This window comes from Triticum aestivum, chromosome 6B (genome assembly GCF_018294505.1).
Source record: "Triticum aestivum cultivar Chinese Spring chromosome 6B, IWGSC CS RefSeq v2.1, whole genome shotgun sequence".
Classification (NCBI taxonomy): Eukaryota; Viridiplantae; Streptophyta; class Magnoliopsida; order Poales; family Poaceae; genus Triticum; species Triticum aestivum.
In genome coordinates, this window is record NC_057810.1 from 540,444,122 (window position 1) to 540,515,010 (window position 70,889).

General features: G+C 47.6%; 3 protein-coding genes across 11 annotated transcripts; 2 read left to right on the plus strand and 1 right to left on the minus strand.

The window, feature by feature from the left end:
* Positions 1-20,623: 20,623 nt before the first annotated feature.
* Positions 20,624-26,470, plus strand: LOC123137887 (cyclin-dependent kinase F-4). 4 transcript variants are annotated; one of them, XM_044557744.1, is made up of 17 exons: positions 20,631-21,015; positions 22,164-22,408; positions 22,704-23,087; positions 23,183-23,261; positions 23,349-23,417; positions 23,501-23,590; positions 23,674-23,812; positions 24,020-24,122; positions 24,207-24,259; positions 24,341-24,407; positions 24,535-24,643; positions 25,074-25,139; positions 25,225-25,293; positions 25,377-25,443; positions 25,523-25,636; positions 25,725-25,835; positions 25,933-26,470. In XM_044557744.1, exons 3-17 carry the CDS (start codon positions 23,080-23,082, stop codon positions 26,169-26,171), a joined length of 1,383 nt encoding a protein of 460 aa, XP_044413679.1. In that variant the 5' UTR covers positions 20,631-21,015; positions 22,164-22,408; positions 22,704-23,079; the 3' UTR covers positions 26,172-26,470. The 4 variants fall into 4 exon arrangements, with proteins under 4 accessions (XP_044413682.1, XP_044413679.1, XP_044413680.1 ...); XM_044557745.1 differs by having other exon boundaries at positions 20,632-21,010; XM_044557746.1 differs by lacking the exon at positions 20,631-21,015 and adding an exon at positions 21,160-21,180.
* A 1,641-nt stretch (positions 26,471-28,111) lies between these two features.
* On the minus strand, positions 28,112-34,314 carry LOC123137889 (protein Brevis radix-like 2). Its single transcript, XM_044557753.1, has 7 exons — positions 33,973-34,314; positions 33,450-33,585; positions 31,862-32,045; positions 29,448-29,896; positions 29,215-29,353; positions 28,711-29,120; positions 28,112-28,612 (listed from the first exon to the last, which is right to left on the minus strand). Exons 3-7 carry the CDS (start codon positions 31,964-31,966, stop codon positions 28,534-28,536), a joined length of 1,182 nt encoding a protein of 393 aa, XP_044413688.1. The 5' UTR covers positions 31,967-32,045; positions 33,450-33,585; positions 33,973-34,314; the 3' UTR covers positions 28,112-28,533.
* Positions 34,315-34,365: 51 nt separating this feature from the next.
* Positions 34,366-38,522, plus strand: LOC123137888 (protein ALP1-like). 6 transcript variants are annotated; one of them, XR_006468574.1, is made up of 7 exons: positions 34,368-34,580; positions 34,646-34,769; positions 35,307-35,831; positions 35,920-36,145; positions 36,230-36,837; positions 37,068-37,418; positions 37,614-38,522. XR_006468574.1 is itself a non-coding variant. In XM_044557749.1 (6 exons), exons 4-6 carry the CDS (start codon positions 36,742-36,744, stop codon positions 38,244-38,246), a joined length of 1,080 nt encoding a protein of 359 aa, XP_044413684.1. In that variant the 5' UTR covers positions 34,366-34,769; positions 35,307-35,831; positions 35,920-36,145; positions 36,230-36,741; the 3' UTR covers positions 38,247-38,522. The 6 variants fall into 6 exon arrangements, 5 of the variants coding, with proteins under 5 accessions (XP_044413684.1, XP_044413685.1, XP_044413687.1 ...); XM_044557749.1 differs by having other exon boundaries at positions 34,366-34,769; XM_044557750.1 differs by having other exon boundaries at positions 34,366-34,769; positions 36,230-36,769.
* The last annotated feature ends 32,367 nt before the right edge of the window (positions 38,523-70,889 follow it).

Sequence of the window (70,889 nt, forward strand, 5' to 3'; positions counted from 1 at the left end):
TTTTTATCACTTAGGCAAGCACTGGGCTGCAGATAAGCCCCCGAGTGAGAGGCAGACTCATCACTCGGTAGGATTTTTATCACTTAGGCGAGCACTGGGCTGCAGCTAAGCCCCAAGTGAAAGGCAGACTCATCACTCGGTAGGATTTTTATCACTTAGGCGAGCACTGGGCTGCAGCTAAGCCCCCGAGTGAGAGGCAGACTCGTCACTCGGTAGGATTTTTATCACTTCATCTTAGGCGAAGTAGATTCGCGTCTAAGGTAATGTACACAAAAGAAATAAACAACAATCATTTGAAAGAAGTAAATTATGTCTTTTGATAGTCAAACTAAAAGGTATTTCTTATTACATCTGATCAGTCTAAATATTTAAGAATAGAAAGGGCAGAGCAGATCTGCATTCTAGGCGCGCGACTCATCTTTATTGTGTTCGACGTTGAAGAGACGATATGCTCCGTTGTGGAGCACCTTGGTGATGACGAAAGGGCCTTCCCAAGCGAGGGCGAGCTTGTGTGGATTATGTTGATCCACTCGGAGGACCAAGTCCCCTTCCTAGAATGCACGACCCCTCACGTTCTTGGCATGGAACCGGCGTAAGTCTTGCTGATAAATGGTCGACCGGATCAAGGCCATCTCTCTTTCCTCCTCCAAGAGGTCGACTGCATCTTGTCGAGCTTGCTCTGCTTCTTTTTCTGAGAAGAGTTCGACTCGGGGAGCGTTGTGGAGCAAATCGCTCGGCAAAACAGCTTCGGCTCCGTAGACTAAAAAGAATGGAGTTCGTCCGGTCGACCGATTGGGGGTTGTCCTTAGCCCCCAAAGCACCGACGGGAGCTCTTCGACCCAAGCCCCTGCCGCGTGCTTGAGGTCGCGCATTAACCGAGGCTTCAGCCCTTTGAGAATCAATCCATTCACTCGCTTGGCCTGTCCATTCGACTGGGGATGGGCGACCGAAGCGTAATCGACCCTCGTGCCTTGGGGGGCACAAAAGGCTTTGAATTCTTCAGAATCGAAGTTCGAGCCGTTATCCATGATGATGCTGTGTGGAACGCCATATCTGAATATAAGTTCTCTGATGAAACTCACGTCTGTGCTTGCTTCAAGGCTTTTGATGGGCTTGGCTTCAATCCATTTGGTGAACTTGTCAACTTCTACCAGCACATGAGTAAATCCACTCCTGCCTGTCCTCAGAGGTCCAACCATGTCCAGTCCCCAGGCGGCGAAAGGCCAGACGAGTGGAATAGTCTTCAGAGCTGATGCAGGTTTGTGGGACATGTTGGAATAAAACTGACAACCTTCACACTTGTCCACTATTTCCTTTGCCATCTCGTTAGCATGCGACCAGTAAAACCCGGCTCGGTATGCTTTGGCTACGATAGTCCGAGAGGACGCATGGTGACCACAGGTCCCCGAGTGAATATCATTGAGGATCATTCGTCCTTATTCTGGCGTGATGCACTTCTGGCAGGCCCCAGTTACACTTTCTCTGAACAACTGTCCTTTTATCACCATAAAGGCTTTAGACCGTCAGACGATCTGCCGAGCCTCTTCTTCATCCTCTGGGAGTTCTTTCCTAAGAATGTAAGCAATGTATGGCACTGTCCAGTCGGGAGTGATGACCAAAACCTCCATGACTAAGTCGACCACGGCTGGGATTTCAACTTCAGTCGGATCTGTGGCACTCTTGGGATGGGGTGACTCTTCGTGAAATGATCTTCCCGAACTGAAGGTGAATGAATATGTTCCAGAAACACGTTTCGGGGAATGGCCTCTCTCTTTGAACCTATCTTGGCCAACTCATCTGCAGCTTGATTTTTCAGTCGAGGTATATGGTGGAGCTCCAAACCCTCAAACCTCTTCTCCAGCTTTCTCACTGCATTGCAATAACCAGTCATGGCTGGGCTCCTGACACCCCATTCCTTCATCACTTAGTTAACCACCAAATCTGAGTCGCCTTAGACCATAAGGCGACGGACGCCGAGTGAAATGACCATAGGCAACCCGTATAGAAGTTCATATTCGGCTTCGTTATTGGAGGAATCAAAATGAATCTGTAGAACATAACTAAGCCTGTCTCCGCGGGGGGATACCAAAACTACTCCAGCGCCTGAACCATTCAGCATCTTGGAGCCATCAAAGAACATAGTCCAATGCTCCGAGTGAACTTGAGTCGGCAATTGCTGCTCAACCCACTCGGAAGGAAATCTGCAATTGCTTGGGACTTGATGGCCTTCTTTGCCTCGAACTTGATATCTAGTGGAAGGAGTTCAATCGCCCATTTTGCCACTCGACCAGTTGCGTCTCTGTTATTCAGAATTTTGGATAGTGGCGCATCGCTGATGACTGTAATGGAGTGGTCAGAGAAGTAATGCACAACCTTCTTCATGGTCATGTATATTCCATAGACAAGCTTCTGATAATGTGGGTATCGTTGCTTGGATGGAGTCAAAACTTCAGAGAGATAATAGACTGGGCGTTGAACCTTGTAAGCTTTTCCTTCTTCTTTCTCGCTCGACCGTGAGTACTATGCTGACAACTTGTCCAGTGGCTGCAATGTAAAGCAGTAAAGGCTCTTTGCTGATTGGTGCAGCAAGCACCGGCTGGGTGGAAAGCAGGGTTTTGAGCTCTGCAAACGCTGCATCAGCTTCATCAGTCCACTCGAACTTATCAGACTTCTTCATCAGTCGGTAAAGAGGCAAGGCCTTTTCACCGAGATGAGAAATGAATCGACTTAGGGCGGCCAGCCAACCAATCAGCTTCTGAACGTCATGCACTCGCACGGGGCATTTCATTCGGAGGATGGTATCAACTTTTTCTGGATTGGCATCGATCCCTCGTTCGGAAACGAGAAAACCGAGTAACTTTCCTCCTGGAACTCCGAACATGCATTTTGACGGATTAAGCTTGATATCGTACCTCCTCAGGTTGGCAAAGGTTTCTGCAAGGTCAGTCAATAGGTCGGAACCTTTGCGAGACTTGACCACAATGTCATCCATGTACGCTTCCACATTCCGACTGATTTGAGTGAGCGGGCACTTCTAAATCATTCTCATGAATGTGGCTCTGGTATTTTTCAAACAAAAGGCATGGTGACATAGCAAAAGCACCCGAATGGGGTGATGAAGGCTGTTTTTATTTCATCGGGACCATACAGTCGGATCTAATGGTATCCGGAATACGCATCTAAGAAAGACAAGCGCTCACACCCCGCAGTCGAGTCAACAATCTGATCGATGCGAGGGAGAGGGAAGTGATCTTTCGGGCAGGCCCGATTGATATGCTTGAAATCAATGCACATACGAAGTGAATCATCCTTCTTAGGAACCATGACTACATTGGCTAACCACTCGGAGTGGTAGATTTCACGGATGAACTCTGCTGCCAATAGTCGAGCCACTTCCTCGCCAATTGCTTTCCCTTCTGCACGGCGGACCGCCGAAGGTGCTCTTTGACGGGTTTTACTTTGGGGTCGACACGCAAACGGTGCTCGGCCAGTCCCCTGGGCACACCTGGCATGTCAGAAGGTTTCCATGCAAAGATGTCCCAGTTCTCATGGAGGAACTGAACGAGCGCTTCTTCCTATTTGCTGTCGAGCGTCGTTGATATATGAGTTGGTGCAGCATTGGGATCCGTCGGGTGAATATGAACTGGCTTCGTCTCACCAGTCGACTGGAATGCAGAATCTGTGGCAGGCTTCTTGGCTCTAAGCAAATCACTCGGATCTGCATTCTTCTGATATTCTTGGAATTCAACTGCTGCCATATGTTCATCGGTGATCTTGGAACCTTTCTGGAAACATTCCTCAGCCTTCTGCCGATTGCCTGTAACTGTGATCACACCTTTGGGGCCAGGCATCTTCAGTTTGAGATACACATAACATGGTCGAGCCATAAAGCGTGCATAGGCTGGCCTACCCAAAATGGCATGATAGGCACTCTGGAAATCCACGACTTCAAATGTCAACTTATCCTTACGGTAATGCTTTGAGTCACCGAAAACCACGTCGAGGGCGATTTGGCCAAGTGATTCGGCTTTCTTTCCATGAATAACACCATGAAAACTCATATTGCTCTCGCTAAGCTTGGACATCGGAATGCCCATCCCTTTCAAGGTCTCAGTGTAGAGGATGTTCAGACCACTGCCACCGTCCATCAGTACTTTGGTCAGTCGAGTGCCTCCAACCACGGGGTCGACCACCAGAGCTTGCCTCCTAGGGGTGGCCACGCTAGCAGGGTGGTCAGACTGGTCGAACGTAATGGCTGTCTGAGACCATCTCAGGTAGGTGGTCGTTGTTGCACCATGTTCACCTCCCTGTTGATGACCTTCAATCGACTCTTGCTTTCAACGTCAGCAAATATCATCAGAGTGGAATTGACTTTGGGATAACCATCGTCTTCCTCTTCATCTTCACCTTGGTCCGACTCCTTCTCCTTCTCATTGGGTTGTTTCTCTCGGAACTGCTGGATTAGGAGTCGACACTGCTGGGTGGTATGCTTCGGGTAAATCAGATTACCTTCCTCATCTTTCTTCGTGTGGATGTGGCATGGCAAATCCAGCACATCATTCCCTTCTTTATCCTTCACCTTCTTAGGGGGGCAGGGCCCCTTAGGTTTTCCCTTAAACTTTCCTTGATTCACTGCCGCAATCTCTCCAGGTGCCGCTGGCTCGGCCTTACGCTTCTATTTCCGACTGGAGTTACCTCCACCAGCCTCTTGGCCGGCTGGTTTGCTCTTCCCGCTACAGAGTCGATCCTCTCCTTCCTCGTTAGTGTACTGGGTGGCTATCTCCATCATTCGAGCCAGAGTCATATCCCCAGTTCGACCGAATTTCAAGACCAACTCCCTGTATTTGACGCCTTCCTTGAAGGCACATACAGCTTGATGTTGTGAAACATTCTCGATGGTGTGATGCAAAGTGGTCCATCTCTGGACGAACTCCCTCAAAGTCTCATTCGGCTTCTGCACACAGTGCTGCAACTCGGGCAATCCTCCTGGTCGCTTGCACGTGCCATCGAAAGTTCTCACGAACACTCGGGATAGCTCTTCCCAACTGTGAATACTGCCCGGAGTCAACTGAGTCAGCCACGCTCGGGCCGACCCTTCCAACATAAGAGGGAGATGCTTCATCGCTATCTTGTCTTTACAGCCCCTAATCTGCACAGCCACTCGGTAATCTTCAAGCCAAGTTTCAGGCTTGGATTCACCGGTGAACTTACTGACCCCGGACGCCAGCTTGAAGTTGGGAGGTATCACTGCTGCCCTGATGGCTCTGCTAAAACACTCGGGACCAGAAATATGCACTCGGTTGCCACTTGGATGATCTCTGCCAGGGTCTTCTCTATGTGCTCTATTCCGGTCGACCAGGCCTTGAACGAGGATAGACCTCACGTCGAAGCCCGGTTCCCTTGGGTCGACTTAATTCCTGCGCTCACCACTATGATGGCGCCTATCCTCGTTCCGTCGAGGCACATATGACGCACTCCTCGGAGGAGGCGTGGGTCCCTTACGATGATTGTCATGGTTGAGTGGATGATCATACTGCCCACGACCTTCACGCCGCGGAGGCGATCTTGGGCTGTGAGCCGACTGAACCGTGTCCGCTGCAACGGACCTGCTGTGAATCCTATTCCGTGACTGAGATACTATTGTATTCTGCTCTCCTGCTGCCCTGAGCAAGGCCCGGATCTGCATCAGCCCTCTGCCAGCTTCTGACTGGGAAGGCTGGATTGACTCTGCTATTCGGGCCGCAGCTGTGAGATTCTGAATCGGAGTGCGGTATACCTTAGGTGGAGGCGGGAAAAGCTGTCGTCGATTGGATTCATGGACCCGCTCCTGGGCGCGCTCGTCGAGAGCATGCTAAAGGTTATCCAGTCGAGTGCGCTCAGCCAAATTGGCTAGGCACACCTCCTCCAAGGCCCGAGCCTCGGGGGTTTCTCCAATGATGGGCGTATGGAGTGCATCCATGTTGCGGCAATGAAGTTCTCCCCTCTGCTGCGAAGAGAGGGGCTCGGGTCGGTATTCCTCATGGACGTGCGATGGATTGCCGCCTCCATCCCCGTCGCCCTCGCGGCGGAACCCGGGCGGGTTGTGAGGACCATCGACCATCAGGACTTCGGCCGCAGGATCGCTGCTATCGCACTCGGATGCAGTCTCCACGGAGCCAGTCGACAGATCGAACAGGCCGTGGAGGGTTTCGTCGGGCTCGATTGCTGCGACTTGGTGGGTGGTCGTGCCGAGCCACCATGTGTTTCACCCAGCGCTGAAGCCGCGATCGATCGAAACGCTTGCGACGACAAATAGCGGGGAGATAAAACATCGTCGGAGCCGACTGATACTGAGTCGACGACTGCCGGAGAAGGACGCCGCGAATGCACGCGCGAAAGTGCGTCGCCCCTCGAACGGGGAGCGCCTCAACGTCGAGCGGAGCTTCCTGAAGCCACACCGAGTCGTCGACGATGAAAACGAGCGCGCCGAGACGGATCTCGCGGCTCTCAACCATCTCGCCGCCGGAAACCATGATGATGATAAGAAAAACTTGCAACTTCATCAATAAGTCGCTAAGACACCTGCCCCACGGTGGGCGCCAACTGTCGTGGTTCTAAGTCTGACAGTAGAAAGGGGGGGTAGGAATGGAGAGGCAAGATCTTAGCTATGGCGAAGATGTACACATGAGGTTTACGAGTTCAGGCCCTTCTCGGAGGAAGTAATAGCCCTACGTCTCGGTGCCCGGAGGCGGTCGATTGGATTATGTGTGTTGTGTTACAAAGAGTGCGAACCCTTGTGCCAGAGGGGGGTGGCTTATATAGAGTGCGCCAGGACCCCAGCCCGTCTCCATTACAAGGGAACTAATGTACATAAAGTAAGGGGTGTTACTAGTAACGCTAGCATTAAGTACTCTTAATTCCCATGAAGACTAAGGAGTAAATATCTGGCCGTTATGTGCTCTTCCGACTCCCTATCTTCGATATGGTCGAGTGGCCTTCCTTATGGTCGAGTAACGGTAGGTAGTGACCGTCGAGTGATGTGACCGTCGAGTGGATTGCACTCGACGTACTTGACTGGCGCTCTTCTGTTGGCTCTTGGCCTTTTCGTCTTCCAGGGTAGTGACCTTGGGTAGGACGTATAGGTCGAGCCTATGACCCTACCCCGGGTCTATATCCTCGTCAACCTCCGTCCTGCTGCTCTGCTGGTCTTGGTCTCGTTGCACCGGAATGGTAACCTTTGCTTGATGCCTCGATACTCCGCGCCTGTGCTTGCCCCCTTTGCATCAAAGAGAAAACAAGGACACTGCACAGGCCGGCGCCCGCCTGGCGCCCGCCTGGTCTCAAGCGTCATGGCTTGCGTCACGGGTATCTCGCGAGGTACCCCTGCCTTGATCTCTCCGCCTCCTCGCGAGCCTGCCTGGTGAGGCCACTCCTGAGGAAGCCTTTCGTCGTCCTCCCCGCGAGGCTTGGCCCCTCGCGAGGGTCTTGAGCTTGAGTTGATGAAGATGGGCCGTACTGGGCCACCACTTGAGCCACACCGCAAGCCGCAGGCAAGCAAGTCTAGGGACCCCCGTTCTCAGAACGCCGACAGTAGCCCCCGGGCCCAAGGCGCGCTCGGACTTGGCTTAGCAGAGAAGCGAAAGGGCAAGTCCGGAGCGCCGCGGGCCCCACAGCCTACGGCCTTGGTCGCCGCGTGGCAGTTGATTGGACGTGGGCATCTCCGCTTCCCCATGCTGCCTCGACAACCGCCCGACTTGACAAGTCCCTGCATGCAAAAATGAGTCATGATTACCTACGATCGTGCAGGCCGACGGTTGGCCTCCTCTGGGCTATAAATGCAAGGAGGGCGCGAGCCCCCGCGGTCCATCTCTTCCTGCTCCGCTCCTTCTTCCTTGCTCCTCCCTCGTCTGCTTGTTGTGTCCCATGGCGCCTACGAAGAGGTTCTCGGTCACAGAGAAGGGGAAGGCTCGCCAGGAAGGGCCTGGCTCTCCTCCGCCCAAGCGCGGCCGAGGTCATCCCCGCAAGCACCTCGCGACTCCCGCAGTGGCCGCCCATGGTCGCGGCGGAGGTCCTTTACACGGTGAAGGTCGCTTGATTAATGGGGGAAGACGCGTCGTGGCTGCGCGGCCTCCCCGCCCGCGCTTTCACTCGGCAGAGGTGCTGCCGGAGTTTGTCGTTTGGTCGGCGGATCCGGTCGGCAACTGGCTTTAGCTCCCCCGCTTCTTCGCCGGCGAACTGCCGGCCGGTGCCACTGGTGGGCTCTGGCTTCAGGTGGACGGCTGCTGCAGCAGGGCCTCTTGGATTGCGGTGGAGGTCTTCGTCACCGGAAACATGGCCTTGGCCCACGACTGGCAAATGTTTGCCCGCGCACGTGGCCTGGGCCGGCGGTGCACCCTGCACTTCAAGTTTGACAGCGGCACCACCCTCTATGTGAGGGTGTTCGAAGAGGATGGCCGCCGAGTCGGGTGTTGCCCTGAAGATGATGATGGCGACCGGGTGCTTAGCCTTGGCGACGGCCGTGACGGAGATGAAGGCAGGCCCGTGCCCGGCGGCGCACGCAGCTCGCCAAGCTTCAGCGGTTCCCCTTCTGATGACAGGTCCTCCAGCGGCGGCCGCGATCAACCACCACGCCACCGTGCTCGCTTCAAGGGGGGTAGCGGGTCATCCCGCCGTCGCGCCTCGGTGAAGCGTGAGGAGGGGTCCGATTGAGCTCCGGAGGGCGGCGCGAATCCCCTTCCACGAGTCGTCGCCGGGCAAACCGCGTTTATTTTGTTTTTCTCCTTTTCCTGCATTGAGAGAGAGAGAAGTGTGGATCCCTATGGGGGCGTGCTAGACTATTGCCTTCAATTATCATGCTATTTCCATTATTCCCGTGCCGTGTTTCGGTATTGCGTGCTCATGCGTAGGAACAACTTAGCTCGGGGGGATTCTCTGCGGTCTTCGCCTCGCGAGGCTCCTGCCTGAGGCCTCGTCGGGCATCTTGAGGCCTACAAAAATTAGCCAGAGGGACAGCTTTCGAACCCCAGTCGTGAGGGTGACTGGCTCAGGTCCTGCATTCATGTCGCGATGCCCGTGGGGCATGGACAGGGAGGAGTGCTCCCGCTGTGAACTTGAGTAGGGAAGCCTCACGAAATTAGGTCAAAAGATACTCGCGAGGGCGCCCACGCAGCCCCCTCACGAGGCTTGCGAAAAAGAAGACGAGTCAGGCGAGCAATAAAGACAGAGAATCAAGGGTCGGGAATGGCAAACAACACTAAAAGCAACTCCAATAAAGTTTCAAACAAAGGTGAACAAGCCAACTACAGAAAGCAAATGAAAAGTCGCGTCCGGCACCTAATCTAGTCTTCAACGTCTTCTCACCAGCGCGGAGCTAAGTGCTGCCACTGGGCGTGGGCGGGATCCCCCGAGGCCCGAGGGCGGCACTCTGGAGACTCCGGGGCATGTACAGCCCCAACTCATTATTACGTGAGAGTGTCACGGGCGGCGAGCTTCACAGGCATTGGCCTTCTTCACAGGCACCGGGCCTTTTCTTGGGGCGGTGAGCTTCACAGGCACTGGGCCTTCTTCACAAGCACCGGGCCTTTCCTTGGGACGACGAGCTTCACAGGCACTGGGCCTTCCTTACAGGCACTGGGCCTTACTTCAAGGGTAAAACCTCCGGAGGTGCTGAATGTTCCACGCGTTTGGGATGGGCACCCCCTCCTGGGTCTCCAAGCGCACGGCGCTAGGTCTGGAAACATGAACAACCTTGAATGGGCCCTCCCACATGGGCGAGAGCTTGTGCAGCCCTTCCTTGGAGAGCACCCGCCTGAGCACGAGGTCACCTACCTCGAGAGTCCTGGGGCGGATGTTGCGACAATGGTACCGCCGCAGCGCCTGCTGGTATCTTGCCGCTCGAAGCGCGGCCTCCCGACGGCATTCCTCCCCCAGCATGAGGTCCATCCCCCACATGACGTCCTGCTACACTTCGTCAAACGCAAGGACCCGCGCGGAGCGACGCCTGACCTCGTGAGGGAGGACCACCTCTGCTTCGTAGACGAGGAAGAACGGGGTCTCTCTAGTTGACTTGGTAATGGTCGTGCGGATGGACCACAACACGAACTGGAGCTCGTCGTACCAACCCCTGCCGCAGGCCTCCATCTTCTTCTTGAAGGTCCTGGTTTTGAGGCCTTTCAGGACCTCTGCTTTGGCACGTTCAGCCTGGCCGTTGCTCCGAGGGTGTGCCACCGAAGCGTAGCATATCTGCGTTCCAAGGTTAGCACAATATGTTTTGAAGAGATTGCTGGTGAACTGCGAACCGTTGTCGGTGATGATGTGATTAGGCACCCCAAACCGGCTCACGAGGCCCTTGATGAACTTGACTACTGAACCAGCTGGGATGGTGCGGACAGCTTCCACCTCTGCCCACTTGGTGAACTTGTCAATGGCGATGTAGAGGTAGCGATAGCCCCCTGGCGCCCGGGGAAACGGGCCCAAAATGTCCAGCCCCCAAACCGCGAACGGCCAGGAGAGTGGAATGGTTTGTAGGCCCTTAGTCGGCTGATGAATCTGCTTGGCGTGGAATTGACAGGCTTCACAAGCCTTCACCAGCTCGATTGTGTTGTTGAGTGCCGTAGGCCAATAGAACCCGCTGCAAAACGCCTTGCCGACGAGGGTCCGTGATGACGAGAGGTGCCCACGGTCTCCACCGTGAATGTCTGCCAACAACTCTTTCCCCTGCCCCCTGGAGATGCATCGTAGGGAAACATCATTTGGTCGCTTCCGGTAGAGCTCTCCGTCTTGGATGTAGTAGGCCGTGGCTTGCCGCGCCACGTGTTCCGCGTCCTCCTCCTTCTCTGGTAGAGTCCCTTGCATCAGGTAATACTTGAGTTCCGCAGTCCAACATCCCTCCCGAGGCTCCAGCGCCAAGAGCAAACATGCTCCTGAGGTCGGGCCACAGGCCGGAGCTCCTGAGGCAGGTGGTTGAGGGAGTTCCTCCCGAGGCTGCACTGCACTTAACAGTGATGGTGCCGCTGAGGGCTTGAAGAGTCGTTCCTCGAAGACGCTGGGCTCTTGAGGCAGCCGCCTGGACGCCCTCCTGGCGATGCCATCAGCCTCTTGATTAGTGCCGCGAGGCACATGCTGCAACTCCAACCCCAGAAACTACTTTTCCATTCTGCGGACCTCCGCGAGATACGCTTCCATGTGCTCGTCCTTCAGCTCGTATACCTTGTTGGAGAAGTTGACGAGGAGCTGTGAATCACCTTTGCTGATGAGGCGCTTTACCCCCAAGGCCACTGCAGCCTTCGAGCCTGCTATCAGGCCCTCGTATTCTGCTATGTTGTTGGAAACCTTCTCTCCATGCCGGAAACAGAGCTGTATGACGTAATAGAGCTTGTCCTGAGTGGGAGATATAAGCACCGCGCCAGCCCCCGCGCCATGTCGCGAGAACGCTCCGTCGAAGTACATGACCCAGTCGTCCGGCGCCACACTTCCTGGGGAAAGTGACCGATCTTTGCCAGCTTCGAGCCCTGGCGCCTCTGTCCATTCTGCCACAAAATCTGCAAGTGCGGCTCCTTTGACGACTCTCATCGTGCTGAATTCCAACTGAAACGCTTGCAACTCGATGTTCCATTCGGCGACCCTTCCCGCTGAGTTGGGACTCCTGAGTACCCTTTCCAATGGATATGCCGAGACGACCTTGATGGGGTGACCTTGGAAGTAGTGCCGTAGCTTGCGCGAGGCCACTAATAGTGCGAGCAAGAGCTTCTGAGGCATGGAGTATTGTGCCCTCGCATCCCGCAGCACCGTGCTAACGAAATACACTAGATGCTCGACGAGGGTAGGCGTGCTAGTGAGGTCGGTGCCCTCCGAAGGGTCAGGCGCCTCCTGAGACAATGGAGCCCCCAGCCCCTGGCAGCCTGGTGCGGCCTCTTCAGCCCTAGGGGCGTCCCCCTGTTGAGGCTGGCCTCCATCTGCTGCTGCCGGGGTCTTCGCGAGGCCTTCTTGGTCTTGCGCTGCCGTGGTCGGGTGAGTCGCTGCCATGAACTGGGCCAAGGCAGGGTACCCGAGGATGGCGTTGTACGGGAGGCCGATGGGGGTGATGTCAAAGTCGACCAGCTCCGTGCGAAAGTTGTCGTGGGTGCCAAAGGTCACCGGGAGGCGGATCTGCCCCAGGGAGCCGGTGGAACTGCCTCCGAGCCCGAGAAGGGCTTGCTGGGTTGGAGTCACTCCAGCGGCACGTGGAGGAGGCTGAAGGCCTCCACTGAGAGCATGCTGAGGCCGGCACCGCCGTCGATGAGGGTCCTGGTGACGGCCACCTGGCAGATGGTGAGGGTGCATAGCATTGGGAGCGCGCCCGAGCAGGTAGTGTTGGGGGGGGTGATCGTCCGAGCTGAAGGTCAAGTCGGCCTTGGGTGCCACCCAACCCGGGGGCTTTGCGGCGCTTGAGGGTGGCGCCGATCTGGCAGACGAATGGCTTGACGTGGCAGCTCGAGGGTGGGGCTTGCGAGCCGCCCAGGAGAGCTGCGACGACCGGGGGCGCCGGTGCAGCATAATGGGCGAGGAAGAGGCTGCACAGCTCCTCCCAGGAGGCCACCGAAGCCGCCGGCAGGTGGAGTAGCCACATGCGCGGGACGCCGGTGAGGGCCATGGGCAGCCAGTTAGCCATGACCTTGTCATCGCCCCCGCCCTTGAGAACGTCCTCCTCATATGCCAGTAGGAAAGCCAGCGGATCCACCGCGCCGTCGTGGTGCGGCGGCATGTCTGGCTTGAACTTGTTCGACCACCGCACCTGTCGCAACGCGAGGGCCAAGGCTCGGAGCCCCCTGGCCCCAGTGCCGGCATCGGTAGCCGGAGCGGGCGGCGCGTTGTTCGCCATGAGGGTGAAGCGCGGTGTTGGAAAATAGCGGGTCGACGGAAGGGAGAGCTTCGGCGCACCCCTACCTGGCGCGCCAAATGTCGGATATCGGGTTCCGGCAAAACCCTTAAGGTTCGAATTCTGGGGTGCGCGCGAAGATCTTCCCCCCTACCGATCCACGTTCTAACGCCTCGCTGAGAATCTAAGCTAAACGATAAACAACACGAGGGACACAAGATTTATACTGGTTCGGGCCATCGTTGTGGTGTAATACCCTACTCCAGTGTGTGGTGTGGTGGATTTCCTCAGGGGCTGATGATGAACAGTACAAGGGAAGAACAACCTCGCGAGGAGAGGAGTTCTTGTGGTGGAATGCGGATCGATCCCCCGATCAGATCCTCCTCTACTGTGGTGGCTATATCTATTTATAGAGGCCCTGGTCCTCTTCCCAAATATTGAGCGGGAAGGGCGCCAACAACGGCCATTTTGAAGGGGAACATATAGTACAAGTTATCCTGACTAAAGTTGGTCTTCGGCTGCCAAAGGCACTGACGATGACGCCGTCTTGGGCTCCATGGTGACCTCCGTCATGCCGTTCTGCTGGTCTTGGTCTCGTTGCACCGGAATGGTAACCTTTGCTTGATGCCTCGGTACTCCGCGCCTGTGCTTGCCCCCTTTGCACCAAAGAGGAAACAAGGACACTGCACAGGCCGGCGCCCGCCTGGTCTCGATGGTCATGGCTTGCGTCATGGGTATCTCGCGAGGTACCCCTGCCTTGATCTCTCTGCCTCTGCGTGAGCCTGCCTGGTGAGGACACTCCTGAGGAAGCCTTTCGTCGTCCGCCTCGCGAGGCTTGGCCCCTCACGAGGGTCTTGAGCTTGAGTTGATCAAGATGGGCCGTACTGGGCCACCACTTGAGCCACACCGCAGGCAGGAAAGTCTAGGGACCCCCGTTCCCAGAACATCGACAGACTTCACTGTGTGAAGACCGCTGTCTGTTTGGCTTCATACTATCTTCCATCCTGATCCAATCTACCTAGCCGCTTATAGTCTTCGTGCTTTCATTTCATTGCTTACTTGACTATGGCTTGTCTAGTGTAGTCTACCTTCCGCTGCATATCAATAGGGTCATTTCTATCGCTTGTCTTCGAAACACCCATGTTTTAAAGACTTTCATAAAAATCGCCTATTCACCCCCCTCTAGTCGAATACTAGCACTTTCAATTTATTTTACTACTCCCCCTTCCCATAATATAAGTTTATGTTTTTTTGTGGGATGAGAAGGAGTTTTATTCCATAATTATAGTTACAGTCGAGAGGCAGAAGTTCCTCAATACAGGGGCCCCTTGGTGCAACCACACAACAGCGGTGCACTCACTACAACTATAATTTGCCAAACAATCGGCTACTCTATTTTGATCTCTGCTTAGCTTCTGTGGAATAAACTCCATGTCGTCCATCAATGCTTTGATCTCGGTAGCTAGTTGTCCATAGGCCAAGCGGACAACACCACTACCTGACAGGATAGAAAGAGCCTCTATCGAATCCGATTGATTGAACAATGTCTGGGAGATTGCTATGTTGGACGACAAGAGCCATCCCTTGCATCAGTGCATGTATTTTCGCCTCCAAAGCTATTTCATTACAATTGAACACGAAACGGTACGCCGCAAAGATCACCGAACCGTTATGACAGCGAAGAATCATGCCTACGACCGCCTTACCGTCCCCCAAAGAAAATGAACCATCAACAAATAACGTGACTTGATCGATCAGAGGCGGGGCCAGCGATGACAGGGGTTGGAATCCTCACCTTTGGTTGTACCCTGTCTTCCACAACTGACATCTTTCCTTTAACTATCTCCTTAATTGTGTACCTCCCAGCATGAACAATGGATTTTATATAGCTATCAAGGAACTCCACCGTAACATCAATGGGGGGGGGGGTGCCTCCTTACCATGAACCAGGTCATTGTGCAGCTGCCAAATTTGTCATATTAGATGATAACACAGTCGCGAACGTCCTTTGAACAACCATGCAAAACATTAAGTAGCGAGTCCTTGCCTGTCTCGACTAGTTGTTCATCGACAGATAGTTGCCATCTAGTCTTTGTCCTTTCCCAAATACTCCTGGCATGGTTACAAGAAACCAATGCATGGAAGCTTCCCTCGTCCTCTACACCACACAGGGTGCAGGTCGAACGTGTGGACAAGTGCTGAGAAGCCTTGCAGGCCGTGGTAGCGAGGGCACCCAACACTGCACTCCAAGGCATGATCTTCCTCTTTTGGACCGCCAGGTTAAGTTTGAAATGAACCGATCCTCTCCTGGGCTCGAGCTCGAGGCCCTAGCCGTGAATAAATCATCACGAGACCTATCGCGAGTCGATATGCACTCTTGACAGAAAAGTACCCACGCTTCTCTGGTAACCACGCAAAGAAATCCTCCCGTTGTCTTAGTGAAGTGCAGATTTTATAATTTCACGCACATCCATGGGCTAGAAGTGATACTGAAGACGATGAACATCCCAAGCATCAAAATCCGAGACCCAAACAAACATGCAGTTCTGTTTAGGTGTCACCGGCCTAAAAGACAGTCCCTTAGGGATCTAGGGATCTCTCCATGTTCCAATGGAAAAGCCATCCCCCACTTCTCAAATTATACCTTTCTTAAGAAGTTGAAGTCTGTACTCAATACCTTTTCATAGTGCCGATGAGTTACCGGAAAACACCGTGTCTAGAAGATTGCCATTGGGGAACCATTACATGTTATTACACCTAATGTGCGAGTGATCTCCTATAGATAAATATCCTGAAAAAATACACTTTGCTGACCAACACAAAAATCAAAGAAATGACGTTGCCAATCTCTTTCTCGGTCTCCATCCTTCTTCAGATCCCTCTCTCATTCTCTCTTACCACACTGGCGACAATTCAAATAATGTCACATTTCTAAGTGTACATGTACATACCCAGTTCTTTTGCCCGATTCTCCCAGAATCTTGAGAATCGACCTCCACCCAGCTTCTCCCAGAATCTTGAACCCATATTTTTTTACAATCCTAGAAGCTGAGTGGAGGGTCGATTCTCAAGATTCTGGGAGAATCGGCCAAAAGAACTGGGCCATAGTGGCACCCCACCTTTATGTCCCCAATATTTGTAATAAAATATGTTCACATGTGATCTGCATTAAATCAAAATTTTGAGTTGAGCGAATTTTTGCAATACAAGTTATGTATATATTTTAGAAGAAATCCACTTTATGATTTTTGCACGTAACACATGCGACTTATTTTATTTTATTTTCCAAAAGTTGTCAGACACGAGTTTGCATCCACTTAATAGGCGCATCAATTTTTATGTGTGAGTTGTACAAAACTTAAAAAATGCTACACTCGCTAAGTTTCGGAAAATGAGTTTCGCGGTTTTTTAATAATCCGGTCTAGTCGACAGCCAGATTATCCAGGTCCACTCCAACGAAATGTGGGCCAAAAATATCTCCACTCATAGTCATAGGAGAAGAGGCAGTGGTTTCTCGAAAAAAAAAGAGAGGAGAAGAGGCTGTGGATGCCTGACTACAGTCTTTGAACAAACATTTTTGTCATTTCACCGCTTCCGGCGCTCGAATAATCGAAGAAATTAATCATTGTACCACCAGCTCCATAAAAGAACAAAACACAAAAACGCCGAGAACCAACCCAATGATAAAAAATACCACTAGAAGAGACCATGCATGCGTCTGGAATCCCATAAGCATGCCCTCCGGAACAGAGCAGATCAGTGTCACACCACGCCGATCAACATCACGTCCATGTGACCGGCTACCAACCGGAGAGAATGGAGTGGAGAGCGCCCGCTAGCTTGCGTCGGGTCCAATCCAAACGCCATAAACACACGCACCACTCGGCACCGTGGTGGGTAGAGCGAGCGAGCTAGGGGACGGGGACCAGACCAACCCCCCATGATGCTGTCAGTGGCACGGAATGTAGAGACAGCGCTGATGGCCGATGGCCTCACGCCGTGCGCTGTTGCCCGTGATTACCCGAATGGCCGGGTCACCTTTCGTAGCCTTTTTTGCTTGGTGTTGGTGGTGCCTCGCAGGTGATAGGTGGTGGTGGGCAGGCCGGGTCCTCCGGGACCATTTACAGCGGGGATAAGAAATCATCCAGGTGAAGAACTGTTACTTGGAACGAATGCTGAATAAATATGCCAAGCTGGCACTGACTGACATGCAACTCCGCCTATGTTGTCTCAACATAGCCGGTCCCAAGCCCGGGTAAAGGAGGAGGGTTGTGATAGGCTTGGCGAGCCAACGTAAAAACTCAGCCACTTTTATGGAGATGAAACCCAAAAGATTTTCGTTGGGGCGTAACCCTCTCAGCGACGCGCCACATCGGAACCCGGGTGTGGTGGAAAATGGGCAAGGGCCGGGCCGTCACCCCCCAAGTGGCGCGCCGTATCTTGATCCGGATACGGTGGCAAGTGAGCGAGGATCGGGTCGTCGCATCCTTAGTGGCGCGCTACATCGGCGCCCGGATGTAGTGGGAAATAAGCAAGGGTCTTCGCATTTGACTCGGCGAGTGGGAAGGGTAAGGAAGCTAGCCGAGCCTAGGAGGATTCGCTTAGGTAGCTGGAACGTAGGGTCTCTGACAGGGAAGCTTCGGGAGCTAGTTGATGCAGCAGTGAGGAGAGGTGTTGATATCCTTTGCGTCCAAGAAACCAAATGGAGAGGACAGAAGGCGAAGGAGGTGGAGGATACCGGCTTCAAGCTGTGGTACACGGGGACGGCTGCAAACAGAAATGGCGTAGGCATCTTGATCAACAAGAGCCTCAAGTATGGAGTGGTAGACGTCAGGAGACGTGGGGACCAGATTATCCTGGTCAAGCTGGTAGCTGAGGACTTGGTTCTCAATGTTATCAGCGCATATGCCCCGCAAGTAGGCCACAATGAGAACACCAAGAGGGAGTTCTGGGAAGGCTTGGAAGACATGGTTAGGAGTGTACCGATTGGTGAGAAGCTCTTCATAGGAGGAAACCTCAATGGCCACGTGGGTACATCTAACACAGGTTTTGAAGGGGCGCATAGGGGCTTTGGCTATGGCATCAGGAATCAAGAAGGAGAAGATGTCTTAAGCTTTGCTCTAGCCTACAACATGATTGTAGCTAACACCCTCTTTAGAAAGAGAGATTCACATCTGGTGACTTTTAGTAGTGGCCAACACTCTAGCCAGATTGATTTCATCCTCTCGAGAAGAGAAGATAGGCGTGCGTGCCTAGACTGTAAGGTGATACCTGGGGAGAGTGTTGTACCCCAGCATAAGCTGGTGGTTGCTGACTTTCGCTTTCGGATTCGTGTCCAGCGGGATAAGCGTGCCAAGGTCGCTAGAACGAAGTGGTGGAAGCTCAAGGGGGAGGTAGCTCAGGTGTTCAAGAAGAGGGTATTTAAGGAGGGCCCTTGGGAGGAAGGAGGGGATGCGGACAATGTGTGGATGAAAATGGCGACTTGCATTCGTAAGGTGGCCTCGGAGGAGTTTGAAGTGTCCAGGGGAAGGAGAAGCGAAGATAAGGATACCTGGTGGTGGAATGATGATGTCCAGAAGGCGCTTAAAGAGAAGAAAGATTGCTTCAGACGCCTATACCTGGATAGGAGTGCAGACAACATAGAGAAGTACAAGATGGCGAAGAAGGCCGCAAAGCGAGCTGTTGGTGAAGCAAGGGGTCGGGCATATGAGGACCTCTACCAACGGTTAGGCACGAAGGAAGGTGAAAAAGGGACATCTATAAGATGGCTAAGATCCGGGAGAGGAAGACGAGGGATATTGGCCAAGTCAAATGCATCAAGGACGGAGCAGGCCAACTCTTGGTGAAGGACGAAGAGATTAAGTATAAATGGTGGAAGTACTTCGACAAGCTGTTCAATGGGGAGAATGAGAGTTCTACCATTGAATTGAATGACTCCTTTGATGAGACCAGCATGCATTTTGTGCGGCGCATCCAGGAGTCTGAGGTGAAGGAGGCTTTAAAAAGAATGAAAGGAGGCAAGGCGATGGGCCCTAATTGTATCCTCATTGAGGTGTGGAAAGGTCTCGGGGACATAGCGATAGTATGGCTAACCAAGCTTCTCAACCTCATTTTTCGGGCAAACAAGATGTCAAAAGAATGGAGACGGAGTATATTAATACCAATCTTCAAGAACAAGGGGGATGTTCAGAGTTGTACTAATTACCGTGGAATTAAGCCGATGAGCCATACAATGAAGCTATGGGAGAGAGTCATTGAGCATCGCTTAAGAAGAATGACAAGCGTGACCAAAAATCAGTTTGGTTTCATGCCTGGGAGGTCGACCATGGAAGCCAATTTCTTGGTACGACAACTTATGGAGAGATATAGGGAGCATAAGAAGGACTTGCATATGGTGTTCATTGACTTGGAGAAGGCCTATGATAAGATACCGCAAAATGTCATGTGGTGGGCCTTGGAGAAACACAAAGTCCCAGCAAAGTACATTACCCTCATCAAGGACATGTACAATAATGTTGTGACAAGTGTTCGAACAAGTGATGTCGACACCGATGACTTCCCGATTAAGATAGGACTGCATCAGGGGTCAGCTTTGAGCCCTTATCTTTTTGCATTGGTGATAGATGAGGTCACAAGGGGTATACAAGGAGATATCCCATGGTGTATGCTCTTTGCGGATGATGTGGTGCTAGTTGACGATAGTCGGACGGGGGTAAATAGAAAGTTAGAGTTATGGAGACAAACCTTGGAATCGAAAGGGTTTAGGCTTAGTAGAACTAAAACCGAGTACATGATGTGCGGTTTCAGTACTACTAGCTGTGAGGAGGAGGAGGTTAGCCTTGATGGCCAGGTGGTACCTCGGAAGGACACCTTTCGGTATTTAGGGTCAATATTGCAGAAGGATGGGGGTATTGATGAAGATGTGAACCATCGAATCAAAGCCGGATGGATGAAGTGGCGCCAAGCTTCTGGCATTCTCTGTGACAAGAGAGTGCCACAAAAGCTAAAAGGCAAGTTCTACAGGACGGCGGTTCGACCCGCAATGTTGTATGGCACGGAGTGTTGGCCGACTAAAAGGCGACATGTTCAACAGTTAGGTGTGGCGGAGATGCGTATGTTGAGATGGATGTGTGGCCACACGAGAAAGGATCGAGTCCGGAATGATGATATACGAGATAGAGTTGGGGTAGCACCAATTGAGGAGAAGCTTGTCCAACATCGTTTGAGATGGTTTGGGTATATTCAGCGCAGGCCTCCAGAAGCTTCAGTGCATAGCGGACGGCTAAAGCGTGCGGAGAATGTCAAGAGAGGGCGGGGTCGACCGATTTTGATATGGGAGGAGTCCGTTAAGAGAGACCTGAAGGATTGAAGTATCGACAAAGAGCTAGCTATGGCAGGGGTGCGTGGAAGCTTGCTATCCATGTGCCAAAGCCATAAGTTGGTTGCGAGATCTTATGAGTTTCACCTCTAGCCTACCCCAACTTGTTTGGGACTAAAGGCTTTGTTGTTGTTGTTGTTGTTGGCACTGACTGACATGCGGAGGAGCATCGCGTCCGTCCGTCGCCATCCCGCTGCATCCGGTAACCACCGCCGATCAACGTCGGGCGGGCCGTGGCGAGACAAGTCCACACGGTTACGATCTCCCCATCATTTCACCCCACCTCACCCCAAAGCGTCCATGGCAATCAATCGATAGGTTGTTGGTTCGGGGGCGGGTGAAAAGAGAGACAGGAATACTTTGCTTCCCCTCCGCTGGGGCAAACCCGAACGAAAAGGGTCTTCGTCAGCCGAGGAGAGAGGTTAAAAAAAGGTTAGGGAGGGGAGGCCGGCGGAGCGCGAGGGGCGACGCGGTGTGGCGCCGGGGACGGATGCTGTGGGTCACGGTTATAAAAAGTAACGGGGCGCGTCGCGGGTAGAAAGCCAGGGGAGGGTGCGGTGGGAGGCAGGCCGCGGCTCATTATCTCTCCCTTCTTTCCTCCCTCGCAACATTCCCCGCCGCCGCCCGCCGCCGCCACGGCGACACAATCACCGGCGCTGCGCCGCCCCACCGGCCTCCTCCTTTGCGCCGCGCCGCGCGGGGCTGGGCTGAGGTGGGCCGCGCCGACACGCTGCCGCTGCAGCGGCACGTGGGGAGCCACCACCACCACCACCACCCTATGCTCCTTTGCCCGCCTGGTAAGGTATGGCATCGATTCCGCTCCATTGCCCCCCGCCTTTCTCGCGTCGCGCTCCGTCTCCCTCCCTCCCCGCTTTGCTTGCTCCAGGCGATTTGCCCCGGATCTGTGTCCCAGGCGCCGGATCTGAGCGGCCACCGGGCATTCGCTCCAATGCGAATCCATGTATAGGTTTGTGCCTCGCGGTGCCGCGGTAGCTTGTTTTCAGGATTATACTGGGGTGCTTTTTTGTTTGGATTTTTCGTCCTTCCTTTTGTTGTCTGATTTAGATTTTTCTGTTTGCGCGGAAAGGTTCCTTTTTTCTCGTTAAAAGGCGCCTTTTTTCTTCCTATAGATGAGAAAAATCTATGTGTTTTTGTGCCTGCAATGTAAATTGTGATTGAGGTGGCAATACAGAAGTTTGAGAGAGAAGCTCAGAAAAATAAGGTAGCAATGCAGGCGTCTTCCCATTGGTTCCAACCCGAGGCGATATTTTGAATTCGGAGATGTTTCTATATGTATGGATTTTGCTACGATAAAACCGTTTGAGCCAGTAATGAGATAGCAACATTGTTTTCCAACTTCCATGTTTCAAGCAGTGGTATAGCTTGATCACCATGCCAATTGAGATGCCGGCTCGTTATTGCGATTGATGAATAGCATCATTGATATCGATATGGTTTGCAATGTCCAGCTCCACCAATATTATAGACTTCTACCCTGATATTAATGTATGCCTAGTATTATGTGATTTAGGTAAAAGAGTGCTATACCTGATTCTGATATTTCCCTGAGAACTATGTTTCATTTTGTGCGTTAGTGTTGGTTCTAGCAACACGTGGGCCGTAAATTACTACCCACTTAAAATGATTCAATTCAAATTTTTGCTGTGTACATACCCCCATATATCTTAGTATATTAAAATGGATGCTTTAAACTAGATTTGGAAATGTTGCTAAGTTTGTGTTGTTTTCTGATAGAGATCGTCAGTCGACTGCGTTATATATAATCCAAATGGTTCTATGCCGTATTGATGTTCATGCTTCATGTAAATGATTCTTGTTCCTTTTTTTTGAGGGTGATTCTTATTCCTTTGGCATACACTATACCATGTCATCGAGCGCAAAAAGTGTTATAATCGACCACATCATTCTGATTCAAATACATTGTATCAGATTGCACCAGCAGTGATCTTCGGAGTTTAAAGTGTTCATCAAAGACATGGGAAAAGTGGTCTTCGGGGCATATCACCTTCAATGCAAGCTATTTGTTTCAGAAGAAACTTTTGATTGGCGTGTTTTAGCTCGTGGGAACACCCAACTCTTCTCTCTGGTGAACTGCACATAGTAGTTCTATGCTCAACGACAGCAGGCTGAGGCGATCCTGAAGCGATACTCCAGTCTATGCTCCACATCTACATGTAAAATACCTGCTTTGTTTTTCCTTTCTTTTGTTCTATTGGCTAAGCTTTTATCATCTCATTTTGCATTCTCTATTTATCAGCGCATCATCTCCAGACTAACTTCTTATTGTAGTCAAATCCAGTAGTAGATGCTGATCATGTAAACTGGCCAATGATGTGCTCGTAGAATAATTAAATTCTACTATTGGGAGTTCAAACTGTTCTTTCCTGCATGTATTGGCATGTGAAAAACTAAATCAACCATATCTCTTGAAACATTCTGAATTTCTTTTCTCTTTGCTAATATATGCAGGGTCAACCATCTTTACTGCATTCAGTCTCCATCTGTCACTCCCTAGTTAGTTGCCATTTGCTTTGCTGTATACCATCTGAGGTCAAGGCTCATCCTTGCTATATTCTGGGACTCTACTATGATTGCTGTGGGATCTTTGTGAGGGGACCAAATCCAAGACAGCACAAGCTAGTGGAGGCCCACTGTTCAATTGACGGATCATACATCTGTTCGTGCGAACTGATAGACAAGATATTGGTCGCTTAGACTTTGAAACACTTCTCTGTGCTTGTTGTTGATTTTTCTTGATACCTGGTTGTCCCAAAGGAAAAGGCTTCTTGATACCTGGTTGTCCCAAAGGAAAAAGCTTCTATCACGCAACAAAATTACCGGAACAATGGATAGGTAACCCTTTTTGTAATTTTTTCTCCTCTGGATAACAGTTGTATTGAATTCCTGTTTTGGGTTTGCATTTTTCTTAGAGCGCCTTATTTTTGTAGATTCAAGTTGATTAAGGAAGTTGGTGATGGGACATTCGGGAGCGTATGGCGCGCTATAAATAAACAAAATGGTGAAGTTGTACGTATCCTATGATCACTCTTGCTATCTTTGCCTGAACTGTGAAACAATGAAGTTGACGCAATGTTTCATATTAATCTAATGTAGGTGGCTGTTAAGAAAATGAAAAGAAAATATTATTCTTTCGAGGAATGTATGAGTTTACGTGAAGTAAAGGTACTTTAGCCAGTCATGTACTCGTCGCTGATGTTCTCTAGCATGTTACTTTCGTTCAAATAACATTTCTTTCTTTATTGAAGTCTTTGCGGCGCATGAATCACCCTAACATAGTGAAGCTCAAGGAGGTCATAAGGGAAAATGATATATTATACTTCATAATGGAATACATGGTACTTAAGCACGTGATTGATAACAAAGTTTAGAACTACCCCATATCATGCTTCTGTTGAATATTGTCCATTGTTTCATTTAGGAGTGCAATCTGTACCAACTTATGAAAGACAGAGTCAAGCCTTTCGCGGAGTCAGATGTCCGTAATTGGTGCTTTCAGATTTTCCAGGCTCTTGCTTATATGCACCAGAGGGGATACTTTCATCGTGACCTCAAACCAGGTAGGATTTCTTATGTACTCGTCTACCCCGTGCCCTGTATTTTTCTAGCAGCCAAATTAATTGGAAGTCTGACATTAGTGTACTGTGAGTTGTTTGTTAAAGCCTTCTAGCAGCTATAGGCGTTCTAGTTTTGCAGATCAACTGATGCATTTTTTTCATTCATTCATATTTTATTGTTTTATTAACTATATTGCTATACCATTCCAGAGAATCTGCTGGTCAGCAAAGATGTCCTAAAGCTAGCAGACTTTGGTCTAGCGAGAGAAATTTCATCTGCACCACCATACACAGAATATGTGTCAACACGCTGGTTAGCGTCGCTCCCATAGCCCCACCACACAGAGAACAACAATGATATACTTTTTCTTGAACCCCATGTGTTTCAATTTCTTAGGTACCGAGCACCTGAAGTATTGCTCCAGTCATCTGCTTATGATTCTGCAGTTGGTAAGAACCTACTACTGTCTACTTTGTGCTTGCCTACACATGCTTCCAACTAATAAATGGACCTTCTTCATAACTTGGTAGATATGTGGGCAATGGGTGCCATAATGGCCGAGCTGTTGACACTCCATCCTCTTTTCCCTGGCACAAGGTAATATGGTTTACCATATCTTCTGCTATTGTGACTGGCACTCTCTGCATACTTCGTATGATTGTGTCTGTTCTTTTCCCCTCGTAGTTACCGTCTTTGATCACTTGTTTCTTCTTTCACTGTATAGTGAAGCGGATGAGATTCTCAAGATTTGCAACGTTATTGGTTGCCCAGACGAGCAAACATGGCCCCAGGGATTGTCTCTTGCAGAGGCGATGAAGTATCAGTTCCCACAGGTCAATATTCATGTTTCCTTGCCTATAGTACTTTTGTTGTGATTCTCCGGGTCAGCAATTCTTGTGTAAGCAGTATAACTAATATCTGTTATTTGAGTATCTGTAAGTTACTAGCATCTGTGAGCTGTGTTATTTCCTTCGTCGTCGTGCATTTTATGCCCTCATGTTAATCCTATGGGTCCTGTTTTCTTGAGAATATCAGGGCTGCTTCACTTTGCATATTGTGTAGCCTTCACACCTTTTTTAGTGTTATGCATGGTTTATGCAGTGCAACTCTGTTAGGTTTGAAACAAGACACGAGTCAACATCTTGTTCTAACTTGATTCATGACTTTAACCTAGATTATGTGTGATCTTGTGCACTATGAATGCACATGAATACTTGTTCAGGGCTTAATTTAATAATCTCGGGTGGTTCTTTGTATATGCAGATCAGAGGCAATCAACTGTCGGAGGTAATGAAATCAGCCAGTAGTGAGGCAGTTGACCTTATATCCGTAAGTCCTTCAAATCTTTTGTCCTAGATGACATTCCTGAACTCATTGGATTTCCTAATTTTCCTTTTCCTTCTACATCTTGTAGTCTCTGTGCTCATGGGATCCTTGCAAGAGACCAAAAGCCGCGGAAGTTCTCCAACATGCCTTCTTTAAGGTAAAACTATTATTCCGATTGCTATGTTGCTTTGTCTTTGCTCTGGAGACTGATTGGTTTTCTTGTTGTTATCCAACCATTAGGATTGTACTTATGTTCCAGCTGCTGTCCGGCCAAAAGCTGCAGGTCCCCCTAAAACTCCTCCGGGTGGTTAGTATACACACTTTCGCCCCATAGCCTGTTCGTTCCTAAAGCCCTTGTTTTACCATGATTGGTCCATTTGTTTCAGTTGGAGTAAGAGGAGTTTCAGGACACATTGCTCGGAGATACTCCACTGGAGCTCTCTCCACAAGCAAACCTGCTGCAAACATATCTATAAAACCGAGCAGCTTATCTAAGATCGGTAATATATATATTATCTCTTTTCTTGAAGTACTCATAATTAACTAGCATTACCGTCTATATTGTAAATCTGTTTATCCATCTTCCAGGTGTGCAAAGAAAACTTCAATTGGATCGTCAGGCACCACAGAAGAGTACACGGCCCACTGAGAGTAACACCAAACAAACTACTAGTCGAGTACTGGCAAGGAATAGCCCAGGCAAGTTTCCTATATAAAGCTGCTTTGTGAAATTTCGATCCCAAAGCTTGTGGTCTGATCATGAAGATCTTTTTTCTTTCTTTCACTGGAACCACAGGGAACGCGAACCCGATATTAAGGCATTCACGCAGTTTACCTGAAACTGGCCGGGCAACGGTTCAGAAGGTTTCGAGTATCACCGAAAAGCTTGCTCATATGTCTGTGACCTCTCGAACACGCACGGCTGTGAAGCCCCCTGTCCCGCTGTTGAAGGCTGGGCATCTCAAGTCAGACTTCCTCGGGAAATCTGACGAAATCCCTCCGGCAAAGAGATTGACAAGAAAGTTGGTGAGCTAAAGGAGTATAGAGTGAAGAACCGATCAGCTGCAGCGAGGCATGTAAGCTACAGAGCTAAAACCAGGTTTGCCTCGGCGCCAACCGTGTGTTTGGCCTGTTCATGGTCCTTGCGGTAGTTTCCTCCCCCTGCTTGCTTGGTCCAGGTGCCACGGTAGAGAATGTGTTGCGAATGTGCTCGAGCCTGCTGACCTTTCCCTGTACTGGGGTGTGGATTTGCCCATGCCCCGAGTTTGTCCCGTGTATGAACAAAACATGTGTGGTCTTGGTTTGGTTTGTGATCTAGTTTTCTCAATCGTTCATATCGCAGACCGTTGTCCTGTTCATGTGCAATCTAACAGTCGACAAACCCTCCAATGAAGAGGATAATTTGGCTTCGCTTGTACAGCTTGCGAAATTTAATAGAGCACGTTAGTGTATCCTGCCTGGTCAAATTTTAAATTTGTTTGGTAGTCTGTTCGTATTTTTCGTTGCACCATGACAAATCCCTTGCATTTTCAAAGCTTTTATGGTCTCTTTGTTTGTTTGTTTTTTGCATTTGCATTTGCTATTGGTGAGTTTGCCTGAAAATTGAAATGGTGCAGTCAATTTTTAGTCCATTCGATCCGAAAAAGGATTGGGGTTCCACTGTCAAATGATAATTGTGCAAGTCCAAGGATATTGCACCCCTCATTCACACCCCGTCCTCATGGAAAAATTGCAAGGTGCATGAGGCTAAGAAAAATGCTTGGATCTATAAAATTAAGCGCTCCCAAGGAAAATGCTTGGATCTATAAAATTAAGCTTTCCCATGATTTCTCCTGGGCTCATATCGGTGAGTTCGTTGACCTTGACCTCACCGAGGATGACATTGTTTGAAAGCATACAAATGATGATCTTTACACAGCGACTGCTGCACATAAACCGCAATTCTCGGTAACCATCTTATCCCCTATGGAGCACACGGTTTGAAAGCTTGGGCCCCTCCCAAGGTCGATTTTTTGTGTGGCTAGCTATTAAGTAAGGGGTTGGATTGCCGACCGCTTGGCCAAGCGTGGATAGCCAAATTGCAGCCCTTGTCCGCTTTGTAAAAGGAAGGTTAAATCCAGGGCTCACCTCTTTTACAAATGTCGCTTCGCGCTTTGACTTTGGAGCCCTTTCTTCGACTGGCTTCATCTTGAGACCTTTGATACCTTCTTATGACACTTGTAGCACTATGTTAAGGATTCGGTGAATCAACCTCTCAGACTGAACACCCAAATAGAAAGGCCATGGCGTCTCTTGCAATGCTTGTGTGTTGGAAAATTTCTCAAATAGAAAGGCCATGACGTCTCTTACAATGCTTGTGTGTTGGACAATTTCCCAAATAGAAAGGCCATGCAGTCTCTTACAATGTTTGTGTGTGAACAATTTGGAACGAGGCCAAGCTCTGAGTCACTGCAGGTGCCAAAAAATTAGGATCAATAATGCCCGAAGAGCAATCATTTTATCTTGTAAGGCTGGTCTCCTCTTAATTAATAGATGAGACAAAACTTATGCATCCATTTAATAAAAATGATAATTGATGCAAGTCGATTATTTGGGAGAAGAAAAAGAAGGAAAGCTCTGCCCTGAGGCCGAGCCGGGGTCAAGCACTAGCCAGAGATAGGCAGAGCCTTGACATGGGCGAAGAAAAAGGAGGAAAACTCTATTCTCCTTTTTGAAGCATATATTTTGTTTTAATTGCCCAGACCTTCACAAATGCCATTCCATCACAAATTTGTGCACAGCTGAAACATTCATCAATGTTTATCTTAATTTTTGTTTCAGATTTTTGTTTTTTTTGTTGTTATTTCCCCCTCCAGTTTTTACTGTTCATCTGGGAGCATGTGAGCTCATGAAGTTTTGCATGAGTTGAAAACCTCTCGCTCTGAAGGAATTATGCTTCAGTTGGACTTTGAAAAAGCTGAGACTAGAAACTTGATGTCCCTGGCACATATTTCTTTTCCAGGGAACTTACCAACAGTGGCTCCTTTATTTCCCCCCGTATTTCTTTCTGTTTCTTTTGCAGGGAACTTACCAACAGTCGCACATCGAAGGAATGCTTCACACAAAGCAGGTAAAAAAAGAAGAAACAAACGAATCACAGTGTTCAGCAAGATACAAACCGATCCCAAAAAAAGAAAGAACCGGTAACTATCCGGTAAACACATTTTACACGAGGCGCAGCAGCCTGAACCATCAACCTGCTGCCTCTCAAGACGAATGAACTAACGGCAGTAGTACTAGATTTAGTACAGTAAGTATCACACCATCACCATCACTCTAACCTACGACTCCCTCCGGGACCCGAGTCACCTGACGTACGTACGTGTTAGCTGGCTGCTTCAGTGTGTCTCGCTCGCTGCTACAGATACTGCGTGTGTATCCGGTCCCGGTTCTGCTCCCACCACACCTTGGCCCGCTCCTCGCCGAACCGCTCCCGGCTGCAACCACACAACACCATCGGTCGGTTAGTCGAGTTCACGTGAGCGCGCGAGATTCGGCAACAGCAAAGGTGATGGTCGGCCAGCGGTGGGCGTGCCTGAAGCGGACGCGGCGGAGCTCGCGGGTGCCGTCGCCGAGCTCGCGGATGGTGATGTGCACGCCGGGCTCGTCCTGCTCCACCCACTCCGTCGCCTCCAGGTCGCTCGCATTGCTCACCGACACGGACGCCTCGTCCAGCGACGACGTGGTGGCGCGCGACGGGTCGTAGGGCGGCGGGGCGCCCGCGCTCAACGGCATCGACGACGCGCCCGCGGCCGAGTTGAGCATGTTGAAGTGGTGCGCCCACACGTGGTCGGACGGGTCCGGCACGGCCGTGGACGGGTGGCACGCCGCCTTGTACGACGTGGTCCGGGTGATGGGCCGCTCCCTGCTCGCCGCCGTCGCGGACGGCGGCAGCACCACCGGGCTCTCCCTCGTCGAGCCGGCGCGGGAGTAGAATGACTCTCTCTGCTCGCAATGCAAACCCACGGTTTCAAATGATGGTCAGCACGCCGATGAGACGAGAGGACGACGTAAAAAGATATGGCTGCAGGCGACTGACCTGCATGGCGTCGTCGATGGAGGACGACGGCGTCGAGAGGCCCTGCTGCCGGAACGTCTGCACGTTGTACAGCTCCACCACGCGGTCGTAGTTCTCGCCCCACCACCGCTGCGCCTCCCACTTGTTGAACATCTCCCGGCTGCAAATTTTTGATGTTGCTTCATCAGTTCATCATTATCACTCAGTCTCTACTCACGATACCGGCATCGAAGCATCGATCGATCGGCACAAACCTGAAGCGGATGCGCTTTAGGTCGTTGCCGGCGCCGCCGGGGATGGAGACGAAAGTGATGTGCACGCCGGGCTCCACCTGCGCGGTCCACTCCCTCGGCACGCGGTCTTCCTCCAGGACGACGGTCTCCTCATCGTCTTCTTCGTCCTCCTCGGCCTCCTCCCCGATGCTCGGTATCCAGCTCGCGCTCGGGTTCCTCCCGTGCGGCTGGAAGCCATTGTTGATCTTGGGCATGTCCCACGTTGTCGACGGGGCGGTCGCGCTCGACGTTGTTCTCGTGTAGCTGTACGCCTCGCCGGCCCCGTCGGACGTGAAGCCCGAGTCGTCGATGATGCCCGGGTACGCGGCCAACCGACTGGAGCGGTGGAAGCGGTTGCCCCTGAAGGATGGGCTACCGGTGGCCTTGTAGTGCTTGCCGGAGCCGGAGAACTTGAGCACCATGTCCTTGAGCTGGAAGCACATTTGCAGGAGCTCAGTCAGTCAGTCAGTCAGATCACCAATTAATGTAATGTAATATACTCATAGCAGAGAACACAAAATATCAAATGTGACTCGCATTAGTAGCAGCATATACTGGTATACAAGCGAAGGGAACATATTAATTAATAATCAATTAAAATGCTTGATTAGGACCCAACAAAAGAACGGCCCAAAGGAACGCCACGTTAGCTTGCCGGGGTGTAGGTGTAGCTGAATATTCAGACACACATTTCTTCCAACAACATCTGTGTATCAGTGTCACGAATCTATTCCCCCCCGCAATCAAACGTCTCACTCCAGTGTGATACCATCCATCACAGTTTTTTTTTTTTGAGAATCCCATCCATCACAGTTAGTAGTACTACTTTTATTCTTCATTCTGAAAAAGTTCTCGGGAGAGAGGTACAAGCTCCGTGTTCATTTGCTAGTTACAGTTAGTCACCGCCACCACCAATACTATTCCCTCCGTCCCAAAATTCTTGTCTTGTATCTTGGCAAATCTAAGACAAGAATTTTGTGACGGAGGGAGTACATCCAAAATGGACGGCTCCGCCTGACTCAAGAACCACAGGGTGGAATCATCATGATTACTTTTAGGTCTAGATAGAATGTGCCCTAATTTTGTTCGCGAGATCAAGCATCAAGAGCCTAGTGCGCGATAATTAAGTCTTTAAGCAAAGCTTCAATGATAACAGCGGGTGTTTAATGATAGATGCTGTTGTAACTAGTAGTAGTAGGAACTAACCAGGCAGCACATTTTTGCCTAGCAGAAGCCTAGAAAGCACAAAGGAACCAAAGGCCAAGCGCACCACCGTGTCCTAATTAGTCCAGCGAGGACATCTTTGGTCTGAAGCAAGGAACAAATAAGCACTTGCGTACTAGTACTCCAACACAAAACGGTGCCGTTCATGATCAGCCAGAGGGGAGGCTGCCATAATGCATGCCGCGTGTTGCTTAAGATCTGTACTTAAAGATTGCAAAAGCCAAAGCGTGCAGGAAGCCAAGGTGTAAGGAAAGGACAGTGGTAAACACTCGAGGCTTGCCATGATAAGGCAGAGATGGTTGGATGGTGCAGGGAGAAAGAGGCCCGGGCTGGGCCTAGCTTAGCCAAGCCCATGTAAGGACCACGGAATGAGTGCTACTACTACGGGCTACGGCCCACCTTTATTCCTTGCGTGAGCAGCAACATACACATTTGGAACTCATATTAAAGAAAAGATAGAGTATTATAGTATTGGCTTGGAAGAGTAAAGCGGAGGGTTAAATCAAACAAAGAGCGTCTTTCCAGGATGGAAAGACCCACATTAGCATCTTCCATAATGTGTGGTTCGCCATACCTTTCTTTGGAGCAAAGAGGACGGACGAACAAACAATGGTGGCAAGTGCGAAAGGCGGAGAGGGGAATGTGGGGAACAAAAGCGACGAGAACAAATAACATCCTTGTGCACAGCGTCCCAAGCAGCTTGGGAGTTGCGGGGATCGATCTACTAGGAAAAGCAAGCGCTCATATTCCCCTGGGCCTTGACCAACTTTGCCCAAGAATGTTTGGAAATGTGAGGGCACTGTCACCCATCATGCACTGCTACTCCCACTTGGAAACCGTTCTCCCGCTTTTCATTTCAAAACTAGACTGGAATGCTGTGTAGTGTACTGTCGTGCTCCCTCGTGTTCTTTTTTCAAATGTCAGGGACATGCATGGTGACGGCGAGTAGTTGCAGAGGGCATTCAAATCGACTGATCAATGCATCTAGTACGTGGTACTCTCTGTACTCGGCGGCCAAGTACGGGCAGAAAAAGCAGAAACCATGCTGAGCGCTAGCTTATAGCTGTTCTTCCTCGGGATACTGTGTTTATTTGTTGGGATGCAGTAGCAAAACACTAAGTGAGTAGGTAAAGATGCAGATGGTAGGAAGCACGGGAGCACGACAGGCATACCTGTGAGGTGAGAGACTTGCCGGCGTCCCTGCTGTTGGGTGCGCCGACAGCACGGGAGCCGTCCTCTCCACCGTCCTTGGTCGAGCAGGCGATGCATGCCAGCATCTTCGCTTCTTTCTTTCACGCCCGCCGGCCACTCGATCGCTTGCTTCTCCCCTGCTCTGCTTAGGTAGACCAGATCACACTGCATCGCACGTACATAAAACGATTGTTGATTCGATACTTATCTTGAGTGACACCAAGCTTCACGCAAGGGAAAATGCAACTGAAATGCACAACGAGTGGTTAAGAAGCTCCAGTGCAGCCACCGGCATGTGTAAAGGTTCTCGTCTCGGATGAAATGAATATTTCTGCATCGAACTTGTACGTGGCACCAGGCCCGTACGAGAAGCACATGAGCAGGGCCATGCACGTTTGGGCGAGCGCGTGGCCGGCATAAATTCCTGGTCAGTCAGTCAGTCAGTGCCGGCGACGTGCGCTCGCCGGCCACCCTAAGCCTAATGCATGCCGCTCTGGCCTCTGCCGCAGCCTTTGGGGCCTCCTTAAACGCGCGCACGCGGACGGACAGCAACCGCACGTCGCGCGCGGGCAGCCACAGCCATCGCCGCCGTACGGGCGAGGGCGGGCGGGCACCCGCAGTGCCGATCGGGAGAGCGCAAGCGCGCGCGACGGGCCCCATGCATGTGTGCACGCGCCGGGGTGGGCGCCCGGGCCTAGCAGCTAGCTAGCTCCGTTCGTCCATGTCCGCTCTGGCTGCAGGGCACTGTCACTATGCCATGTCTGTCTCGTGGAGCTGCCCCGCTAGGCCCTGCGCGGTAGGGGCACCACGGAGCAAGGAACCGAGTCAATGCGGCAGCGTAGGAGGCTGCTCTGCACCAGAGGCTATGGACAGACAGAGAGCAGAGGCGTGTGGTGTAGGCCGGTAGGCTGATTGCATGCATGGATCGGTGCAAGGATGATGATGATGATAGGGCGCTACCGGATCGCTGGTGGATGCTGCGCGGTGCTAGCCACCGGTGGGATCGGCGGGCTGGAGGACGGGTAGGCTCGGTAGAGTATTCATTCAAGTTCTACGGCGAATTTATCCGCGCTGCTGGAGACTGCCGCAAGTACAGCGTGCGCAGAGAAGGTTCTGCGTAGATCTTGTGTAAGTGTATCATCGCTGTCTAAAGACCACGGAATTAATTCTCGCAAAAAAAAAAGAACAGTAACAATAAATTAACAGTGGTACAACTACAGCCCGCCCTCTCTGTATCTTGATCCCTGTCGCTCCTCTGTCTGCTTGAGAGAGGCGAGGCGAACAAGGAACCTGATGGATGCACATATTGCCTGGATAGGCCCATGAGGCCCTTTAAGGCCCAGGGCCCTGAGGAGGTTCTCAGTCACCGGCAGTGGACCCCGCTAGGAAAATCGAAATGCAAGCCAACATCACAAATCCAACGTCGCCACTGCCCCCGCTAGCTAACATAACAGTGTCACGCAGAGATTTAACACCAGCTATTGAGCTGTTTCTTTCCCTTGTAAGCAGAAGCTGATATACGAGTCATGAACGGATATGCATAATGACAAATGAAGGCAGCACACTTACCAGTTCTGCAAACGTCCCGATCACAGCAGCAATTCTGGCCACGCGGCAATAGTGGTGGCGTCCGTATCTCCCCTCGCTCACTGCTGCATCCTTTTTTGAATGGTCATCTCACTGCTGCTTCTGACGTCGAAATGATCTGAAGATTGAACAGGGAGAGGAAGAGGATTATACTCCACTTAGTATGATGATGATGCAAGTGGGCGACTCAATGCGAAGTTTCGGTGTGCAAATCAACACGAGCCAGCCCAAAGAAGCGGAGGAGGAGGAGCACTCATTGGTGTGAGAGGGCGTCCACGCCACGGGAAAAAGGCAACAGTGGGAAACAATGGGATTGCCCCCCGAATGGATGGACCCAGGAGAGGCTGGAAGATCTCAATGATCAACGCCGCAACGAACTCGATGGCGCCCAGTAAAAAGAGAGAAGGCAGACCAAAATGTCCTAGAAAAAGAAAGAAAACAGAGCCCGAATGCGAAGAAGATCTTCTTGGGGAAGGAAGAAGAAACAAGAACTTGGGAGGAGTACCTTCTTCTTTCCTCTTCTTGGCCGCTGCCTCCGCTCTGCTCCTCTGGTGAAATGCCCGGTGGAGCAGACTGCAGACAGATCCTCGTAGTCGCGCGCGCGGCGGCGGCGGAGCCGGGGCAGGATCACCGCGGAAACGACACCGCGCGGCAGAGCTATCGGCTGACGCAGGCTACGCAGCCCTCTCGAGCAACTGACGAGGAGGGAGTTTATTTTCTGTCTTCTTTTTTTTTCGCGAGAGGAGAGCAGAGGAGGGAGGGAGGAAGCAGAGAGGGGCTGGTGGGGGCGGGGGTGGGACGGGATCCCCGGATTCGCTCCCGGCCGTCTGATCCGCCCTGGAAATCGAGCGAATGCCGCTGCCAAAGCACGCGCACGCCGACCCAGCGGTGTGCCTCCCCGAGTATTTAGGGGCTGTTTGGATGACTACCAATAGTTGCCTTACCAAAATATTGGTCACGCCCGACCCTTTTGGCCTCCACCTGGATCACGACCAATTTTGGCTCGCCCCAGCGCGCCCGCGCCCATTTTCGCCAAATCGCGGGCGAAACGGCGGCGCGGAAATCGGCCGCCAAAAAATTGGCAGCGCGCGAACTGGGCATTGAGTATAAAAGGTAGGCAGCGAAATTTCCTCGTCGGTTCCTTCACTTTCCTCTTTTCATCCCAGGCAAACACACAGGAGCGAGTGGAGGGCAAGATCTGCAGCTATCGCCAAGGCCGCCGGATTCCTGCGACAATACGAGCTTCTCCGGCCGCTGCCGGCGTTCCTCTGTCTCTCGTTCTCATCTCTCAATCCACCCACGGTCAGCAGCTCAACTCCCCTTCAATCCCACCCCGATCCCCTTTTCTCTTGGCATGATTTGCTTCAATCCGACCTTTTTAATTGGTGATATGCTGCACGTACGTATATACTTGCCAGATCTAAGTACTTGCCTGCCAAATCCATGCCCTTTGCCCCTGCTCCCAGTCTTAGATCTCCATATGCAGCATCCGTGAAGTTATAAGGCAGCCAAGACACTAGAAATTAGACATGAGAAGGATATTTGACACAGAGCTAGTTATGAGTCCATATGACCTCTGTTTTTAGAACATTGTTGTCCATAAATTTCTTAGGAGCCGGCTGGACATATATGCTTAATTGTTGATTGGGACTTATTATCTCTGTCTCTTATTTCTGATTCACAAATAGTCAAGCACATATCTGTATTTTTTGTTAATGATTTAGGTGGATCTTTTTATAAGTTACTCATCACTATTATTAGTTATAAGCAGCTCTGATTTTGTACAATGTAAATATGATTTAGATCATTCATATTAACGTACTTGTTATATTGACCCAGATGGACTTGGATCAGCAAAAATATTATTATCTCACCATGTTGTGGCGGAGAACTCTGTCTGTCATTGTTCTTCTCTTGGCTCTTTGGTATAGAAACAAAGATGGTAGAAAATTTAGAAGTGGAGGAAGAAAGTATGGTCCACTAGTTGAGAGAGACATCTACAGGACTAATGTCCTGGTTAGGCTAATTGACACATCCGATGCAATATGTATCAAGCAACTGCGGATGTCTCGAGCTGTGTTTTACAAGCTATGCATTAGGCTCAGGCAGAAAAAGTTGTTAATTGATACACTACATGTTTCAGTAGAGGAACAAGTAGCAATGTTCCTATACATGATCGGTCAGCATCACACAAATTCATCCATTGGATTTTGGTTCTGGCGATCTAGTGAGACAGTGAGCAGATATTTCAATATTGTTCTTCGTGCGATGGGGGAGTTAGCTCGTGATCTCATTTACATTAGATCAACGGACACACACACAAAAATCACTAGCAGCCCGGACAGATTCTACCCGTATTTTGAGGTAACCCTTAGACCGTAGATTTATTACTGATTATACAAGATCGACCTAACCCAAGCTTGACATGAACTCCCCTTTCTCATATTCATAGGGATGCATAGGGGCACTAGATGGCACTCATGTTAAGGCTTGTGTTCCTGCCCACATGGTCGACAAGTTTAGGGGCCGCAAGTCATACCCCTCCCAAAATGTGCTAGCAGTTGTTGACTTCGACCTTCGATTCACATATGTTCTAGCTGGTTGGGAGGGCTCTGCCCATGATTCTCTTGTGCTAAAAGATGCCCTCACACGTCCAGGGGGATTAAAAATACCCGAAGGTACATATACAACGTAACATACATGTTTGTCACTGTGTTGTGCCAACTTGACTTTAACTCATTGTTAATACAACATGGCTGTAGGGAAATATTTCTTGGCTGATGCTGGGTATGCTGCGAGGCCAGGGATATTGCCTCCTTATCGTGGTGTGCGCTACCACCTAAACGAATTTGCTGGAGACCGTGACCCAACTACCCCAAAAGAATTGTTCAACCACCGCCATTCATCACTTAGGACCACAGTTGAACGGGCATTTGGGACTCTTAAGAGTCGCTTCAAGATTCTTACTCAAAGGCCCTTCATACCTTTGAAATCTCAGATTAAAGTGGTAGTTGCTTGTTGTGCTTTGCACAATTGGATATTAGAAAATGGTCCAGATGATTATGTTGTGGATGAGGCGACATGGTATGCCAATCTCCCTAGGAGTACTGGGCGGGTTCGTGATCAAGAGGCTGACATACGTGAGTGGGCTGCCAAGCGAGATTTAATCGCTCAGCAAATGTGGACAGATAGAGAGAGTGCACGTGACAATGAGGCTGATGCTATCCCAGCTCAGTATCTTTGATGTATTTCCATGTGAGGGAACATTTGAAGGATGTACTGTACCTTTGATGTATTTCCATGTGAGGGAACATTTGAAGGATGTACTGTACCTTTGATGTATTTCCATGCGAGGGAAAAATTGAACGATGTAGTGTTTCTATTCTAATGACTTTGTGTAAATTATCGTATCCTCGTAATATTGTTTGACTTATTTCAATTTAATCTGGTCTCTCTGTCCTATTAAATAAGTTTAGTTCTGTCCTGTTGTAAGTTGGATCTGTGATGTTTCATGTTCGTATGCTGACATTTTTTTGAGGGTTTTTGCTTCCAACTCACTTTCTTAATAACTAGTTGTTTGCAATGGTGACCTATCTGTAGGTCATGGGGAAGCATAAGCTCACTCTGAAGACCGAGGAGGACTCCAATCCTCGTGATAAGTACATAACCTGGACTGACGAGGCGACAAGGTTTATGCTTGAATGGTATATCGACCTTCGTAAGGACAAACCTGCAACTTTCAAGTTCAAGAAACAACACCACTTGCAATGTGCTGATGCTCTAAATGGCAAGTTTTCGCTTGGTGTCACTCAAACCCAAGTGGATCGACACTATCGTCAATGCAAGGAGAAGTGGGGCTGGGTGCGTCGTGCCATGGCCAATAGTGGAAATGGCCTTGACAGAACCACTTTCACATTCACACTTTCTGAGTCAGAAAAGCAAAGACTCAATGTAAGTTCTTAGTAGTTTTTTCTCTTATTTATATCATGGTCTGATTTTAAAATGAGTGGATAGCTGCTATTGTCTATATATATGTATGCTTCATATTCACTGTCTCTTGTTGTGTTTTTTTATACCTGCAACTTCTCTCATGTTTTGTGTTCATAAAATCATTATTTTACTCTTTTTACCTTACCTTGTGTGCAGAAAACTGCAGTCAATTATCTTACCAGACCCATTAGGTTCTTTCATCAATTGGAAGAGTTATTCTCGGATCAATCTCATGCTGATGGCTCACTCGCAGTTGACCAAACCACTGTCAATGTGGATGATGGTAGTGATGACAGCGAGGATGTGAGGGAACTTGAGGGAAATCTAATTCCAGCAGACAGTGATGAAGCTGACTCTGACACTATTGATCGTCGCAGTCCTAAAGTCGACTTGGATGGCAATCCATTAAACAAGAAGCGCAAGTGTGCATCATCATCACCTTCCAAGAAGCCAACCAAGGGCAAAGCAAACAAGAAGGGCAAGGTATCTAATGATGATATGGTAACCAGTATCAAGAAGCTAGCTGAATCCCTTGCATCCCCTATTGTGTCTGTGCAACCAATGCCACCTGCAGATCCTTATGCAAATCTTTGGAAGCGGATCAATGCCCTTACCATCCCAGCTAAGGATAAACTTGAGATTGTTGCCTATCTATCCAAGCCAGACCAAGATATCTTTCGTAGTTATCTTAACTATGCCGATGAAACAATTCTTCGAGAGTGGGTCATTAGCTACTTTGAGCCTCAGTTTCATGAAGGTGGCAATGATGGATCTGCGGCTGCTCACTGAATTGCCACATGGTTAGATAGAGTTTGTGGCAACCTTTTGTTTATATGGCTAGGAACGCTTTAACACGTAGTGGGAGCATGGATAACATCATCATGCATATTTTGTCTATATACAGCAAACTTGGGTGCATCATGTACTGTTTGTATGGAGTGCATTTGGTGCATGGCTGGCTGTTTATGTCCTAGATGGTATGGTAAAGGATGTGAACCTTATTCCGTCTATCATGTATCAGACAATATATGAGCTACTTAATGTATGAGTTTAATTCTGAAGTTCTGAAAATGCAGAGTTTGTGTGCATATGTGTGTTGGTTAATTCAAATTTTTATTTTTTTGTAGCATGTGATATGTGACTGCTTGTTTACACACAAGCGTTCTTTTATTTGGCTGGCATGCAATTTTCAAATTTTGAAACCAAACCAAACACATGCCAGTCAAATGTGCCAAATATTTGGCTTCAAACCAAATGACATCCAATGGTTTTGCCAAAAAATTGGCAAGTACTAATGGCTACAATCCAAACAGCCATGACTTGCCAATTTTTTGGTCATGCCCTGGAATTGGTGATGCCAATTATTTGGTAGGGCAAGATTGGGCTCAATCCAAACAGCCCCTTATATAGGGGCGTCGCCTCCGCCCCGCCCCGCCCCGGCGAGGTCGGTCGGTCGTTCGGTTTTCAGGCGATCCGCGCCGTCCGTATCGCCCGCCTGGATGCGTGGCGTGCCGGCACCGTGGGACGCATTCGGGTGGGCCACCCGTGCTCCCCCGCGCCGGGGCCCGCCCCATTATCCACGCATGGCACCCGTACGTGACGTGTTTGGTGCTGAAGTTGCGCAGGTGCGGGGCGTGTGACGGACCGCCGTGGCCGTGCTGCTACACGGCGGTCGGGACGGGGGTCTCGCCGAGGCGGCGCGGCCGTGTCGTATCTGCCGGCCACCCGACGGGCCGACGGGCCGGTGCACCCTTTGCTTAGCCTGAGTTTGACGCCATTGGAAAACGGGACAGGTTGTTGATTGTCGGGGAATCTGAAAATCACGTCAAATCAATCGCCGTATGCCTATTCGATAGTACTACTACTGTACATGAGGCTCCCCTAATTAACGACAACTTCGTTCCTGTAAACCGCTCCTGAATGTACCTAAAAAAAAAAACCTCTCCTGAATGCTCGGACCGGCATTTTCAAACACATCTTTGTCGTCCGACACGGTTCATCAAATTTGTCCGGACCGGTTCAGATGTCCGAACTTCGACAAACAGGAACCAAACGTACGAAAAGTTTGGGAGTGTTCGAACCACTGCCACCGTCCATCCGAAATCCCCACCTGGAGCACCTTTTCCTCATTTTGTCCCTCTCTTTTGTGCTATGTATCCATTTTAGTTAGCGACTGACGGCCCTGTTGTGCCATTCCTGTCGCCGCTCCACCTAGGCGCCTTCCTGCCTTCAACTACGTCGTTCTTTCACTTTGGATCCGGTCGCAGCCCAGGTATCCTTCGCTATCTGCCGACACCATCCATGACATACACCATGTGCGGCTAATGTTTGATAAAATGTCATTGGTGATATTTTACGTTCTTGTTGTTTAATTTGAAGCAAAACATTAGATATGGACAAGAAGTACTTATAGTCCTAATTCATTGAGTCGTCTTCATCGAATGAGGAGGAGGAATATGAAGATGAAACGATGATGATGAGGATAGTTCTTGTTGGCACGGTGCATGCATAGAGGGTTCACTAAGAGCGTGTTTGGTTTCTCTGCTCGCACCTGCATCGCAAAAGCTGGCCTGTTTGGTGTCCTGTGCTGCCTTCTCAGCCTGGCCCAACTAATGCAAAAGCAGGCCTCCCAGCCAGGCTGAGAGGAACGCAGAAATCGAGCGTTCCTGCGTGCAGCCTTGCGCCTGCACCCGCACTTCCACTTAAAGCGAAGCGGTACACGAGAATGAACCTACTATTGTCCAGAATTACTTGAAAACTGCCACCGCAACTCTCTTTCCTCTGCTCACAGATCGGATCGAGGAAACAAATCAATCGCCGCCGCCGCCGTCCGGAGCTTCTTCTTGCGCCGCCGGTCAGAGCTACCACCTCCGCAACTGGCAGAGCCCCCTCGTCCGTCTCAACCCCGCCATCCTACCTCCCTCTTTCGCCACCAGTTCGAGCTCCATCATCCGCTGCGAGCCCGTCGTCGAACGTCCATGCTCCTCTACTCGCCGGTACCTGGATGCGTGTGCTGGCAGGAGTTGCGTCGGAGGGGGAGGCGCGCTTGTGCCGGCTCGGCCCGACTGCCGGTGGTCGCGGCGGCGCCGTGGGGCGCTGGTGGTGCAGGAGCTCACCAATTTCACATACAGACTTCCAAACACCATCTCACATTGGCCTGCCCAATATCATACACACAACCAAACATACATCTCTACCTGTTTTTGCATTGGCTTCAGGCTAGACTCGCCCAGGATGGTGGATATGATGCAGCGTGAGGCTATGCATGAAACCAAACACGTCCTAAAGGGGCATTCAATGTCAAATCAAAATAGCGCACGAGGCATCAGATGGTGTCGAGCATCATGGGGTCCTATGGAAAAGTAGAACATGTGTCCTGTTAAGGTGAATTCAAATACAAAATATTATTTTAAAATTTTATGTTTGGATTGTAATATTTTTATTTGAATTATTGTTGCACTGAAATATTTATCTTTCGATTGCTTAAGGATTGTGCTATTTATCTTTGCTTGTTTTGAGTAGTCTCGGTATAGAAAAAAAAGGAAAATTTTGTTTCTGCCACTCTTATCTTTTGACAGTTATCACAATTGTCATTCCGTGGCAAAATCAAAATAACTTTATTTCATTTTTTGCCACTCTTAGCTTTTGAAATGTAGCACAATTCTCACTCCTTTTGCCACGGAAATGGCAATTGTGATAATTGTCAAAAACTAAGAATGACAAAAGTGAAATGTCAAAATCTAGAGTGACATAAGAAAATTTGGCAAAACCTAAAGTGGTACAAACAAAATTTCCTTCAAAAAAACTGGTGCGACCCTGTTCTTGTCCATGTATCACGTGTCCATGTATAATGGTGTCTGTTTTAATGGACCGCGTTGGTGTTGCCCTAACAAGTTAGAGCATCTCCAATAGACGGTTCATATGTAAAAAATACCTAACTTTTGGATCTCCGAGAGCAAAAAACGCTACTCCAACAGATGACTCATATGTAAAAAAAATTACATCACCGCCTCCCGGAGATGTAAAATTTAAAACTTTGTGATGCAAATTTATATCACTAGATACATCTGATGTAAAACCGTGGCCGCCCGTGAAACGACCAACTGCCAGTTCATTATCCTTCCCGCTCGCGACCCTCCGCCCCAAATCGTTGCCACCGCCCCAAATCACCATTGTCGCCACCGCCCCGCCCGCCTCCGGCTCGGCCTTCGCCCGCCCCCGCCCGCAACGCATGCCGCCGCCGCCCGCCCTCGCCTGCACATCATGCCGCCGCTGCCCGCCCTCGCCCGTATCGCACCGCACGCCGCCGCCTGCCCTCGCCCGCATCGTACGTCGCCGCCTGCCCTCGCCCACACATCACGCCACCGCCTCCCGCCCTCGCCCGCACCGCACGCCGCCGCCCCGCTCCCTCTATTCACTAAGATACTAAGCTCCCTAGGAACGCAAGCTTCTGGTCCATCGGGGCTTCAGAGTCATTTGTGGTGAAGGAAATATGCCCTAGAGGCAATAATAAAGTTGTTATTTTATATTTCCTTATTCATGATAAAGGTTTATTATTCATGCTAGAATTGTATTGATCAGAAACTTAAATACATGTGTGAATACATAAACAAATAACGTGTCCCAGTAAGCCTCTACTAGACTAGCTCGTTGATCAAAGATGGTTAAGGTTTCCTAACCATGGACATGTGTTGCCATTTGATAATGGGACCACATCATTAGGAGAATTGAAGGAAATATGCCCTAGAGGCAATAATAAAGTTATTATTTATTTCCTTATATCATGATAAATGTTTATTATTCATGCTAGAATTGTATTAACCGGAAACATAATACATGTGTGAATACATAGACAAACATAGTGTCACTAGTATGCCTCTACTTGACTAGCTCATTTATCAAAGATGGTTATGTTTCCTAACCATGAACAAAAGAGTTGTCATTTGATTAACGGGATCACATCACTAGGAGAATGATGTGATTGACTTGATCCATTCCGTTAGCTTAGCACTTGATCGTTTAGTATGTTGCTATTGCTTTCTTCATGACTTATACATGTTCCTGTAACTATGAGATTATGCAACTCCCGTTTACCGGAGGAACACTTTGTGTGCTACCAAACGTCACAACATAACTGGGTGATTATAAATGTGCTCTACAGGTGTCTCCAAAGGTACATGTTGAGTTGGCATAATTCGAGATTAGGTTTTGTCACTCCGATTGTCGGAGAGGTATCTCTGGGCCCTCTCGGTAATACACATCACTTAAGCCTTGCAAGCATTGTAACTAATGAGCTAGTTATGAAATGATGTATTACGGAACGAGTAAAGAGACTTGCCGGGAACGAGATTGAACTAGGTATTGGATACCGACGATCGAATCTCGGGCAAGTAACATACCAATGACAAAGGGAACAACATATGTTGTTATGCGGTTTGACCGATAAAGATCTTCGTAGAATATGTAGGAACCAATATGGACATCCAGGTTCCGCTATTGGTTATTGACCGAGAATAGTTCTAGGTCATGTCTACATAGTTCTCGAACCCGTAGGGTCCGCACGCTTAATGTTACGATGAAAGTTTTATTATGAGTTTATAAGTTTTAATGTACCGAAGTTTGTTCGGAGTCCCGGATGTGATCACGGACATGACGAGGAGTCTCGAAATGGTCGAGACATAAAGATTGATATATTGGACGGATATATTTGGATACCGGAAAGGTTCCGGATGAGATTGGGAATATACTGGAGCTCCGGGAGGTTACCGGAACCCCTCGGTAAGTATATGTGCCTTATTGGGCCTTAGTGGAAAGGAGGGAGAAGGAGCAAAGGAGGGGGCGCGCCCCCCAAGCCCAATCCAAATTGGGAGGGGGGCCGGCCCCCCTTTCCTTCTTCCCTCCCCTATCTTCATTCCCTCTCCTACTCCTAATAGGAAAGGGGGGGGGGGCAAACCTACTTGGAGTAGGATTGCCCCCCTAGGGCGCGCCTCTCCCCTTGGCCGGCCCTCTCCTCCTCTCTCCCTTTATATACGGGGGAAGGGGGCACCCCTAGAACACACAAGTTGATCTACGGATTGTTCCTTAGCCGTGTGCGGTGCCCCCCTCCACCATATTCCACCTCGGTCATATCGTCGCGGAGTTTAGGCGAAGCCCTGCGCCGGTAGAACATCATCATCGTCACCACGCCGTCGTGCTGACGGAACTCATCCCCGACGCTTTGCTGGATTGGAGCCCGAGGAACGTCATCGAGCTGAACGTGTGCTGAACACGGAGGTGCCGTACGTTCGGTGCTTGGATCGGTCGGATAGTGAAGACGTACGACTACATCAACCGCGTTGTCATAACGCTTCCGCTTACGGTCTACGAGGGTACGTGGACAACACTCTCCCCTCTCGTTGCTATACCATCACCATGATCTTGCGTGTGCATAGGAATTTTTTTGAAATCACTACGTTCCCCAACAGTGGCATCCGAGCCTAGGTTTTATGCGTTGATGTTATATGCACAAGTAGAACACAAGTGAGTTGTGGGCGATACAAGTCATACTGCTTACCAGCACGTCATACTTTGGTTCAGCGGTATTGTTGGATGAAGCGGCCTGGACCGACATTACGCGTACGCTTACGCGAGACTGGTTTTACCGCCGTGCTTTGCACACAGGTGACTAGCGGGTGTCTGTTTCTCCAACTTTAGTTGAACCGAGTGTGGCTACGCCCGGTCCTTGCGAAGGTTATAACAACACTAACTTGACAAACTATCATTGTGGGTTTGATGCGTAGGTAAGAATGGTTCTTGCTCAGCCCGTAGTAGCCACATAAAATTTGCAACAACAAAGTAGAGGACGTCTAACTTGTTTTTGCAGGGCATGTTGTGATGTGATATGGTCAACACATGATGCTATATTTTATTGTATGAGATGATCATGTTTTGTAACCGAAGTTATCGGCAACTGGCAGGAGCCATATGGTTGTCGCTTTATTGTATGAAATGCAAACACCCTGTAATTGCTTTACTTTATCTCTAAGCGGTAGCGATAGTCGTAGAAGCAATAGATGGCGTAAACGACAACGATGCTACGATGGAGATCAAGGTGTCGTGCCGGTGACGATGGTGATCACGATGGTGCTTCGGAGATGGAGATCACAAGCACAAGATGATGATAGCCATATCATATCACTTATATTGATTGCATGTGATGTTTATCCTTTATGCATCTTATCTTGCTTTGATTGACGGTAGCATTTTAAGATGATCTCTCACTAATTATCAAGAAGTGTTCTCCCTGAGTATGCACCGTTGCGGAAGTTCTTCGTGCTGAGACACCACGTGATGATCGGGTGTGATAGGCTCTACGTTCAAATACAACGGGTGCAAAACAGTTGCACACGCGGAATACTCAGGTTAAACTTGACGAGCCTAGCATATACAGATATGGCCTCGGAACACGGAGACCGAAAGGTCGAGCGTGAATCATATAGTAGATATGATCAACATAGTGATGTTCACCATTGAAAACTACTCCATCTCACGTGATGATCGGACATGGTTTAGTTGATATGGATCACGTAATCACTTAGAGGATTAGAGGGATGTCTATCTAAGTGGGAGTTCTTAAGTAATATGATTAATTGAACTTAAATTTATCATGAACTTAGTCCTGGTAGTATTTTGCAAATTATGTTGTAGATCAATAGCTTGCATTGTTGCTTTCATATGTTTATTTTGATATGTTCCTAGAGAAAATTGTGTTGAAAGATGTTAGTAGCAATGATGCGGATTGGATCCGTGATCTGAGGTTTATCCTCATTGCCGCACAGAAGAATTATGTCCTTAATGCACCGTGGGTGACAGACCTATTGCAGGAGCAGATGTAGATGTTATGAACGTTTGGCTAGCTCAATATGATGACTACTTGATAGTTTAGTGCACCATGCTTAATGGCTTAGAATCGGGACTTGAAAGACGTTTTGAACGTCATGGACCATATGCGATGTTCCAGGAGTTAAAGTTAATATTTCAAGCAAATACCCGAATTGAGAGATATGAAGTCTCCAACAAGTTCTATGGCTAAAAGATGGAGGAGAATCGCTCAACTAGTGAGCATGTGCTCAGATTGTCTGGATACTACAATCGCTTGAATCAAGTGGGAGTTAATCTTCCAGATAAAATAGTGATTGACAGAGTTCTCTAGTCACCATCACCAAGTTAGTAGAACTTTGTGATGAACTACAGTATGCAAGGGATGACGAAAATGATTCCCGAGCTCTTCGTGATGTTGAAATCGACGAAGGTAGAAATCAAGAAAAAGCATCAAGTGTTGATGGTTGACAAGATCACTAGTTTCAAGAAAAGGGCAAAGGGAAAGAAAGGGAAACTTCAAGTAGAATGACAAGCAAGTTGTCACTCCCGCGAAGAAGCCCAAAGCTGGACCAAAGCCTGAAACTGAATGATTATACTGCAAAGGAAATGGTCACTGGAAGAGGAAATGCCCTGAATATTTGGTGGATAAGAAGGATGGCAAAGTGAACAAGGGTATATTTTATATACAGGTTATTGATGTGTACCTTACTAGTGTTTATAGTAACCTCTGAGCATTTGATACTTGTTCGGTTGCTAAATATTAGTAACTCGAAACAGGAGTTACAGAATAAACAGAGACTAGTTGAGGGTGAAGTGACGATGTGTGTTGGAAGTGGTTCCAAGATTGATATGATCATCATCGCACACTCCCTATACTTTCGGGATTAGTGTTAAACCTAAATAAATGTTATTTGGCGTTTGCGTTGAGCATGAATATGATTTGATCATGTTTATTGCGATACGGTTATTCATTTAAAGTCAAAGAATAATTGTTGTTCTATTTACATGAATAAAACCTTCGATGGTCATACACCCAATGAAAATAGTTTGTTGGATCTCGATCGTAGTAATACACATATTCATAATATTGATGCCAAAAGATGCAAAGTTGATAATGATAGTGCAACTTATTTGTGACACTGCCGTTTGGGTCATATCGGTGTAAAGCGCATGAAGAAACTCCATAAAGATGGATTTTTGGAATCACTTGGTTATGAATCATTTGATGCTTGCGAACCGTGCCTTATGGGAAAGATGACTAAAACTCCATTCTCCGGAACAATGGAACGAGCTAGTGACTTATTGGAAATAATACATACTGATGTATGCAGTCCAATGAGTATTGATGCTCGTGGCGGGTATCATTATTTTCTGACCTTCACAATATGAATTGAGCAGATATGAGTATATCTACTTAATGAAGCACAAGTCTGAAACATTTGAAAAGTTCAAAGAATTTCAGAGTGAAGTGGAGAATGATCGTAACAAGAAAATAAAGTTTCTGCAATTTGATCGCGGAGACAAATATTTGAGTTACGAGTTTGGTCTTCAATTAAAACAATGTGGAATAGTTTCACAAACTCATGCCACTTGGAACACCACAGCTTAATGGTGTGTCCGAACATCATAACCGTACTTTATTGGATATAGTGCAATCTATGATGTCTCTTATCGATTTACCACTATCATTTTGGGGTTATGCATTAGAGACAGCTGCATTCACTTTAAATAGGGCACCATCAAAATCCGTTGAGACGACGCCTTATGAACTGTGGTTTGGCGAGAAACCAAAGTTGTCGTTTCTTAAAATTTGGGGCTGCGATGCTTATGTGAAAAAGTTTTCACCTGATAAGCTCGAACCCAAATCGGAGAAGTGCCTCTTCATAGAATACCCAAAGGTAACTATTGGGTACACCTTCTATCACAGATCCGAAAGCAATATTCGTTGCTAAGATGGATCCTTTCTAGAGAAGGAGTTTCTCTTGAAAGAAGTGAGTGGGAGGAAAGTAGAACTTGATAAGGTAATTGTACCTTCTCCCAAATTGGAAAGTGCATCACAGGAATCAGTTCCAGTGATGCCTACACCGATTAGTGAGGAAGTTAATGATGATGATCATGAAGCTTCAGATCAAGTTACTACCGAACCTCGTAGGTCTTCCAGAATAAGATCCGCACCAGAGTGGTACGATAATCGTGTTCTAGAAGTCATGTTACTAGACCATGATGAACCTACGAACTATGAGGAAGCGATGATGAGCCCAGATTCTGCGAAATGGCTTGAGGCCATGAAATCTGAGATAGGATCCATGTATGAGAACAAAGTATGGACTTTGGTTGACTTGCTCGATGATCAGCAAGCCATGTTAAATAAATGGATCTTCAAGAGGAAGACGGACACTGATAATAGTGTTACTATCTACAAAGCTCGACTTGTCAAAAGGTTTTCGACAAGTTCAAGGTGTTGACTACAATGAGATTTTCTCAACTGTAGCGATGCTTAAGTCTGTCCGAATCATGTTAGCAATTGTCACATGTTATGAAATCTGGCAAATGGATGTCAAAACTACATTCTTTAATGGATTTATTAAAGAAGAGTTGTATATGATGCAACCAGAAGGTTTTATCAATCCTAACGGTGCTAACAAAATATGCAAGCTCCAGCGATCCATCAATGGACTGGTGCAAGCATCTCGGAGTTGGAATATATGCGTTGATGAGTTGATCAAAGCATATGGTTTTATACAGACTTTTGGAAAGGCCTGTATCTACAAGAAAGTCTGTGGGAGCACTACAACATTTCTGATAAGTATATGTGAATGACATATTGTTGATCAGAAATAATGTAGAATTATTCTACAAAACGTAAAGGAGTGTTTGAAAGGAGTTTTTCAAAGAAAGACCTCAATGAAGCTGCTTACATATTAAGCATCAAGATCTATTGAGATAGATCAAGACACTTGATATGATTTTCAATGAGTACATACCTTGACAAGATTTTGAAATAGTTCAAAATGGAACAGTCAAAGAAAGAGTTCTTGCCTGTACTGCAAGGTGTGAAATTGAGTAAGACTCAAAACCCGACCACGGCAGAAGATAGAAAGAGAATGAAAAGTCATTCCCTATGCCTCAGTCATAGGTTCTATAAAGTATGCTATGTTGTGAACCAGACCTATTGTATGCCTTGCTCTGTGTTTGGCAAAGGAATACAATTTTGATCTAATAGTAGATCACTGGACAGCGGTCAAGAATATCCTTAGTAAGGACTAAGGAGATGTTTCTCGATTATGGAGGTGATAAAAGAGCTCGTCATAAAAGTTACAACGATACAAGCTTTTACACCAATCCAGATGACTCTAAGTCTCAATCTGGATACATATTGAAAGTGGGAGCAATTAGCTAGAGTAGCTCCGTGCAGAACATTGTAGACATAGAATATTTGCAAAATACATACGGCTCTGAATATGACAGACCCATTGACTAAGCTTCTCTCACGAGCAAAACATGATCACACCTTAGTACTCTTTTGGTGTTAATCACATAAGCGATGTGAACTAGATTATTGACTCTAGTAAACCTTTTGGGTGTTGGTCACATAACGATGTGAACTATGGGTGTTAATCATATACAGATATGAATATTGGTGTTAAATCACATGGCGATGTGAACTAGATTATTGACTCTAGTGCAAGTGGGAGACTGAAGGAAATATGCCCTAGAGGCAATAATAAAGTTATTGTTGGAAATATGCCCTAGAGGCAATAATAAAAGTATTATTATATTTCAATGTTCATGATAAATGTCTTTTATTCATGCTATAACTGTATTATCCGGAAATCGTAATACACGTGTGAATACTTAGACCACAACATGTCCCTGGTGAGCCTCTAGTTGACTAGCTCCTTGTGATCAACAGATAGTCATGGTTTCCTGACTATGGACATTGGATGTCGTTGATAACGGGATCACATCATTAGGAGAATGATGTGATGGACAAGACCCAATCCTAAGCATAGCATAAAAGATCGTGTAGTTCGTTTTGCTAGAGCTTTGCTAGTGTCAAGTATCTCTTCCTTAGACCATGAGATCGTGTAACTCCCGGATACCGTAAGAGTGCCTTGGGTGTATCAAACGTCACAACGTAACTGGGTGACTATAAAGGTGCATTACAGGTATCTCCGAAAGTAGCTGTTGGGTTAACACGGATCGAGACTAGGATTTGTCACTCCGTATGACGGAGAGGTATCTCTGGGCCCACTCGGTAATGCATCATCATTATGAGCTCAATGTGACCAAGGTGTTGGACACGGGATCATGCATTATGGTACGAGTAAAGTGACTCGCCGGTAACGAGACTGAACAAGGTATTGGGATACCGACGATCGAGTCTCGGGCAAGTAACGTACCGATTGACAAAGGGAATTGCATACAGGGTTTGATCAAATCCTCGACATAGTGGTTCATCCGATGACAACATCGAGGAGCATGTGGGAGCCATCATGGGTATCCAGATCCCGCTGTTGGTTATTGACCTGAGAGCGTCTAGGTCATGTCTGCATGTCTCCCGAACCCGTAGGGTCTACACACTTAAGGTTCGGTGACGCTAGGGTTATTAGGAAGACTAGTATGTGACTACCGAATGTTGTTCGGAGTCCCGGATGGGATCCTGGACGTCACAAGGAGATCCGGAAGGGTCCGGAGGTAAAGATTTATATATGGGAAGTTGTCAAACGGACACCGGGAAGTTTCGGGGTCATACCGGTATTGTACCGGGGCCACCGGAAGGGTTCCGGGGGTCCACCGGGAGGGGCCACCCCTCCCGGGGGGCCACATGGGCTGCGTGGGGCAGGGAGCCAGCCCCTGGTGGGCTGGCCGCACCCCCCTCCCTTGGGCCCATGCGCCTAGGGTTGAGGGGGAACCCTAGAGGGGGCGCCCCCCTTGGCTTGGGGGGCAAGCCACCCTCTCCCCTCTCCCCTAGGCCGCCGCACCCCCCCCCCTAGATGGGTTCTAGGGGGCCGGCCCCCTTCTCCCTTCCCCCTATAAATGGAGGGGTGAGGGGAGGGCAGCCGGACCACCCTCCAAGGCGCAGCCCTCCCCTCCCCAACACCTCTCCTCCTCCGTTGTGTGCTTGGCGAAGCCCTGTCGGAGTACTGCCTCTCCACCATCACCACGCCGTCGTGCTGCCGGTGGAGCTGTCTTCCTCAACCTCTCCTTCCCCCTTGCTGGACCAAGAAGGAGGAGACGTCTCCCGTCCCGTACGTGTGTTGAACGCGGAGGTGCTGTCCGTTCAGCACTTGGTCATCGGTGATTCGAATCACGTCGAGTACGACTACATCATCACCTTGCAAGCTTCCGCACGCGATCTACAAGTGGTATGTAGATGCAAACTCTCTCCCTTGACTTGTTGCTTAGATGAACTCATAGATGGATCTTGGTGAAACCGTAGGAAAATTTTTAATTTTCTGCAACGTTCCCCAACAGTGGCATCATGAGCTAGGTCTATGCGTAGTTCTCTTTGCACGAGTAGAACACAATTTTGTTGTGGGCATGGATTTTGTCATCTTACTTGCCTCTACTAGTCTTTTCTTGCTCAACGGTATTGTGGGATGAAGCGGCCCGGACCAACCTTACACGTACGCTTACGTGAGACCGGTTCCACCGACTGACATGCACTAGTTGCATAAGGTGGCTGGCGGGTGTCTGTCTCTCCCACTTTAGTTGGAGCGGAATCGATGAACAGGGCCCTTATGAAGGGTAAATAGAGGTTGACAAAATCACGTTGTGGTGATTCGTAGGTAAGAAAACGTTCTTGCTAGAACCCAATTGCAGCCACGTAAAAGATGCAACAACAATTAGAGGACGTCTAACTTGTTTTTGCAGCGATTGATCATGTGATGTGATATGGCCAGAAGTTGTGATGAATGATGAATTGTGATGTATGAGATCATGTTCTTTGTAATAGGATTCATGACTTGCATGTCGATGAGTATGACAACCGGCAGGAGCCATAGGAGTTGTCTTTATTTTTTGTATGACCTGCGTGTCATTGAATAACGCCATGTAAACTACTTTAATTTGTTGCTAAACGTTAGTCATAGAAGTAGAAGTAGTCGTTGGCGTGACAAATTCATGAAGACACGATGATGGAGATCATGATGATGGAGATCATGGTGTCAAGCCGGTGACAAGATGATCATGGAGCCCCGAAGATGAAGATCAATGGAGCTATATGATATTGGCCATATCATGTCACAACTATATAATTGCATGTGATGTTTATTATGTTTATGCATCTTGTTTACTTAGGACGACGGTAGTAAATAAGATGATCCCTTATAAAATTTCAAGAAGTGTTCTCCCCTAACTGTGCACCGTTGCTACAGTTCGTCGCTTCTAAGCACCACGTGATGATCGGGTGTGATGGATTCTTACGTTCACATACAACGGGTGTAAGACAGTTTTACACAGCGAAACACTTAGGGTTAACTTGACGAGCCTAGCATGTGCAGACATGGCCTCGGAACACGGAGACCGAAAGGTCGAACACGAATCGTATGGAAGATACGATCAACATGAGAATGTTCACCGACGATGACTAGTCCGTCTCACGTGATGATCGGACACGGCCTAGTCGACTCGGATCGTGTAACACTTAGATGACTAGAGGGATGTCTAATCTAAGTGGGAGTTCATAATTTGATTAGAACTTAATTATCATGAACTTAGTCTAAAACCTTTGCAAATATGTCTTGTAGATCAATGGCCAATGCTAATGTCAACATGAACTTCAGCGCGTTCCTAGAGAAAACCAAGCTGAAAGATGATGGCAGCAACTATACGGACTGGGTCCGGAACCTGAGGATCATCCTCATAGCTGCCAGGAAACAATATGTCCTAGAGGGACCGCTAGGTGACGCTCCCGTCCCAGAGAACCAAGACATTATGAATGCTTGGCAAACTCGCGCTGATGATTACTCCCTCGTTCAGTGTGGCATGCTTTACAGCTTAGAACCGGGGCTCCAAAAGCGTTTTGAGCACCACGGAGCATATGAGATGTTCGAAGAGCTGAAACTAGTTTTTCAAGCTCATGCCCGGGTCGAGAGATATGATGTCTCCGACAAGTTCTACAGTTGTAAGATGGAGGAAAACAGTTCTGTCAGTGAGCACATCCTGAAGATGTCTGGGTTGCACAACCGTATGACCCAGCTGAACATTAACCTCCCAGATGAGGCGGTCATTAACAGAATCCTCCAGTCGCTCCCACCAAGCTACAAGAGCTTTGTGATGAACTACAACATGCAGGGGATGGAAAAGACCATTCCTGAAGTGTTCTCGATGCTGAAGTCAGCAGAGGCTGAAATCAAGAAAGAACATCAAGTGTTGATGGTCAATAAGACCACTAAGTTCAAGAAGGGCAAGGGTAAGAAGAACTTCAAGAAGGACGGCAAGGAGGTTGCCGCGCCTGGTAAGCCAGTTACCGGGAAGAAGTCAAAGAATGGACCTAAGCCTGAGACTGAGTGCTTTTATTGCAAGGGGAAGGGTCACTGGAAGCGGAACTGCCCCAAATACTTAGCGGATAAGAAGGCCGGCAAGACCAAAGGTATATTTGATATACATGTGATTGATGTGTACCTTACCAGTACTCGTAGTAACTCCTGGGTATTTGATACCGGTGCCGTTGCTCATATTTGTAACTCACAGCAGGAGCTACGGAATAAACGGAGACTGGCGAAGGACGAGGTGACGATGCGCGTCGGGAATGGTTCCAGAGTCGATGTGATCGCCGTCGGCACGCTGCCTCTACATTTACCCACGGGATTAGTTTTGAACCTTAATAATTGTTATTTAGTGCCAAGTTTGAGCATGAACATTGTATCTGGATCTCGTTTAATACGAGATGGCTACTCATTTAAGTCTGAGAATAATGGTTGTTCGATTTATATGAGAGATATGTTTTATGGTCATGCTCCGATGGTCAATGGTTTATTCTTAATGAATCTCGAGCGTAATATTACACATGTTCATAGTGTAGATACCAAAAGATTTAAATTTGATAACGATAGTCCCACATACTTGTGGCACTGCCGCCTTGGTCACATTGGTGTCAAGCGCATGAAGAAGCTCCATGCCGATGGACTTTTAGAGTCTCTTGATTATGAATCGTTTGACACGTGCGAACCATGCCTTTTGGGCAAAATGACCAAGACTCCGTTCTCCGAAACAATGGAGCGAGCAACCAACTTGTTGGAAATCATACATACCGATGTGTGCGGTCCAATGAGCGTTGAGGCTCGCGGAGGATATCGTTATGTTCTCACTCTCACTGATTACTTGAGTAGATATGGGTATGTCTACTTAATGAAACACAAGTCTGAAACCTTTGAAAAGTTCAAGGAATTTCAGAATGAGGTAGAGAATCAACGTGACCGAAAGATAAAATTCTTACGATCAGATCATGGAGGAGAATACTTAAGTCACGAATTTGGCACACACTTAAGGAAATGCGGAATCGTTTCACAGCTCACGCCGCCTGGAACACCTCAGCGAAACGGTGTGTCCGAACATCGTAATCGCACCCTATTGGATATGGTGCAGTCTATGATGTCTCTTACCGATTTACCGCTGTCATTTTGGGTATACGCTCTAGAGACAGCTACATTCACTTTAAATAGGGCACCGTCTAAATCCATTGAGACGACACCGTATGAATTATGGTTTGGAAAGAAACCTAAGCTGTCGTTTCTAAAAGTTTGGGGATGCGATGCTTATGTCAAGATACTTCAACCTGAAAAGCTCGAACCCAAGTCGGAAAAATGCGTATTCATAGGATACCCTAAGGAAACTGTCGGGTATACCTTCTACTTAAGATCCGAAGGCAAGATCTTTGTTGCCAAGAACGGATGCTTTTTGGAAAAAGAGTTTCTCTCGAAAGAAGTAAGTGGGAGGAAAGTAGAACTCGATGAAGTACTACCTCTTGAGCGGGAAGGTGGCGCAGCGCAGGAAACCGTTCCTGTGATGCCCACACCAACTGAAGAGGAAAACAATGATGATGATCAAGGTACTTCGGATCAAGTTACTGCTGAACTTCGTAGGTCCACAAGGACACGTTCCGCACCAGAGTGGTACGGCAACCCTGTCCTGGAAATCATGTTGTTAGATAACAATGAACCTTCGAACTATGAAGAAGCGATGGCGGGCCCGGATTCCAACAAATGGCTTGAAGCCATGAAATCCGAGATAGAATCCATGTATGAAAACAAAGTATGGACTTTGACAGACTTGCCCGATGATCGGCGAGCGATAGAAAACAAATGGATCTTTAAGAAGAAGACGGACGCGGATGGTAATGTTACCATCTATAAGGCTCGACTTGTCGCTAAGGGTTATCGACAAGTTCAAGGGATTGACTACGACGAGACTTTCTCTCCCGTAGCGAAGCTGAAGTCCGTCCGAATCATGTTAGCAATTGCCGCATACTATGATTATGAGATATGGCAAATGGACGTCAAAACGGCATTCCTTAACGGACATCTTAAGGGAGAACTGTATATGATGCAGCCGGAAGGTTTTGTCGATCCTCGGAACGCTAACAAAGTATGCAAGCTCCAGCGATCCATTTATGGACTGGTGCAAGCATCTCGGAGTTGGAACATTCGCTTTGATGAGATGATCAAAGCGTTTGGGTTTATGCAGACTTATGGAGAAGCCTGCGTTTACAAGAAAGTGAGTGGGAGCTCTGTAGCATTTCTCATATTATATGTAGATGACATACTCTTGATGGGAAATAATATAGAATTTCTGGACAGCATTAAGGCCTACTTGAATAAGTGTTTTTCAATGAAGGACCTTGGAGAAGCTGCTTATATATTAGGCATCAAAATCTATAGAGATAGATCGAGACGCCTCATAGGTCTTTCACAAAGCACATACCTTGATAAGATTTTGAAGAGGTTCAAAATGGATCAGTCCAAGAAGGGGTTCTTGCCTATGTTACAAGGTGTGAGATTGAGCTCGGCTCAGTCACCGACCACGGCAAAAGATAAAGAAGAGATGAGTGTCATCCCCTATGCTTCAGCCATAGGATCTATTATGTATGCCATGCTGTGTACCAGACCCGATGTAAACCTTGCCGTAAGTTTGGTAGCAAGATACCAAAGTAATCCCGGCAAGGAACACTGGACAGCGGTCAAGAATATCCTGAAGTACCTGAAAAGGACGAAGTACATGTTTCTCGTTTATGGAAGAGACGAAGAGCTTGTCGTAAAGGGTTACGTCGACGCTAGCTTCGACTCAAATCTGGATGACTCTAAGTCACAAACCGGATACGTGTATATGTTGAATGGTGGAGCAGTAAGCTGGTGCAGCTGCAAGCAGAGCGTCGTGGCGGGATCTACGTGTGAAGCGGAGTACATGGCAGCCTCGGAGGCAGCGCATGAAGCGATTTGGGTGAAGGAGTTCATCACCGACCTAGGAGTCATACCCAATGCGTCGGGGCCGATCAAACTCTTTTGTGACAACACTGGAGCTATTGCCCTCGCCAAGGAGCCCAGGTTTCACAAGAAGACCAGGCACATCAAGCGTCGTTTCAACTCCATCCGTGAAAATGTTCAAGATGGAGACATAGAGATTTGCAAAGTGCACACGGATCTGAATGTCGCAGATCCGCTGACTAAACCTCTCTCGCGTGCAAAACATGATCAACACCAGAACTCTATGGGTGTTCGATTCATCACAATGTAACTAGATTGGTGACTCTAGTGCAAGTGGGAGACTGTTGGAAATATGCCCTAGAGGCAATAATAAAAGTATTATTATATTTCAATGTTCATGATAAATGTCTTTTATTCATGCTATAACTGTATTATCCGGAAATCGTAATACACGTGTGAATACTTAGACCACAACATGTCCCTGGTGAGCCTCTAGTTGACTAGCTCGTTGTGATCAACAGATAGTCATGGTTTCTTGACTATGGACATTGGATGTCGTTGATAACGGGATCACATCATTAGGAGAATGATGTGATGGACAAGACCCAATCCTAAGCATAGCATAAAAGATCGTGTAGTTCGTTTTGCTAGAGCTTTGCCAGTGTCAAGTATCTCTTCCTTAGACCATGAGATCGTGTAACTCCCGGATACCGTAAGAGTGCCTTGGGTGTATCAAACGTCACAACGTAACTGGGTGACTATAAAGGTGCATTACAGGTATCTCCGAAAGTAGCTGTTGGGTTAACACGGATCGAGACTGGGATTTGTCACTCCGTATGATGGAGAGGTATCTCTGGGCCCACTCGGTAATGCATCATCATTATGAGCTCAATGTGACCAAGGTGTTGGACACGGGATCATGCATTACGGTACGAGTAAAGTGACTTGCCGGTAACGAGACTGAACAAGGTATTGGGATACCGACGATCGAGTCTCGGGCAAGTAACGTACCGATTGACAAAGGGAATTGCATACAGGGTTTGATCAAATCCTCGACATAGTGGTTCATCCGATGACAACATCGAGGAGCATGTGGGAGCCATCATGGGTATCCAGATCCCGCTGTTGGTTATTGACCTGAGAGCGTCTAGGTCATGTCTGCATGTCTCCCGAACCCGTAGGGTCTACACACTTAAGGTTCGGTGACGCTAGGGTTATTAGGAAGACTAGTATGTGACTACCGAATGTTGTTCGGAGTCCCGGATGGGATCCTGGACGTCACAAGGAGATCCGGAAGGGTCCGGAGGTAAAGATTTATATATGGGAAGTTGTCAAACGGACACCGGGAAGTTTCGGGGTCATACAGGTATTGTACCGGGGCCACCGGAAGGGTTCCGGGGGTCCACCGGGAGGGGCCACCCCTCCCGGGGGGCCACATGGGCTGCGTGGGGCAGGGAGCCAGCCCCTGGTGGGCTGGACGCACCCCCCTCCCTTGGGCCCATGCGCCTAGGGTTGAGGGGGAACCCTAGAGGGGGCGCCCCCCTTGGCTTGGGGGGCAAGCCACCCTCTCCCCTCTCCCTAGGCCGCCGCACCCCCCCCTAGATGGGTTCTAGGGGGCCGGCCCCCTTCTCCCTTCCCCCTATAAATAGAGGGGTGAGGGGAGGGCAGCCGGACCACCCTCCAAGGCGCAGCCCTCCCCTCCCCAACACCTCTCCTCCTCCGTTGTGTGCTTGGCGAAGCCCTGTCGGAGTACTGCCTCTCCACCATCACCACGCCGTCGTGCTGCCGGTGGAGCTGTCTTCCTCAACCTCTCCTTCCCCCTTGCTGGATCAAGAAGGAGGAGACGTCTCCCGTCCCGTACGTGTGTTGAACGCGGAGGTGCTGTCCGTTCAGCACTTGGTCATCGGTGATTCGAATCACGTCGAGTACGACTACATCATCACCTTGCAAGCTTCCGCACGCGATCTACAAGTGGTATGTAGATGCAAACTCTCTCCCTTGACTCGTTGCTTAAATGAACTCATAGATGGATCTTGGTGAAACCGTAGGAAAAATTTTAATTTTCTGCAACGTTCCCCAACAGTTATTATTTATTTTCTTATATCATGATAAATGTTTATTATTCATGCTAGAATTGTATTAACCGGAAACATAATACATGTGTGAATACATAGACAAACATAGTGTCACTAGTATGCCTCTACTTGACTAGCTCGTTTATCAAATATGGTTATGTTTCCTAACCATGGACAAAAGAGCTGTCATTTGATTAACGGGATCACATCATTAGGAGAATGATGTGATTGACTTGACCCATTCTGTTAGCTTAGCACTTGATCGTTTAGTATGTTGCTATTGCTTTCTTCATGACTTATACATGTTCCTGTAACTATGAGATTATGCAACTCCCGTTTACCGGAGGAACACTTTGTGTGCTACCAAACGTCACAACGTAACTGGGTGATTATAAAGGTGCTCTACAGGTGTCTCCAAAGGTACATGTTGAGTTGGCATAATTCGAGATTAGGTTTTGTCACTCCGATTGTCGGTGAGGTATCTCTGGGCCCTCTCGGTAATACACATCACTTAAGCCTTGCAAGCATTGTAACTAATGAGCTAGTTATGAAATGATGTATTACGGAACGAGTAAAGAGACTTGCCGGTAACGAGATTGAACTAGGTATTGGATACCGACGATCGAATCTCGGGCAAGTAACATACCGATGACAAAGGGAACAACGTATGTTGTTATGCGGTTTGACCGATAAAGATCTTCGTAGAATATGTAGGAACCAATATGGACATCCAGGTTCCGCTATTGGTTATTGACCGAGAATAGTTCTAGGTCATGTCTACATAGTTCTCGAACCCGTAGGGTCCGCACGCTTAACGTTATGATGACAATTTTATTATGAGTTTATAAGTTTTGATGTACCGAAGTTTGTTCGGAGTCCCGGATGTGATCACGGACATGACGAGGAGTCTCGAAATGGTCGAGAAATAAAGATTGATATATTGGACAGATATATTTGGATACCAGAAAGGTTCCGGATGAGATTGGGAATATACTGGAGCTCCGGGAGGTTACCAGAACCCCCCGGTAAGTATATGGGCCTTATTGGGCCTTAGTGGAAAGGAGGGAGAAGGAGCAAAGGAGGGGGCGCGCCCCCCAAGCCCAATCCGAATTGGGAGGGGGGCCGACCCCCCCTTTCCTTCTTCCCTCCCCTCTCTTCCTTCCCTCTCCTACTCCTAATAGGAAAGGGGGGGCCAAACCTACTTGGAGTAGGATTGCCCCCCTAGGGCGCGCCTCTCCCCTTGGCCGGCCCCCTCCTCCTCTCCCCCTTTATATACGGGGGAAGGGGGCACCCCTAGAACACACAAGTTGATCTGCGGATTGTTCCTTAGCCGTGTGCGGTGCCCCCTCCACCATATTCCACCTCGGTCATATCGTCGCGGAGCTTAGGCGAAGCCCTGCGCCGGTAGAACATCATCATTGTCACCATGCCGTCGTGCTGACGGAACTCATCCCCGACGCTTTGCTGGATTGGAGCCCGGGGAACGTCATCGAGCTGAACGTGTGCTGAACACGGAGGTGCCGTACGTTCGGTGCTTGGATCGGTCGGATCGTGAAGACGTACGACTACATCAACCGCGTTGTCATAACGCTTCCGCTTACGGTCTACGAGGGTACATGGATAACACTCTCCCCTCTCGTTGCTATACCATCACCATGATCTTGCGTGTGCGTAGGAATTTTTTTGAAATCACTATGTTCCCCAACAAGAATGATGTGATGGACAAGACCCATCCGTTAGCTTAGCATAATGATCGGTCAGTTTTATTGCTATTGCTTTCTTCATGTCAAATACATATTCCTTCGGCTATGAGATTATGCAACTCCCGGATACCGGAGGAATGCCTTGTGTGCTATCAAATGTCACAATGTAACTGGGTGATTATAAAGATGCTCTACAGGTATCTTCGAAGGTGTTTGTTGAGTTGTCATAGATCGAGATAGGATTTGTCAGTCCGAGTATCGAAGAGGTATCTCTGGGCCCTCTCCGTAATACACATCATAAGCTTGCAAGCAAACGGATAAGGAGTTAGTCACGAGGTGATGTATTACGGAACGAGTAAAGAGACTTGCCGGTAACGAGATTGAACTTGGTATGAAGATACCGACAATCGAATCTCGAGCAAGTAACATACTGATGGACAAAGGGAATAACATATGTTGTCATAACGGTTCGACTGATAAAGATCTTCATAGAATATGTAGGACCAGTATGGGCATCCAGGTTCCGCTACTGGTTATTGACTGAAGAAGTGTCTCGGTCATGTCTACATAGTTCTCGAACCCGTAGGGTCCGCAGGCTTAACGTTCGATGACGATATAGTATTATATGCGTTATGTGATTTGATGAATGAATGTCGTTCAGAGTTCCGGATGAGATCACGGACATGACTAGGAGTCTCGAAATGGTCGAGAGGTAAATATTGATATATAGGACGATGTTATTCGAACACCGGAAGTGTTCCGGAGGGTACCGGGTACATATCGGATCACTAGAAGGGGTTCCGGGCACCCCCGAAAAAAGATATGGGCCTTATGGGCCAAGAGGGGAAACGCACCAGCCACAAGGGGCTTGTGCGCCCCGCATATGGGCTGGCCAAAGGTATAGAAGGAAATGGGAAGGAGGAAAGGCAAGTGTGGAATAGGATTCCCACTTCCTTCTCTCCCCCCTCTTTCCTTCCCCCTCCGGCAAATATGGCGGGGGGGGGGGGCACTTGGGATGACCCCAAGTAGGATTCGGCCTACTTGGGGCGCCCTCCTGGCTGCTCCCTCCTTCCCCCCACCTATATATATGTGGGAGGGGGCACCTAGCACAACCAGACAATGGCCTAGCCGTGTGGGGTGCCCTCCTCCACCGTTTACACCCTCTGTCATATTTTTGTAGTGCTTAGGCGAAGCCCTGCGAGGATCACTTCACCATCACCGTCACCACACCGTCGTGCTGACGGAACTGATCTACTACCTCGACGTCTTGCTGGATCAAGAAGGCGAGGGACGTCACCGAGCTGAACGTGTGCAGAACGCGGAGGTACCGTACGTTTGGTACTTGATCGGTCGGAGCTAGAACAAGTTCGACTACATGAACCGCGTTATTAAACGCTTCCGCTTACGGTCTACGAGGGAACGTAGACACACTCTTCCCCTTGTTTCTATGTATCTCCATAGATAGATCATTGCGTGTGCGTAGAATTTTTTTTGTTTTCCATGCAACATTTCCCAACAATGGCATCATGAGCCAGGTGTATGCGTAGATGATATGCACGAGTAGAACACAAAGAGTTGTGGGCGGTGATAGTCATACTGCTTACAACCAACGTCTTGTTTTGATTCGGCGGTATTGTCGGATGAAGCGGCCCGGACCAACCTTACATGTCCACGCACATGAGACCGGTTCCATCGATAGACATGCAACTAGTTTTGCATAAAGGTGGCTGGCGGGTGTCTGATTCCTCCTACTTTAGTTGAATCGAATTTGACTACGGACAGTCCTTGAAGAAGGTTAAAACAACAAACTTGATGAAACATCGTTGTGGTTTTATGCGTAGGTAAGAACGGTTCTTGCTAGAAGCCCGTAGCAGCGACATAAAACTTGTAACAACAAAGTAGAGGACGTCTAACTTGTTTTTGCAGGGTATGTTGTGATGTGATATGGTCAAGACATGATGAGATATACATTATTGTATGAGATGATCATGTTTTGTAAGATATATGGCAACCGACAAGAGCCGTATGGTTGTCTCTTTATTGTATGAAATGCATACGCCATGTAATTGCTTTACTTTATAGCTATGAGTTAGCAATAGTTGTAGAAGCAATAGTTGGCGAGATGACCATGACGCTACGATGGAGATCAAGGTGTCGAGCTGGTAACGATGGAGATCATGACGATGCTTTGGATATGGAGATCAAAAGCACAAGATGATGGCCATATCATGTCACATATTTTGATTGCATGTGATATTTATCTTTTATTCATCTTATTTTTCTTAGTACGTTGGTAGCATTATAAGATAACCCCTTCACTAAATTTCAAGGTATAAGTGTTCTCCCTGAGTATGCACCATTGCTACAGTTCGTCGTGTCGAGACACCACATGATGATCGGGTGTGATAGACTCTACGTTCACATACAATGGGTGCAAGACATTTTTGCACATGCGGAATACTCAGGTTAAACTTGACAAGCCTAGCATGTACAGACATGGCCTCGGAACACTAGAGACCGAAAGGTCGAACGTGAATCGTATAGTAGATATGATCAACATAGAGATGTTCACCATTGATGACTACCCCATCTCACGTGATGATCGGGCATGGGTTAGTTGATTTGGATCGCGTATCACTTAGATGACTTGAGGGATGTCTATTTAAGTGGGAGTTCTTCAGTAATTTGATTAATTGAACTTAAATTTATCATGAACTTAGTACAAATAGTATTTGCAAATTATGTTGTAGATCAATAGCTCGTGTTGTAGCTCCCCTATTTTTCGTATGTTCCTAGAGAAAACTAAGTTGAAAGATGATAGTAGCAATGATGCAGACTGGGTCCCTGATATGTGGATTATCCTCATTGCTGCACAGAAGAATTATGTCCTTGATGCACCGCTAGGTGACAGACCTATTACAGGAGCAAATGCAGACGTTATGAACATTTGGCTAACTCAATATGATGACTACTTAATAGTTTAGTATGCCATGCTTTACGGCTTAGAACTGGGACTTCGAAAATGTTTTAAACGCCACAGAGCATATGAGATGTTCCAAGAGCTGAAATTGGTATTTCAGACTCATGCCCGTGTCGAGAGGTATGAGACCTTTGACAAGTACTTTTGCCTACAAGATGGAGGAGAATAGCTCAACTAGTGAGCATGTGCTCAGAATGTCTGGGTACTACAATCGCTTGAATCAAGTGGGAGTTAATATTCGAGATAAGATAGTGATTGACAAAGTTCTCTAGTCACTATCTCCAAGCTACTAGAACTTCATGATGAACTATAATATGCAAGGGATGACAAAAATGATTCCCGAGCTTTTCACGATGCTGAAATTGGCGATGGTAGAAATCAATAAAGAGCATCAAGTGTTGATGGTTAACAAGACCACTAGTTTCAAGAAAAAGGGCAAGGGAAAGAGAGGGAACTTCAAGAAGAATGGCAAGCAAGTTTCCGCTCCCATGAAGAAGCCCAAAGCTGGACCCAAGCCTAAAACTTAGTGCCTCTATAGCAAAGGAAATGGTCACTGGAAACGGGACTGCCTAAATACTTGGCGGATAAGAAGGATGGCAAAGTGACCAAAGGTATATTTGATATACATGTTATTGATGTGTAACTTACTAGTATTAATAGTAGCCCCTGGGTATTTGATACTGGTTCAGTTGCTAAGATTAGTAACTCGAAACATGAGTTGCAGAATAAACAAAGACTAGTTAAAAGCAAGGTGACGATGTGTGTTGGAAATGATTCCAAGGTAGATATGATCACCATCGCACACTCCCTCTACCTTCAGGATTAGTGTTGAACCTAAATAAATGTTATTTGGTGTTTGCTTTGAGCATGAATATGATTAGATCATGTTTATTGCAATACGTTTATTCATTTAAGTTAGAAAATAATTGTTATTTTGTTTACATGAATAAAACCTTCTATGGTCATACACCCAATGGGAATGGTTTATTGAATCTCGGTCGTAGTGACACACGTATTCATAATATTGATGCCAAAAGATGCAAAGTTGATAATGATAGTGCAACATACTTGTGGCACTGCCGTTTAGGTCATATTGGTGTAAAGCGCATGAAGAAACTCCATGCAGATGGACATTTGGAATCACTCGATTATGAATCATTTGATACTTGCGAACCATGCCTCATGGGCAAGATGACTAAAACTCTGTTCTCCGGAACAATGGAGCGAGCTAATGACTTATTGGAAATAATACATACCGATGTATGCGGTCTGATGAGTGTTGAAGCAAGCGGTAGGTATCGTTATTTTCTGACCTTCACAAATGATTTGAGTAGCTATGGGTATATCTACTTGATGAAACACAAGTCTAAAACATTTGAAAAGTTCAGAGTGAAGTGGAGAATCATCATAAAAAGAAAATAAAGTTTCTACGATCTGATCGTAGAGGCAAATACTTGAGTTACGAGTTTGGCCTTCATTTAAAACAATGTGGAATTGTTTCACAACTCACGCCACCTGGAACACCACATCGTAATAGTGTATCTGAACGTCGTAACCGTACTTTATTGGATACAGTGCGTTCTATGATGTCTCTTACCGATTTACCACTATCATTTTGGGGTTATACATTAGAGACAACTGCATTCACGTTAAATAGGGCACCATCTAAATCCGTTGAGACAACACTGTATGGACTATGGTTTGGCAAGAAACCTAAGATATCGTTTCCTAAAGTTTGTGGTTGCGACACTTATCTCAAAAGGCTTCAGCCTGATAAGCTCGAGCCCAAATCGAAGAAGGGCGTCTTCATAGGATACCCTAAGGAAACAATTGGGTACACCTTCTACCACAGATCCAAAGGCATGATCTTTGTTGCCAAGAATGGAACATTTCTAGAGAAGGAGTTTCTCTCGAAAGAAGTGAGTGGGAGGAAAGTAGAACTTGATGAGGTAATTGTACCTTCTGTCAATTTGGAAAGTAGCACATCAGAGAAATCCATTCCCGCCATGCCTACACCAACTAGAGAGGTAGCTAATGATGATAATCATGAAATTTCAGATCAAATTACTACTGGACCTCATAGGTCGAACATAGCACGTTGCACACCAGAGTGCTACGGTAATCCTGTCCTAGAAGTCATGTTACTAGACCATGACGAACCTACGAACTATGAAGAAGCTATGATGAGCCCAAATTTTGATAAATGGCTTGAGGCCATGAAATCTGAGATAGGATCCATGTTTGAGAACAAAGTGTGGACTTTGGTGGACTTGCCCGATGATCAGCAAGCCATTGAGAATAAATGGATCTTCAAGAAGAAGACATGCGCTGATGGTAATGTCACCATCTACAAATCTCGACTTGTCGCGAAAGGTTTTCGACAAGTTCAAGGGGTTGACTATGATGAGACCTTCTCACCTGTAGCGATGCTTAAGTCCATCCCAATAATGTTAGCAATTGCCGCATTTTATAATTATGAAATGTGGCAAATGGACGTCAAAACTGCATCCTTAATGGATTTCTTAATTAAGAGTTGTATATGATGCAGCCAGAAGTGTTTGTCGATCCTAAAGGTGCTAACAAAGTGTGCAAGCTCCAGTGATCCATCTATGGACTGGTGCAAGCATCACAGAGTTGGAATATACGCTTTGATGAGGTGATCAAAGCATATGGTTTTATGCAGACTTACGGTGAAGCCTATATTTACAAGAAAGTGAGTGGAGCTCTGTAGCATTTCTGATATATATCTGGATGACATATTGTTGATTGGAAATGATATAGAATTTCTGAATAGCATAAAAGGATACTTGAATTAGAATTTTTCAATGAAAGACCTCGGTGAAGCTGCTTACATATAAGGCATGAAGATCTATAGGGATAGATCGAGATGCTTAATATGACTTTCATAAATTACATACCTTGGCAAAGTTTTGAAGAAGTTCAAAATAGACCAGTCAAAGAAAGAGTTCTTGCCTGTGTTGCAAGGTATGAAGTTGATAAGACTCAAAGCCCGACCACGACAGAAGATAGAGAAAGAATGAAAGTCATTCCCTATGCCTCAGCCATAGGTTCTATAAAGTATGCCATGTTGTGTACCGAACCTAATGTGTACCTTGCCATGAGTTTGGCAAGGGGGTAAAATAGTGATCCAGGAGTAGATCACTAGGCAACGGTCAAAATTTATCCCTAGTTACCTAAGAGGACTAAGGAAATATTTCTTGATTATGGAGGTGATAAAGAGTTTGTGGTAAAGGGTTACGCCGATGCAAGCTTTGGCACCAATTCAGACGACTCAGAGTCTCAATCTGAATACATATTGATAGTGGGATCAATTAGCTAGAGTAGCACCATGTAGAGCATTGTAGACATAGAAATATGCAAATATACGGTTCTGAATGTGACAAACCCGTCGACTAAACTTCTATCACAAGCAAAACATGATCAAATGCAAATATACGGTTCTGAATGTGACAAACCCGTCGATTAAACTTCTATCACAAGCAAAACATGATCACACCTGAGTACTCTTTGGGTGTTAATCACATGGCAATGTGAACTAGATTATTAACTCTAGTAAACCCTTTGGGTGTTGGTCACAAGGCAATGTGAACTATGGGTGTTAATCACATGACGATGTGAACTATTGGTGTTAAATCACATGGCGATGTGAACTAGATTATTGACTGTAGTGCAAGTGGGAGCTGAAGGAAATAAGCCCTAGAGGCAATAATAAAGTTGTTATTTTATATTTTCGTATTCATGATAAAGGTTTATTAGTCATGCTAGAATTGTATTGATCAGAAACTTAAATACATGTGTGAATACATAAACAAATACCGTGTCCCTAGTAAGTCTCTACTAGACTAGCTCGTTGATCAAAGACGGTGAAGGTTTCCTAACTATGGACATGTGTTGTCATTTTGATAACGGGACCACATCATTAGGAGAATGATGTGATGGACAAGACCCATCCGTTAGCTTAGCATAATTAACGTCCAGTTTTATTGCTATTGCTTTCTTCATGTCAAATACATATTCCTTCGACTATGAGATTATGCAACTCCCGGATACCGGAGGAATGCCTTATGTGCTATCAAATGTCACAACATAACTGGGTGATTATAAATATGCTCTACAGGTATCTCCGAAGGTGTTTGTTGAGTTGGCATAGATCGAGATTAGGATTTGTCACTCCGAGTATCGAAGAGGTATCTCTGGGCCCTCTCGGTAATACACATCATAAGCTTGCAAGAAAACGACTAAGGAGTTAGTCATGAGGTGATGTATTACGGAACAAGTAAAGAGACTTGCCGGTAACGAGATTGAACAAGGTATGAAGATACCGACTATCGAATCTCGGGCAAGTAACATATCAATGGACAAATGGAATTATGTATGTTGTCATAACAGTTTGACCGATAAAGATCTCCGTAGAATATGTAGGAGCCAATATGGGCATCTAGGTTCCGCCATTGGTTATTGTCCGAAGAAGTGTCTCGGTCATGTCTACATAGTTCGCAAACCCGTAGGGTTCGCACGCTTAACATTTGATGATGATATAATATTATATGAGTTATGTGATTTGGTGACCGAATGTTGTTCGTAGTCCCGGATGAGATCACGTACATGACGAGGAGTCTCGAAATGGTCGAGAGGTAAATATTGATATATAGGACGATGGTATTCGAACACCAGAAGTGTTCCGGAGGGTACCTGGTACATATCAGATCACCGGAAGGGGGTTCCGGGTACCACCGACAAAAGATATGGGCCTTATGGGTCAAGAGGGTAAACGCACTAGCCACAAGGGGCTGGTGCACCCCCCATATGGGCCGGCCAAAGGTGGAGAAGGAAAGGGGAAGGAGAAAAGGCAAGTTTGGAATAGGATTCCCACCCCCAAGTAGGATTCGGCCTACTTGGGGCGCCCTCCTGGTTGCTCCCTCCTCCCCCACCTATATATATGTGGGAGGGGGGCGCCTAGCACAACCAGACAATGGCCTAGTCGTGTGTGGCGCCCCCCTCCACCGTTTACACCCTCGGTCATATTTTCGTAGTGCTTAGGGGAAGCCGTGCGAGGATCACTTCACCATCACCATCACCACGCCGTCATGCTGACGGAACTCATCCACTACCTTGACATCTTGCTGGATCAAGAAGGCGAGGGACGTCACCGAGCTGAACGTGTGTAGAACGTGGAGGTGCCGTACGTTCGGTACTTGATCGGTCGGAGCTAGAAGAAGTTCAACTACATCAACCGCATTGTTAAATGCTTCTGCTTACGGTCTACGAATGTACGTAGACACACTGTTCCCCTCATTGCTATGCATCTCCATAAATAGATCATTGCATGTGCGTAGAAATTATTTTGTTTTCCATGCAACGTTTCCCAACATGTGGGCCCACCCGTAAGGGGTGAATCGCTGACGTGTGCCGTGTTTGAGTCCACTTCAAGATGAACGTGATGCACTAATGTTGGTTTATGTGTTAAATGTAAGAACAAACAAATACGCACAAAACAACTCAGTCCACCTCAAATACCAGATACCGCCTCCATCGGATAAGAGGAAACCCAAAAAACTACAGATCTAATTAAAATTTAGCCCAGTTCATATGAAACACATAATGAAGCAACCGATTGTGTAACGACCCGCGTAAAAAAGGAGGCCTAGCAAGTTAGTATGCACACAAGTGTCACATGCACACAGATGAAAATGATTGAGATATATGATCAAACGCAACTAGTATGAGGTCTGTGAGGATGGAGAGACCCTCTGCATACTACATCTATCTACTAAGATACTAAGCTTCCTTCCCTAAAAAAAGATAGTACACTCCCTAAGAATGCAAGATCGTGGTATCGAGGCTTTGGGATTCGTTGGCGGGCCCACCTATAAGGGAGTGAATCGCTTACGTGTGTCGTGTTTGGGTCTACTTCGAGGTGAACACGATGCTAGTATGTTGGTTTATGTGTTAAATGTAAGAACAAACAACGATGCACAAAACAACTCAGTCCACCTCGCACACCAGATACCGCCTCCATCGGATAAGAGCGAAGCTAACAAAAAACCCACAAATCTAATTGAAAGTCAGTCCAACTCAAATGAAATACATAATGGAGCAACCGATCATAACCACACGTGTAAAAAAAGGAGGGCTAACACATGACTGCAGGATGGCGCGACAAAGTGTGTGTCACCCTCTAGTCTTCATTTATCTTTGGTAAGAACTTTTCTCCATGTGTGTTGCAAGCACATACACATTGTTATCAATGTTTCCCTGGTTGAAAATAGACTATAAATGAAACTAACATATACACTAATACGCTCATTTTGAATCATTATCTTTTATTACAATTTCCTGTTTATTATTGATTTTTTACACATTATTGTTCAATCTAATGTATTTTACCATTCAATTTGCATGAAACACAAATATGAAAATTACTAGAAAAATATCGGACCACAAAAAAACAAGAGCAAAAATCTAGCAGAAGAAAGAACAAGTTTCCGGAGCTCCAAAAATACCAAGAATTTTTTAGAAATTCTTTCGAAAGAAAAGAAGCCGGGAGCCATAAGATGGCCGGAAAGAGGCCAGATGGCCTCCACATGCCCCCGAGCCTCATGGAGCCCCTGGCCACCACCTTCCGACGCCCTTCAACCTATATTTTCCCTCTGACCTAAAAACTATCCAGGGAATTTATGGGATTTTTCTGCGGTAGACTCGAGGCGGAACCGAGGCGGGGTACTTTTGCCCTTTTGTAGGTAATTCTGTCAGAGATCCATCTCTCTCGGAGGTGGAATTCGAAGCCATCATCATCACCGACACTCCAATCACCATCTCCATCATCATATTAATCAGCAACATCATCTCTATCAACTCCCCCAAACCTATCTTTCTGATCTATGGATTTTACCTCAGATCCTTTGTTGAGTATACTTTCTGGTGCTGATTACTTCTTGCTATGTTTTTTTCTCTTTTTTTTGAATAGGTGGTTAAAAACCCCGGCCTCTGCATCATTGTGATGCACACAACCATCTTTATTAAAGTTGATGTAAGGTGCAGATGCCAAAGTCACCAACAAAACGAGTATAAAATATAGACAACTACGATAGAACCATTACAACATATGAAATTAACACCTACGACTAAGTCCACTCCTTCCACAACAACACCTTCATGAAAGGATACACGTCCTCACGCCGCCGTTGCCATGTCCAGCTGTAGACAACAAGGACAAGGATCTTCATCCTACTTACTCCTTGAAGTTGATGAAAAAATCCACTCATATAATCTATTTCGCCAGATTTGAAAAATGTTTTAACATAACAATAATTGGGCTCTACTCCTCCTTTACCCCATTTTAAGTTTTTCTAGATGTCGAAGGTATCTGCGGGGTGAATAAGTTGACATCATTTCACCTTGGCCTTTAGAGTATAGCCAAATGATTTCAATTTCAATTTATCATTGGCACAAGCATCAAATTTAAATGTCCCTCATATCTCATAAAAAGCTTCACATGGTAGTACAAGTGTTGGTGTCCTGGATTAGGGGGTTCTTGACATGTCGACCCGTCAGTGATAGGCCGAGCCGAGGACCCATTGAAGATTGTTGGCATGGCCATGTCAGCCTGGACCATGGCGTGATCAAGACGAAGATCTACTGAAGACTTGGCATTCACTTAAAGCGTACTTAAACTGACATACTTATCTCTAAAGATTGTAACCGCCGATTTTTAAACCCTAGGTACCCTTGGCATTTATATAAGTCATGGGGTTTAGTCTGTAGGGACACACACATTCACATTCACAAGGTTTAGAGCTTAGAAAAACTCATACGATCTCGAGGTCGATCAATCTGTACTTTGTACCCCATCATAATCAATATATAAGAAGCAGGACAGGTCCTCCTTACCGTCCCCTATAAATTGTTTAATCTGCAACAAATTGAGCAAACTTGGGTTGATTTCATAACTTTCACCATTGAGTCTCAGCCCTACAGATATGAAAGCATCCTTGATAGGTGCTCCTGAGACTTTAGTAGCAGCGAGTTGATACACATGTGCATACTTAATCATGGTTGCTTAAGACCTACAAAATAATTTACGACACAATGAATAAATCAAAACTTAAAACAAAGACCAAAAGCTCTTAGCTCCCCCGCAACGACGCCAACAAGGCATGATAGACTTCAAGTGTAGAGGGTTTAGTTGTAGCTTTTTTTTTTCAAAATAAGTGTAGATCCCATAGGGGGGACATGAAATGCAGTTTTTTTCTCTTGTATAGACCTTAAAATGTGCCTACAAGTTAGTTGAGGCCTGAAGCAAAGCAGATGTAGGCGCTTGTAATGTTACAAATGAAAGGTGACTAAAACTAAAAGTGTGCAAATAA

Coding starts and splice junctions, on each gene's coding strand:
- LOC123137887 (XM_044557744.1), top strand. Junction 23,813..24,019: donor TCATCGTGACCTCAAACCAG/GTAGGATTTCTT, acceptor ATACCATTCCAG/AGAATCTGCTGGTCAGCAAA. Junction 25,444..25,522: donor CCCTAAAACTCCTCCGGGTG/GTTAGTATACAC, acceptor CATTTGTTTCAG/TTGGAGTAAGAGGAGTTTCA.
- LOC123137889 (XM_044557753.1), bottom strand. CDS start 31,966: ATGCTGGCATGCATCGCCTGCTCGACCAAGGACGGTGGAGAGGACGGC. Junction 29,121..29,214: donor CCATCGACGACGCCATGCAG/GTCAGTCGCCTG, acceptor CATTGCGAGCAG/AGAGAGTCATTCTACTCCCG. Junction 28,613..28,710: donor CTCCGCCGCGTCCGCTTCAG/GCACGCCCACCG, acceptor GTGTGGTTGCAG/CCGGGAGCGGTTCGGCGAGG.
- LOC123137888 (XM_044557748.1), top strand. CDS start 35,307: ATGGACTTGGATCAGCAAAAATATTATTATCTCACCATGTTGTGGCGG. Junction 35,832..35,919: donor GATTCTACCCGTATTTTGAG/GTAACCCTTAGA, acceptor TCATATTCATAG/GGATGCATAGGGGCACTAGA. Junction 36,146..36,229: donor GGGATTAAAAATACCCGAAG/GTACATATACAA, acceptor ACATGGCTGTAG/GGAAATATTTCTTGGCTGAT.